The 50584-nt window shown below is 32.4% G+C and overlaps 2 protein-coding genes across 4 annotated transcripts; one reads left to right on the top strand and one right to left on the bottom strand.

Annotated features, from left to right (window-relative positions):
• Window positions 1-5471: 5471 nt before the first annotated feature.
• LOC143068126 (clathrin heavy chain linker domain-containing protein 1-like) lies at window positions 5472-29439 on the bottom strand. 3 transcript variants are annotated; one of them, XM_076241928.1, is made up of 10 exons: window positions 29306-29439; window positions 25189-25373; window positions 23999-24186; window positions 23427-23572; window positions 22681-23013; window positions 21462-21515; window positions 16572-16814; window positions 7956-8130; window positions 7012-7397; window positions 5472-6567 (listed from the first exon to the last, which is right to left on the bottom strand). In XM_076241928.1, the coding sequence occupies exons 1-10, from the start codon at window positions 29340-29342 to the stop codon at window positions 6353-6355; spliced, it is 1962 nt and encodes a 653-aa protein (XP_076098043.1). In that variant the 5' UTR covers window positions 29343-29439; the 3' UTR covers window positions 5472-6352. The 3 variants fall into 3 exon arrangements, with proteins under 3 accessions (XP_076098043.1, XP_076098044.1, XP_076098046.1); XM_076241929.1 differs by lacking the exon at window positions 21462-21515 and adding an exon at window positions 19334-19387; XM_076241931.1 differs by lacking the exon at window positions 21462-21515 and having other exon boundaries at window positions 29306-29438.
• On the top strand, window positions 29390-42203 carry LOC143068128 (26S proteasome regulatory subunit 6B). Its single transcript, XM_076241932.1, has 9 exons — window positions 29390-29482; window positions 32674-32772; window positions 33313-33499; window positions 34093-34239; window positions 35491-35694; window positions 36489-36656; window positions 36991-37067; window positions 41118-41342; window positions 42016-42203. Exons 1-9 carry the CDS (start codon window positions 29450-29452, stop codon window positions 42127-42129), a joined length of 1254 nt encoding a protein of 417 aa, XP_076098047.1. The 5' UTR covers window positions 29390-29449; the 3' UTR covers window positions 42130-42203.
• The last annotated feature ends 8381 nt before the right edge of the window (window positions 42204-50584 follow it).

The following is a 50584-nucleotide window of genomic DNA, read 5'->3' as shown; positions in this document are numbered from 1 at the left end:
AGCGTGATTCTATTCGGAGAGATTGCGCTACGATCTCACAGCGACGTTATTACGACCTCACTACGACCATCACGTTCCCACCGCAACCCAACTACGCTTCCACTGCAACTATACCACGTTTACACCACGCTGTTCAAGACCATAGTACGATTCTAGCATGCCCTTGCTGTACTCATCACGCATGACCTGACTACGTTCATACTACGACCATCGTTCTCATCAGTGTCATTTTCACATAAAATATATTAAATCTCTCCAGGTTTAGTTTGTCTGTATGTAATTAATAGTTCTTGTCCATTTTCTCTAACGTCTCGAAAATGCTTCTCGTTTTTATATAGATTAGACCCTTGTTTTTTCCAGTTTGAACGGTTTAACACTAGTAATTTTTGGGGCACTTTATAGATTGATGTTCAATGTGAGCCAAGGCTCCGTGATGAAGGCCATAACTTGGCCTATAATGGTTTACTTTTATAAATTGTTACTTGGATGGAGAGTTGTCTCATTGGCACTCATACCACATCTTCCTATATCTGTTGACACATCTGTGTCATCTCTGCTAGCGTTCACTAAAATATCGTCATTTGAGCTTTTAGGACAAGCGAAAGGTTGTAATTTAGGTTGGATTGGTCGGTCCGACATCTTTGCTTGATCTGGATTCGTCACAATCAGAGCTGCCTCTGCCTCTACATCAACCCCGAGCACCACGCCCATGTGTTCTAGTAGATTTTGGTGGCATGACAGTATTGTTTCGCTAAATCTACGTATTAATCAGAAATAGAAGGAATGGAACTGTATTGATATGGAACACGATGTTGACGTTTTTGCTGAGAACATAGTAAGATCGCGGTATGAACGTAGTATAATCGTGGTAAAAACTTTCTATAATCGCAGTAGAAGCGTGGTAAGATCGTGTTGCAATCGGCTAATTCGTGGTATGGTCGTAGTAAGAACGTGAGGAGCGTAGAAAGATCTTGATAAGCGTAGTGAGGTCGCAGAATAAGCGCGGTGAGAACGTGGTATAATCGTAGCGGGACCGTTGTAGAAGCGTAATGAGGACGTAGTAGCATCGTGAAAGTAACGGAAATTTACATTTTCATGCCGCTCATACCGCGACCTCACCACGATCTGAATTTATTTTAGATCGTCGTGAGCGTGGTGCGATCGTGGTCTAGTGGGACTGGGGCTTTACTAAGGACAACATTAAATATCGGCATTTTACAATAATCATAAACGATACAAAGTGTATTGCATGAAATATCCATTCTGACAACTTATGCCTCTGAAGTAACATGACAGGCCAACAAAACATAACTCAAATGTTGATATGCTGACTATCAAAAATCATTCATAAAATAATACCTAACCCCGAACAAGAAATAAGCGGTTTTGCAGTTATTGTTTCTTTAGCTAAAAATGATTTAAAAAAATTAATTTTTCATGTTTTTTTATGGCTAGTGTGTTATGTGTTTATGCTTGTTTTTGCAAAAATTTTCTTGTTTTGAAGAAATCACCCATTTGATAAACCTGAGAGGTCAAAGTTAACGGGGACACGACGACGAGTGAAATCTTGCATCAGTGATCCATCGATGCCAGCCAGAGGAATATGACCTATTCGCCAATTCCATCGGTTAGATGAATCAAAAATACTTCCACATGTTTGCAAAGGACTTGAATTCAATGACGAATCAGAGGATATTTAATTTTAGATCCCTCTTCTGTTATAATTTTTACGTTTTGTATAGAATGAAGTGGTTCGATTTTTTTTTTATAGTAATCATGAAATCCAACACAATAGGAAAATGAGGTCAAGCTGTAACCATCATTATGTCATTGATGTTTGTGTCATTCGTCATGCGAAACTAAATCAGATACATGTAACTAACATATTAGATTAAAAAAAAATAACATTTGTAGTGACATTTTTTATTGTTATGTGTTTTTCTGTACAAGTTTACAAACAGATAAATGATACTTTTGACTTGATCGCCATTTGAATTGTTTTCCACATATGCAGGACAAAAGGCGACCTTCATGGACCACTTTCCTGTGTTCCCTCAATGCGTCCAGGGACTTGTATCCACAACCACAAGTGCTACACAGATACGAAGGAACTTCTTTTTCTTTTGAGTGGTGAGCCTTAATGTGGACGTTCAGTGAATTCTTGTACGTGAATTGTTTACTACACAGGGGGCACTTCTCTGTTCTGATGTTATTGTGTTGATTGAGGTGTCCTCTATAAAGTCCCAAAGCCGGTTAAACCCATCACCACAAGTGCTACATTTGTATCTGAATATTAATGTGTGTTTGTCCTTAATGTGGATTGATAGTCCAGATCTTGACTGGAACATAAGGCCACAAGCATGACAAAGGTAGCGATAAGTTTTACTATTATCGGGAACACTGTCCTGTTTTTGGTTTTCATGAACTCTATTTTTGTGACGTTTAAGGTCAAACTTTCTTTTGGTTTCATAAACACATAGGTTACATCTGTGATATTCCACTTCTTCTTTTTCTGAGTCATCGGACCCCTCGACTGTTTCCTCTTCCATAAGATATATACTGAAATTTAAAAAGTACATGTATTACATTCAACTCAAATAAAAAAAAAATGTAATTGAAAAATTGACATTGAACTAGCTCCCAGTAACTACAACATTACTACTCTTAAGTTAGATCGGTATTTCATGTCTTTTTGTCATATGTGTTCGTGTTTTATACTAGCATAAAGCCAAGAGCATAGTAGCATAGCCACTCGAAAACATTTTTTTAGAAGGGACCAGTGGTCAGCAGGCCCCCGTTAGCTTTAAAATTATCTATTTGTTATTAAAAAAAATGCTGAACTTTTTTGTAAGCACAAGCCTATAAAACCTACTGTATGTTTTTTGTTGCTACCTTGCTGCCATGCTTTACTTGCTTTGTAGTATAAATTTGATCTTTTTGTTTATTCCTTTTGTATATTACATAACATAACTGGACATAAGGAGAAGACGTTTTGATATCAGGAGGGGGCAGAAGAATATATTTTTTATTTTCTTTACACGGCATAATCGTGCAAAATTTTTATTTTTCATTGTTGAACAATCGTTTTCTGGCATTTTACACTTCAGAATATAATTCTAATCATGTTTCTTGTAAGGTTGCTAATTTTCAGCGTTTACCAGGCCTTTAAATTATTCCTCAGGACTGTAATCCACCCCCTCCCCCTTCCCGAGAAAAAAAAATAAAATTATTGTTGCCCAATACTAGAAAGGATTTTTAATTAATGACAGATTGACAGATAGCCGTCCGCTCAATCAATAACATCAGAAATTTGTCCAACGATGGAATTTCCAAAGGATATACATGTTCGCATGGTTAATGAAACTTCTTATATGCACAAATGAATTGAAATACATGAAATTGGAATTTGTCTGTACAATGAGAATAAGATATTGGCTTATGATGGTAAATTTGCAACGTGTATATTAAAAGATTTACATACAAAAATATGTTTTAAAACATGATAATTTTGTTTTTAAAACGCAGTATTGTCGCAACGACTCGTACAGTATAAAACAGTGTAAAGACAACGAAGCGTACAGAGTTAAAAATTTAAAGATGCCCAAAGAGATGCACTTTTCGTTTTCTATATAGCATGTATATCTACAACTATAAGTGTTTTGTTTAGGTAAAACGATAAGATTTTTAGAAATGTATGTTTGCAAAAGTAAAAGATACGAGAAACTTAGAATTTATAACGATTAGAAATAGAAAACATGCTTTTACTATTGCCAAGGTCGTGCGTTTAGTTAATTTTAGCCTTTAGAAATAAAGTATTTTAAAAAAAAAAAAGCAATACAATATAAGTGACATATCATAGTGTATATTGAAGCAAAATATAATGAGATATATTAAAGGACTTACCTTAAAATTGTAATTGTTAGTCTGTGTAACCTCTGTTGTTCAAGGTGTGCTCGACTCGAACGCGTCAACGTTCGGATTCATTTGTATCGGGGTTATACATGTTGTTTGTTCTCATCCTTCATTTGCATGAATTATTTTCCAATAAATATTAAGTCAGCAACATTCAAACCAATCATATTTTATATGTCTCTTTTTATCCATCACTGTCATCACTATGTGGTTTGAAAAAGAAAGCATACAGGTTGGGGTGCAGCATATAATGAAAGTACAGAGGGAAAACTATATCAAACATAGCTTTTATTTATTATCTTGAAAGGTATTTGTAGCTGTTATAAAAACTCATATCTTGGCTCAAATTCAGAACTATCGCTAATGCTGATATCAATTTATTTATTACTGTGAAATTGGAATTTTTTTTGAGTTTTGTATGATCACTGAATAGTTAAGAGAATTTGATCAAATCTATGACTTTTGACTCGAATTTTACAACTCACTAAAAAAAAATTAACAGATTTTTTTTTCAAAGATTCACTGGTTCAATTCACGGAGTTAAGAAGAAAACTAGATATAGACACCCCCCTTTCTGCTCTGCAATATGTAGGAGTATAGTCCCACATATTTTAGATTTGACAAACAGTGATGTTGGCATACAACTTGAAATTGTTACACTGTTTGTAAGACACAAATGATGCCCATTGCTTGACCATCGGAAATTGAAAATTCAACACTTTGTATGCTGATGTAATTGTAGGTGATGGCCAGACAAACCATGACCTTTTAATGCAGCTAGTACAAAAAAAACCAAGAATGTGTCCCAAGTACATGGATGCCCAACTCGCACCATCATTGTCTATGTTCAGTGGACCGTGAAATTGGGGTAAAAACTCTAATTTGGCATTAAAATTAGAAATATCATATCATAGGGAACATGTGTATTAAGTTTCAAGTTGATTGGACTTCACCTTCATCAAAAACTACCTTACCAACACCTTTAACCTGAAGCGAGACGAACGAACGGACAACCTGACGGACCAACAGACCAGAAAACATAATGCCCCTCTACTATCGTAGGTGGGGCATACAAATGAATAAGTTTAACTAACTGTCATTTCAGAATATTTGAAAGAAATCAAAATCCTGTGGCCATCCACATCTACTTTATGTGTATGAATATCCTACAAAATAATAAAGTTGTACCTCCAAAACTGTAGGAGTTAGCAGGAAAAACAATTATCCTAATCCAGACAGATAGTTGGATGAAAGGACTGATGGACAGACACAGGTAAACTAATATGCCTCCAACATTTTGTTGCAGGGGCATAAAAACAGAAAAAAACGGAGAAAATACATGGACTTGCTACTTTCAATATAGATTTTATTATTTCTATTTTTAGAATGAAGGCAATATGAAAACAAGCAACCTACAAGTCTCTTTGCTCACCCATATTGAAATGAACACATAATAAGTCATGTGCATTTAATTTTTCAACTTTTATCTTTAATTTTTTCAACAACATTTTTGTCAACCTTAATCAAGCACATTTATACTTCAATGTAAAACATTTGAATTCAATTTTTTTCCATAGTTTTAATTACATATAAGATTATCACAATCACAATCACAACCAAAAAACAAAACAATTCTCACATCAACATGCAGCACTTTGTGTGCATATATGTACAGGACATTACATTTTAAATCCATAATTTTTTTCAACTCACTGAAGCATGCATGTCTCATTATGAACTTACTTTTAAGGAAAATCATCCATTTCACACAGAATGCTGCAAAACTGTAGATTGAAGTCTGCCACTAGAGCCCTTTATACTTTGTGTTTTGCTGGTAAACTTTCATCCATTCTAAAACTACTTATAAATTGAACCTGAACATTATTATTTGACTACTTATTTAGTTCTTTGAAAAATGCTTCTTTTTTCCCCAAATGAATTAAAATTGCTTGCAACTATATTGGTTTGCCAATTTATTGTCAACAAGAAATTGTCTGACATGTTTGATTCATTTCAAATGAATCAATTTATTAATTTATTTTTCACTATGCAAGTCAGATTCCTTATTTGATTCTTTTTAAACTTGCAACAGACTAATGTTACAGTTTTAAGGACATTTTAAATATTGCTAACGGATACTGGACATCAAGTGATTGCTTATTAAAGATGACACTACCTATGAATATATAATTCAATACAAGAAAACATGATATCAAAGTTATTTACTTTGAAAGTGTAGTCAATATTTTGTTGTACAATGAAAAAAAAACAAAATGCCTCTGTACATTATGATCTCAATAAAAAAATCATAATGTTTTTGTAGTTTGTTTACATTTGCTTTTAATTACACACTAAACTAATTCAATCTTTTTATATCATCGTTAGATTTCCAAAATTCCTCTAATCATAGATCAAACTATGTTGATCATACAATTATCCACTATGATGCAGGCTCATTCTCGGGTGATTCAACTTTAAGACTATCATATAACACAGTTTTAACTGCAGACAGTACATGTATTGATGACAACAGTTTAACAGATGTCTCCTCATAACCCTGGTCCTGCAGAAGCTTGACAAGACTGTCCCATTGTTCTGCTGTTGTATCCACATCATCCATCATGGCTGAATGAAATAAGCTAGTGTTTTGATCATCTGAAATGGATAAAAGATATTAAATGTGATTACTATGGGGAAGTATGGAAGGTTTTTAATAGAATTTTGTATGTACAAAGAATTGTTATGTAAGCTTAAAAGCTTCCTGGTTTTGTTCCACCAATACACTACAGCAACTTAAATATTTTAAAAAGTAGATGTGGTATGATTACCAATGAAACAAAATGAATAGACCTACAAACATCACCTATTGTCATGAAAAATTCTTCTGTAAGATTTGGAAGTGACAAGAGTCCTGATGTTCAGCTGTTTTTTTTTACACTTTAAAACTATCATTCATTTAATAAGCATTTTATTATTTTCTTGAATTGCTTAACCAATTGTGTTGTTGAATGAACCCAAGTAGATCTATCAAAATTAACCAGTTGAGTAATAAAATCACCAAATTAGCTTAAGCTAAGTATAATAATAATCAATACAAACCTGCAGATGGTGTATTCTGTAAATCCTGCATGAATCTTATGACAAGGTCAAAATGACTATTTTCTAAGAGCACCAAAATCACTACACCGAGGGGCAAAGTCCGTGTTCCTTCACCATCCTCTTCTACTAAAGAATGCATTAATGGTAAAGATGGACATGTTCTCAGCAGTTCTAAATATTCTTGTTTTGACAATGGATATTTATGTTTGGCGTATTCCATTCCAGTATGGACCCGTCCTTGTTTTAGCATACAGATTACAGCTTGTCTGTATAGATGTAGTTTACTGTAGACGTTCTGAGCTAAGGCTTGACAACTACACTTACATGGGACCTGACAATTACAATGGTCAACGATTCTATCACCAATCTGATGGTTCAGTGATAACCTATAAAAGAAATGCATAACAAAACTATTTCCAATAAATATAAGGGTGCTACGAAACTGTTTAATAAAAATAAATTTCCTCTAATATGTATGAAATTGGCAGCATCACTTACATATATATTTTTTGTTCAAACTTGATCATTGACTAATCATTTTGTTATTTCAAGCAGGCTACATAGCATATCATTATGCAAGTAAGCGGGAAGTCATCAATTTGTCCTCATTTGCTTCATAAACAAATTTAAACAAAAAACATGAACACTTTCTACTTGTTGGACCAGGTAACAACTCATTCAAATTCATAATTTACATTGTACTCTGTGTGTTCAGATACATGACCCTATGTTAATGGTTGTTATTGGGTGTTTTCTTTTACCAAAAGTACACTGTATATATGAAGGTCTTTGGACTACTCTGTTAAAATAGTTTATTAAAAATTTACAACAATTCAAAAATACCGTATGATATAAAATCTGTTGTTTTTTTTTTAAGTCCACACAACTTTTTATTACCTTATTGCTAGGTTATTGATGTATTTCTTTTCGATATTCATACATACCTATCTTGTGCTATCCAATGAGCTAAAAGATCTAATCTGTTTTCATTTAACACACATTCTACACATTCATCAGACAATTTGTGGTTTGGCTTACTTCCTACAGCACTCACAGATGCCATGACGGCATCGCAGAAAGCAAGAAGTGGACTTCTGACATTTCCATGCACTTTTACATCTGTTTAAATGAGAAAATTTATAATATTTGTTGCCTACTATATTTAATGTAATATTTATTGTACTTGATACCTATAAGCTGTATTACTTTTGGAATTAAGAATATATCACATAGGATGCATTATGCTGAAAAACTTAGTTTAATCAATGAGTCTATTGCAAGTTACTATTTTCCTTCCAAAAAAACTTTGTATCAAATCCACATAGAATTTATACTCTGACTGTCAAGATCTGAGTAAATAAACAAAATAATCAACCATCAATCAATGCAAAGACATTCTTTTACACACTATAATTAATGTATTATAATAAACCTCATCCTGTCAGAGATAGAATATAGAAGACTTCAAGGTATAGTCTGAAAAATCAATGTGCATGTATATAGTCTAATGATTAGTTTTGACAAAATATCTTATCAACATAAAACAATTGGTGATTGACTTTCTTCCATTATTTGTACATAGATATCTATTTTGATTAGTTAACCAATATCAAGTGCTTCATGAAAGGTTTGTAACAAACTTAAGACACAACATATATATATATATATATATATATATGTTTAGACGAGTTGTATATACATTATGTACATGCACAGCCATGTATCACCATCATTGATGGTGATCCGATGGATACATCTGTTGTAGAGTTGTCACTGACTCAGACGTACTTATAAATATAATTATTTTCTGTGACTGTATATTACATTAATTTGTAGGATCCTTTACTATAGATAATTTAGCTGATCTGTAACAATAACATCTTCATGCCTTATATATCATGTACTGTAGTACGCCGCTAGATTAAAACTGACGAGGAAAGGTAACACACGGCCAGCGAAAGCTCTTTTTTTGAGAGCCCAGGTGGTCGTGTGGTCTAGCGGGACGGCTGCAGTGCAGGCCATTTGGTGTCACGATATCACAGTAGCATGGGTTCGAATCCCGGCGAGGGAAGAACCAAAAATTTGCGAAAGCAAATTTACAGATCTAACATTGTTGGGTTGATGTTTAGACGAGTTGTATATATATATATATATATATATATCGAAATCCGGATCTGGTGTACAAAAAATATTAACACATTATGTTTGTGGCATAACATCGTGGCCACAAGTTAACTGTTTTCTGTTTAGTATTAAATTTATACTAAGATCCATTTTGTTACATCTTGTGATCAATTTTATTTGGCAATCGCCAATGGCAGTCAGCAGGGTTAAAGAACATCAGTTGTTCGACCTGTTAGTCAAATGCGTTTTGTTTAAATATACTTCTTCACTTTTTTGGTCTTTTGGAAAATGTTGTTTGTGCTGTATTTAGACCCTTCTAGAACGAAATTTGTTTTACATGCACACGTATAAAAATTGCGGTTTTTATCCAAGCAATCATAGGTTTGAACGTAGTTTTCAATTTAGACTCGTATATATATATAAAAATTTTTCCAAGTTCTAAAACAATCTGTCATAAGGTATTCATTGTTATATACCCTTCAACATATTAGGGGGTTTCTGTCTCTTTAGATTACTCTCAATTTCTTTCAATATTCAGCAAAATAAAACTAGATGTATGAGAATAAGTCAACCAGAATGAATAAAGGGCTGCGCTTTAGCGCATGATACGCCCGTTGCTCTTTTAACTTGTCTTTTATGCTTTAAATGAATTTATATGATCAACTAGAAATATATATACTAATCAAAAGGGATGTTACATTAATATATTCACCAAAGTTTCATAAAATCCCCCTTTTTTAAGTATAAAAATTCATTACTTAAGAAAACGTAAAATCTAAAATTTATAAAAATGGAAAGGGAGCTTATGTCAATAGATATAAACAATTTATCACAGTTGCATAAAATTTTGTGAAAGTGTTAGTTATTGTCCCAAAATTGGAAAATCCCCCCTTTTTTAAGCATAAAAATTCATAACACGGAAATGTTTATCTGAAATTTATAAAAATTGAAAGGGAGCTTACATCAATAGATATAAACAATTCACCAAAGTTTCATGGACATTGGTGAAAGCCTTTTTGAGTTATTGTCCGAAGTGTTGAAAACCCCCCTTTTTTTATGAATAAAGCCCCATAAATCCAAAACTTAAAATCTGAAATTTATAAAAATTGAAAGGGAGCTTACATCAATAGATATAAACAATTCACCAAAGTTTCATGGACATTGGTGAAAGCCTTTTTGAGTTATTGTCCGAAGTGTTGAAAATCCCCCTTTTTTTTTATGAATAAAGCCCCATAAATCCAAAACTTTAAATCTGAAATTTATAAAAATTAAAAGGGAGCTTACATCAATAGATATAAACAATTCACCAAAGTTTCATGGACATTGGTGAAAGCCTTTTTGAGTTATTGTCCGAAGTGTTGAAAACCCCCCTTTTTTTATGAATAAAGCCCCATAAATCCAAAACTTAAAATCTGAAATTTATAAAAATTGAAAGGGAGCTTACATCAATAGATATAAACAATTCACCAAAGTTTCATGGACATTGGTGAAAGCCTTTTTGAGTTATTGTCCGAAGTGTTGAAAATCCCCCTTTTTTTTATGAATAAAGCCCCATAAATCCAAAACTTTAAATCTGAAATTTATAAAAATTAAAAGGGAGCTTACATCAATAGATATAAACAATTCACCAAAGTTTCATGGACATTGGTGAAAGCCTTTTGGAGTTATTGTCCGAAGTGTTGAAAATCCCCCTTTTTTTATGAATAAAGCCCCATAAATCCAAAACTTAAAATCAGAAATTTATAAAAATTGAAAGGGAGCTTACATCAATAGATATAAACAATTCACCAAAGTTTCATGGACATTGGTGAAAGCCTTTTTGAGTTATTGTCCGAAGTGTTGAAAATCCCCCCCTTTTTTATGAATAAAGCCCCATAAATCCAAAACTTAAAATCTGAAATTAAAAAAAAAACGAAAGGGAGCTTACGTCAATAGATATAAACAATTCACCAAAGTTTCATGGACATTGGTGAAAGCCTTTTTGAGTTATTGTCCGAAGTGTTGAAAATCCCCCCCTTTTTTATGAATAAAGCCCCATAAATCCAAAACTTAAAATCTGAAATTAAAAAAAAACGAAAGGGAGCTTACGTCAATAGATATAAACAATTCACTTCAGTTTCATGGAAATTGGTGAAAATGTTTTTGAGTTATTGTCCGAAGTGTGGACGACGGACGGACGGACGGACGGACGGACAGACAGACAGACGGACGGACGGACAGACGGACGGACAGACGGACTGACGGACGGACAACGGTATACCATAATACGTCCCGTCTTAAAGACGACGGGCGTATAAAAACACAAACTTGATGTGCAAGTCATCATTATACACAAATGAACCAAAACTCAGCTTCTTATCTGGAAAATTGGTCAACCCAGTGCAATTTAATTGAAACTTTTTTATTTAAAGTCCACGAAAAATTGAAAAGTCAAACAACAGGAACAAAATTCAAACAGAATCTGTATCTCTTCATTATACACTAATGTATAGAAAATCAGCTCTAGATCTGCAAACATTAACAAAAGTAATTCAACACAAATATAATTTTAATGAAACTTTCTACATCCAAGGAACTTGAAGAGTCAAACAAACAGGAACAAAATCAAAACTGTATCACAGTATGTCATCATTATACATTTAGGTATAAAACTTTAGATTACAATTTTAGGCTTAAAAAAAAAGTACAGACCAGTGTATGATTTCTAGAGGATACAAAAATAACATGGTAAACAATCAGTGTCTGCATAGCTTGTCACCTAGCGATGGAGGCTAAAAATAAAGGCATGCATCATATCTTTTAAATCTTCCAAATTTGGATAATGGTATCTATAACTTCTTATTTTTTCAACAGGAAGATTTGTTATATATAAAACTACTTCCCTTGGTTTTGACATCAAGTTTTATCTTTTGCAAACAATGTTTAACAAGAGGATGTCAGAGTGGCAGACAACTGTATTTTTTAACATTTATTTGTGATCTGGCATTTTTCAATATTACAAGAACCACAACTCCTGAACAGTAAAAGTGACGTTCATAAATATTTAACTTGACTTTCATTTTGTCATCAGAAACAACATATCTGAAAGTGTTTTTAAAACAAAAAAAATACCCCAAAATTTGTCCATCTTGCTGAGACCATCTATACATACAAAAGAAGATGCGGTATGATTTCTAATGAGACAACTCTCCACAAGTGACCAAATGACACAGAAATGAACGACTAATGGTCACAGGTAGACCTTCAACAATGAGCAAAGCCCATACTGCAGTCAGCTATAAACATGATAAAAAAATCGAAATGACAAATGTAAAACAAGAAAACAAGAAAAGTATTGGCCTGTTTAAATTTATTTGCCTATTATGGGGTTGAAACACAATAGTTTGTACATAATCTTACATTCATAAACAGTAAATTTACAGAAAAGACCATATCAATGACTAAATTATAAACAGATTTATATGCACTTTTAAGTGATTCATTCAGTTTATTAAATGTGGATCAATGCTCTGTTCAAATAAGACGTCTAATTGAAACAAGTCAACAAACCATAATTCAAACATGTAAATGATAAAAAAGTAAATACATTCTTTTCCATTTGAGTTAAACATAAACGAAAGTGAAAAAATATGTCCTCCAGTAAGTTGATGTATTCTTTAAACATTCTTATATATATTCCTAAAACTGTAATGCATGTAAAAAGTTCAAATATTTGTCAACAGCAAACTGATATGGAAAATCAATGTTCCTATTCCAATATTGAGTATGTTTTTCTCAGTTTGTCTATAAGTATAAAAAAGAAGATGTGGTATGATTGCCAATGAGACAACATGGACATTAACAACTATAGGTCACTGTACGGCCTATAAGTGCCTGTATTTTGAACAAATAAATCAACTTAACATACTTACAAGAAAAACTACCAAACAGGACAGCATACAAAAGGTATTGTAAAAGGTAATTATTGACATCAGAATACAAAACGCCCCTTTACTTTTAACCTAAATAATTGATGCTAAATTCAGACGGCTGATCAATATCTTCTTCGTAATTATATTCTCTCTTTATCAAAAACAATAATGTCCTGAACATAACATGTTTTAATGTGTTGTTTATAGAAACATGAGCGTTTATACCTGCCTAAAATAAACCTTTAATGATTTTGTAAATTAGTATAATGGCTTTTCACCTGTTATGCTGTTTAAATTTACTGTCCAAGGGGTAATTATGTACAAGACACTCCGAAATTCCCTTTAAAGATTTTTAACAAATTTAACAAGCTAACATTAATCTCTATTGATTTAGGAAGTTAGTGCATAAAGCTTGCATTGTTTATTGAACCAGGATTTTAAATACCTTAACTAAAACTTGTATAAAATAAATTAAAGTCATGATATTACCCTCTATCATACCATGTATTATATAGATGTGTCAAATTTGTAAACTTTAATAAATTCCATTGTTTGCTTATATGTTTACATCGTTTTCTATAAACTAACAGCTTTCCATTACCACAACAGTTATACAAAAAATTATCATGAAACATTTAATAGCTAACTAATTCTTATAAGTTCTTACTGTGGATGATTGAAATAAAATCCACTTACCAGTGAAGCAGTTTTAACAAGCAGTGAAATTTGGATCCACAAATATATCAATGAAAATTTCACATATATATAAGTTCCAAAGTTTACAACATATTGTAACTAGAATGAATTGTCATCATAGCTTTGAACCTTGACCTTTACCACCAATAGCTAAAGGTAGCAATCAATCCAATTCTATTATCAATGTAACAATTTGTTTATACTTGTAAAGTTCTATGACACATTATTGATTTAAAGTACCTCATTTAAATACATACCATTAAAGGTAAGGAATAAATCAGGATATCAAAAAGCTGAATATGCATACTTAATCACTGTGCAGTTTAAATATAGAATTAAGATGTATCAATTTCTTGTGATCTGGAAGCAATTCACTATACCTTATTTATAGTTTTGTTGTTCACAGCAAACTTATGAAAAAATGTCTTTCATTTTATGGGTTCAAATATTTTACACACAATAGATACAAAAGTTGTAAACTTCCGTAAAGAAAGTACATAGATTTCCCTGCCCCCCTTTTCACCAAGCAGTCAGATTGCATTTAACTTTTCTCAGCTAAGCACCTTGAATTATGGAACTTTATTATTGTCATATTCAGGAATCTTAAATTTGGCTACCTTCTCATTGAACAAAGTTGTAATTCAGAAACGATCATGTTATAAAAAGAATTCAATAATTGGATTAAATCATCCATATGAAGTTTAAAAGAAAAAAATTAATTCAAGACATCCTCAGGAAATATTCAAATTGAAATCTTTTTCCCCCTGGTGGTTATTAGGGAAATATACTGGTTTTCACTATCATTCCTATTGCAAAATACTGAAATTGTGACAGTCCTTTGCATATTTTCATGGTTAAAATCTTAGGACCACCCCTTTTTGAGAACTCTGTAGTTTTGGTACTCAACAAAGGGCATAATATAGCCTTAGAGGCCATACGGTACATATAGTTGCTTAAATCAGAATCATTTGAATTCTTTAGGTTAGTTGTCTCATTGACAATTATACTACATCTTCTTATTTTATACAATGTAACTTATGTTATAGTTACTAAGTTACAAATTGCTCTCAAACATCTTTAACCATGCAGCATTCTTTATGTGCCTATCCAGTCAGGATTGTTGCTATTTCTTTGTTTTTCACATAGGGTTCCTAGTTAAACTGTGTTCTACAGTAAGGGTCATTTTGCATTTTCAGATAATAAGCAAAAGTTCTAAATTGGAATTGTGCATGGATAAAGGTTGGGGAAGTCACCATCATATTTTACTTATCTAAAAGAGACAACAACTGGCTGAAATTTAGCACTTGCTTAGAAATTTTATTACTGCTATTTCTAACCATGATAGTGTCATTCATTCATTTCTCCTTATTTTTATACTATTTGATAGAAAGAAAAAAAATGTTTGGTTTTTATCAGGTGGACTATATGAATAAAATGTGAAATGGGGTAGACATCAACATGTGTACTTAATTTCAAGTTGATGTGACCACAACTTCAGGGTATACTACCTTAACCACAAACGTAATCCTGATTCCAGAGGTACTGACCAATAGCCAGATGCATTCACCAGAAAACTTATGCATTGTTACAATAACAGACAGGGCATAAATAAATGAACATTTGCTCGAAGGTAGGTATACCTTACTAACATACTCACACTATCACATTTCCATGTTCAGTAATTTGGCATATATTTTTGAAAGTGCACATAATAATAATTCTTATATCATTTGCATATCTATAAATACTTGAATTGGATTGGTCAATTAGAATTTTTCTCTTGGTTTACACTTCGATAAACCATGTTTCTGAAACTACTTTCATAATCTATTCATGCGCGATAGTACACATTCTTGCAGGTATACTGGGATTTTCAAAAGATTACAAAACAATTGCATAACAGTTGTTTCTATTCTAATGCATACATAGCAAAAAAATAGAAATAAAATAAATGCATCAAAGCTTCGAAAATGTATGAAAATAAAATTTAATAAAATTCCGTGAAATTTCATGAAGGATTTGGCGAATTTACATCATGGCAAAACACAACGTCATACGAATGAAAATTTTCAAGGGAAAGATTATTTCGTTACGTGTATGCTTCAAATTCAGAAAACATTTAATTAAAATGAAGTTTTTGAGGTAGGTGCTATTTCATTTTAGATTCTGTTGCATTTATTAGACATTTATAGTTTTTAGAAAGTCAAGATAGCAGCGTATTCTTTAGTTATGAAATGCCATTGTGCTTTTGATGGTAAATATAGAAGCCATCAAACAAATAACATTAAATTAATAATCGTGTATGTTTGGCTGAAGAATTATAAGGATTAAACACATTTTTTCTAGAGGATATTGATGTGTAACCCGGGTCTCTTACTCACAAACTTGACATAAAAGTCCTTTGGACTTTTATTTAGTTTGTGAGTTAATCGCCCCGGTTTACACATCAATAACCTCTAGAAAAAATGTGTTTAATCCTATAATGAATATATGTAGCCCATTTGTATTACTGAATATCAGCTCTGACAATTGTTAGATACCTTTAATACTTTAACCATCATTTAACCTGATATAGAAAGGAAGAACAGATAGGCATATGATATAGACAGAAACACAGATGGCAAAACATCATGCTCTCTGTTATAAAAGGCAAGACCTAAAAAACAAAAATTTAGTTAAAAGATGTATTTAGGTGATCATACCCATGAATTCTAAATAAATTCTTAAAGATATAGAAACTAACTGTTCAATGTGTAGGATATCTACTGTGTCTGAAAATTATTGAACAATAAAAGTAGAAGCATATGTTTTGAGAAACAAAATAGTTACCTCTGAATTTGGCCAGTGTAGCAGATGTCCTTAGTATCCCTTTTGGACTGTTAGCAGCATGAATAGCAGCATCTTCATACATCCCATCCTCAAACAATTCATTAAATTTCTCTATATATTCTAACATCATCTCAGCTTCTTTTTCCTTACTTGGATCATCATCATCAAACGATGTTGTGGTGAGTGTTTGCGGAGCTGATGGTGAACCATCCCTTTGTTGTTGTCCTTCTCCAGGAGATAGTTCTGTTTAAAATGAAGAAAAAAAATATCAGTCACAGTTTTACCTAACCACTGAACCATTACATTTCACACACAACATGTTTGTGGCATGTATCTTGTGTGTAAATTTTGATGAAATTTGATGTTTTATATATTTACACATTACATAAATCCTAACAAATCTAAAATAATTTATCTCACAATGATCATGCTAATAAATTAGAAGATTTTTTTTGAAATAATGAACAAGATCTAGGTGATCAAAGATACCCCTGCATGCACACAATTTCAATACGGCTTAATGCCTTAGTTGAAATTGAATGTAACTTGCATTTATACATTGTGTATACATTTTTATTTAAAACCAGATGCTCCGCAGGGCTAGCTTTATACGACCGCATAGGTTGAACCCTGAACAGTTGGGGCAAGTATGGACACAACATTCAAGCTTGATACAGCTCTGAATTTGGATTGTGATCAAATTCTTGATATAATATGAGTTTCTGCCACAAAACAAATGTCAAGATCTTACAAATCTATTATGCAATATTATGCAATTAAAGATTTCTTCTTCAAACTTTTCAAAAATTTGGAAAAAAATTGAAAACTTCTACCACCCCCCTTTTTTTTTGCAATAAGTCCAAAACCTGACATTTCTTTATACATGTACATTATTTACAAGTAGTGTAAGGGAGGTAAATCGAAACATATCAAACATTGTATGCTAACTGTTTTTGAATTACCTCCCTGAGATAACAAAAAAGCTTCATCAGCAACATTTTATATTGGCAAATTTCCAATGAAGTTCATTTGACTAAAGTTATTGGCAAATTTCCAATGGAATTTATTAAAAATAAAGTTTTTGGCAAATTTCCAATATACATAATTTAAAAGCAGTTTAGGTGAGATATTCAAATGAGTTTCAATTGCCAACCTTACACTGCTTTTAAATTATGTTTTGTACTTAAGTAATTGTCCATTAACATGGAAACCCTTTTCCCTCCTTTTTTGCAGCTTGTTCCTTAACGGTTTGAGCCATAACTCCCAAAGACAATTCTTACCATCCCTTTGTGGTATTCCAATATCCTAAATCTAAATACATTTTTTTGTACATGGTTAGATTCAGCATATCAAAGAACCCCAAGAATTAAATTTTTGATGAAATCAAATAAAGTTCAATTTTGGACCCTTTAGACCTCACTGTGGACCAACTTGAAAACTGGGCCCATAATAAAAAAAACTAAGTACATGTTTAGATTCAGCATATCAAAGAACCCCAAGAATTCAATTTTTGTTAAAATCAAACTAAGTTTAATTTTGGACCCTTTGGACCTTAATGTAGACCAATTTGAAAACAGGACCAAAAATTGAGAATCTAAATACACGGTTAGATTCGGCATATCAAAGAACCCCAAAAGTTCAATTTTGATGAAATCAAACAAAGTTTAATTTTGGACCCTTTTGGACCCTAATTCATAAACTGTTGGAACAAAACTCCAAAAATCAATCCCAACCTTCCTTCTGTGGTCATAATCCTTGTGTTTAAATTTCATAGATTTCTATTTACTTATACTAGAGTTATTGTGCGAAAACCAAGAAAAATGCTTATTGGACCCTTTTTTGGCCCCTAATTCTTAAAATGTTAGGATCAAAACTTCCAAAATCAATCCCAACCTTTCTTTTGTGGTCATAAACCTTGTGTTTAAATTTCATAGATTTCTATATATATTAACTTATACTAAAGTTATAGTGCGAAAACCAAATGTCTTCAGATGACGATGACGACGACGACGCCAACGTCATACCAATATACGACCGCAAAATTTTGCTAATAAAAAATGTTAAATAATATTATCAAACTTAACTTTCATTATCACTTGGAAACCAATAAAATTATAATTTAGAGGTTACTCAGGGGAATAAAACTTGAACAGTAAATATCAAAATCCTCAAAATCAATCCATGACATTGTGTTCAAATTTAAAAATATTATATTGTATAAAGATTCAGTAAAGTGGTACTTTACTTATTATTCGAAAACCCATGAAATGTCAATTTCTAAGCTAAGTAAGGGTCCTAACTCTTATACAGTAAATGTGAAAACCATCAATATTGATCTTGACCTGTATTTTGTGGTCCATGATCATGACATTGTTTTAGAATTTAAAAAAAAATGGATCAAAATTACATCAAGACTTACTATATATATCATCCAGAAACAAAATTTGTGACACAGAGAAAAAAGGACTAACTGACAAACAGTCTGAGACATATGGACAGATAAATGAACAGATAGACTAATGAACAGCTGACCATGTGCATAACTACTGGTATGTATTTCCTCTCCTCTTACTAGGGGTGGGGTTATAAAAATTTTAAAATATTGTCATACACAGACAAGATATATCAATACACATTGTGTTAACTTTTAACTGTGTAACAAAGAAACATAACAATGTTAGGTAAACAAAAATGGATGCATATATAAAGATAACAATGCAATAAACAACAAACGTAATCTTCTTGTTTCTAGCATGGCTCACCAAAATTTGGAACATGAGATACATAATCTCTCCAATGCTTCAACAGTTTCTCAACTAGAAAAAAATGAGCCTCTTATTTGAGAAATTCATGCATGTTCAGGTCTTCTAGACAATGATATTATGATAAGTTTGTATAGGAGACCAATGACAGGATATGGCATACTTTTCAGATGCACATGACTGTGTTCTTATGAATCCATGTTATATCAAGTATTCTCAACCTACATATATCATGTGTACCAGTTATTATATAGTAATACTGAAATTTAAGCAGACAACTTGAGTAATAAAAAGAAGGCAATTCTATATATAGCATTTTTATGCAGATTTTTGTATATATAGTTTTCTCTAATTCTTACTCGATTATTGCTTTCCTAACCTGTTGATTATTTTTATTTAATTAACATGTGGTTCATTTGATCTCAGTTGTTAATTGAACAAAATCGAATATGATGTCAAATTTTCTTGCTTTATCTGAAATCCCCATTGTGACAACATGAAAAAAGACCATGCCTGATGACGTCATGTAGAAAGAACAAATCTTTTTGCAAGTTGTAGGAAAAGAAGGATTAAGATTGAGCTTCATATCGTCTAAAATCATAAGAGAAACAGATTCTACCATCAAATCTCATGCAATAGGATATTTATCCCCTCTCAACAGTTAAATTTTATATATTTAAAACGCTCAGCGAGCCTCGCTTTTTAAATTTGAAAATTAAACTGTCTTGAGTGGATAACTATTGTATCACACTCGATGCAGTGGTAGAATCTATATATCTCATTGAGAATCATACTTCATTTCATTATTTTTATATAGCTCTTAACCCTTTCCTCCATTGATATTTTATTTGTACATACTTGATTCGCATAGGATTTTTTCAATATTATAAAAAGAAATCATCAGGTTTAAAGTATCAATGCATTGCAAAAAGGAATATTTCATCAATGAAATTCCAGTCAGATGTTCTCTTGAATATCCTTTTTATATTAGATACAAATTTTATTAGGTCTGATACAGATTATTCGCAGTTAAGACGTTTCAACTGAGGCACTACACAGGCGTCAAAAGGCGTCATTATGAAGTAAAGGGGGTGGCGTCAAAAAGCGTCATTATGGAGGAAAGGGTTCACAGAGACATATATATGTCTCAGCTCTGAATAGGTGTGGACACACTGAAAGTTTTGCCTGTTTCATACTTATAATTGAATTCATGTTGAAAGTCTGTAATATGAAGGTTTTGCTACAAGTGTCGCATCAGCTTATCATTATCAATGTTCTATGAAAATGAGGTCACAATCAGATAAACCATGCCAGACAGACATGTTGGATGTGTACGGATTGATAGTCTTAGTTGCATGATTTTTTTTATTAGTTGTTAGTGGCTTTGAACTAGCTGTCAGATAACAGCGAGTACTCTCAGATCTGTTCATTGTGTCTTTTTGTGTCGGGATGTATAAGTACCAGACCACGTCCACTTGTATTTTTGTCCATCTGATGAGTTAAGCCTTTTTCAACTGATTTTTATAGTTCGTTCTTATGTTGTACTGTTATACCACTGTCCCAGATTAGGGGGAGGGTTGGGATCCCGCTAACATGTTTAACCCAGCCACATTATTTATGTATGTGCCTGTCCCAAGTTTGGAGCCTGTAATTCAGTGGTTGTCGTTTGTTTATGTGTTACATATTTGTTTTTCGTTCCTTTTTTTAAATTAATAAGGCCGTTAGTTTGCTCGTTTGAATTGTTTTACATGTTTTATCGGGGCCTTTCATAGCTGACTATGCGGTGTGGGCTTTGCTCATTGTTGAAGGCCATACGGTGACCTATAGTTGTTAATGTCTGTGTCATTTTGGTCTTTTGTGTATAGTTGTCTCATTGGCAGTCATACCACATCTTCCTCTTTTATATGTATACACCTTACAATCATTCCTTACGCCAAATATAGTGGTCATATCACTTATAGTACCTAAAAAACAGATCAAATCACAAAATCTTAAGATTACAACATAACATTAATTAAGTTAAATTTCATTAAACATGCAGAATTTACATATTAGGTCAGACACTCAAGTTTGGGTTTCTGTGCAGTGGGAGACATGGGGAACACTGTGATTTATCAACATCAAATACCTCCATCAAATGAATATTCTTCAGTAGCATTGTACTTATAACATAAATTCATTCCTAAAATGAAATCATTCTACTTTAGTTTAATTCAAAATACACTCTACAGCCTTTTTTTTCTTGGAAATTAGTTAACCACTGTGCTAAATGGATTTTGAAATATTTTTAGATTTTTCTGTGGGTATCCAAAACGTATTCTCTTTTGCAGTAACAAAGGACCAATTAATTCTAAAGTTGCAGTTGGAAATGATCTCTTTTAAAAAATGCACCTTGAAAAAGCATTGCTATGGAATGGTTATTGTATTAAGTGTTGAGGGCATAGGATACCATGGCAAGGGCAGATAAAAATGCATTCAAATTCAATGCATTGTCTTCGCAACTTTGCTATTGATAAGAAACCAATATATGTGGAAAAATTATTAAACATCATTCAATCTTAAGTTTGAAAGTATTACAAAGTAAAACACAGAAAATGTATTGCTTTTCTATCACCAATAAATTTGTACATGATAGTGATTCGTATAACATTTTGATGTACTGCACAACAGCGTTGCATAAAGAATACTCTGTGACATACTTACGTACAAAAAAAGGAAAATGGGATCGCTTGTAGTAAAAAAAGCTAGGTTATCTATTTCTAGTATAATATTAGCACATGGACCCCATTTTTTTCTTTTGCAGTTGGCTAAATATTCTTCTTCAAGAATATTATATCGAAAATTGAAATTTAAAAGCAAGAAAAATCATCAGCAGAAGTTAGTGTTAACTAAAGTGCATATGATACAGTTACAGGGGAGGTAATTAATGACATCCCCAACTTAAAATGCTATTTTTTACACCTTTAAACTGTGAATATTGGAAAAGGATGGGTTTTTTCCCCACTGATTTGAATCATTACCTATAAAATGATTGCATGAAGGCTTGTTAATTATTTTTTTTTACCTTATTAAACTCTTAAAGTAGCAAATGAATGTACATGTACTGTATACGTTTTATTAAATAGTGACTATGAGAAAAGCTTTTATGCAAATTTTCATAAAAAAAATCACTGTGGGGATATCAAGTGCCCTTAACTTTTTTTTTACTAAATTTATCCTACCATTCATTTTGTCTTTTGTGACTATACATCTTTAATCTCTTAGTCAACATTTCAAAACTAGATTCTAAAAATGCATATTGTCTTAACATATCTACTAAAAAAAAATATAAAAATTCTGATACCTACCCTTTTCCTGTTTCTGTAGACCTCTAGCCTGAGCTAATGCAAAGATTACAGCATCTCCAACAGTTTGGTGAGGGGGCTTCACTCTGTTATAAGCCTGGGCTGCTTCCACAGCTATTTTTAACTTCGACCTTTTGTACCTATATATCTGTCCTTGCCTTAAAAGGTCATCTCTTTCATTCACTTTATTATCCAATCTTTCTTTTAATTCTAGTTTGTGAGATTTAGGGACATATCTTGTTCTAAAACTTATGTTAAGTTCTTTTAATTGCCTGTCAAGCTTTTCATAATTTCTGTATAGAAGGGTTAGATCTGTTGATTCTTCTAAAGTTAACCCTGAAATAAATAATTTTCACCATAATGATTGGCAAATTCAACCAAATAAATATGCAAACATATTCATCACAATTAAATCAAATTAAGCCTGTACACATTTCCTGGTTTCTAGTAATAAATGGAACAACAATTCATGTATTCCTTCTAGTTTGGTAGCATTTCAACCTTTTTAATGACTATAAAACCATTTTGATTAACAACATGACTATACAGGGCTCATGTCTATTAGTAATTGAGATCATTTTTTTTAAATTGCACATATGTATACAGATCAATTTGTCTGCATATGCATTTTATTTCCCTAAGAATGATATTCATATAATAAAATTGTTTATACTTATCTAATATAGCCAAATTTTGTGTCTATACAATTATCAATAATTGAACTCACTTGTAAATTCCACTATAATTACCTGGAATCATACGACTGTCTTTTTTTAATTCTCTCTTTGGTGGTTCAGTAACTTCTCTGTCTAATTCTTCTCTTTCTTTACGTTTCTGCTGAAGTTCATTTAGTTCTTTCTGTAATCTGTCATTGTCTTTTTGGATCACTAAAATTCTGTTAAACATAGAGAAAGTAACATCCTCTAGAAAAGTAGAAAGTAGAGAACCACAAACTTAGGTAGGAAAACTGTCAATCCTAGTCAAATTAACATGTGAGTTGAACACCTTAAACATGCAGGGTTTTGAACTCGTAACCCCATAATTGACAGGCAAGTGAAATAGTAGTTGAACTTCTTAGACCATTCAGCAACTGAGGCCCGATAATTCAAAGTGTTCACATCATAATGAACACAGGTTAACTTAATTGAAACTAGAACAGAATCCAGGTGAAACAAAAAAAAATATATACAAAAAGGTGTTTCTTATATTTGAGTTTTCTGATATTCTACTCATAAAACTTTTGATAAGCATAATCCTTCATTCAAATTTGAAAAGGATCTAAGAAGAAATGACATTATATAAAATAAAACATTTGCTTTACCTTTCGTCTAATTCATCGGCTCTTTTTCTATAATTCCTGATGGTTGAAGGCTCAGATGCCATGGCCTTCAGTTTGCCATGTAGAAAATCTGCCTCTCTTTGACCTTTCTTAATGGCCTCTATAGTATCTTCATATTCTTTCTTAATAGCTGTCAGTAATGGTTTGTATGCAGAAACATGTTCGATAATCTAAAATGGAAAAATAATTCAGCATTTCTATCTTCTTCTTCTTCCTTTATGTACAGGCCTCCCATGGGATTATTATCGTACTGTTTTATGTACATGTTCCATGTGAGAACAACAAATGTGCAATTAGTGGGGATTATCTACAGTGAAAACGGTGCTTCTTTAAAATAACAATAAAAACAAGGTTGTACATCTATCGAAGCTGGACCAATTGCACACCCCTTTTGAATGTTTCAAGGGTTGTGCAGCTTACTATGTGTTGTGGCAGTCCATTCGAAATTCTGATGGTATCTGGGAAAAAAGAGTGACGATATACTTGAGTCCTGGCAAAAGGAATGAGGAATTGTTCATTGTGTCCTCTTACTGGCTGTAAATTTGTAGTTGGTACTGCAATCAGTTCGTGTACTACTCTGTAAAACATGATGACCTTACATTTAGTTCTTCTTACGCTACTGGTTCTTCTTTAGTCATTAAGAACAAATCGTGCGTAGGTACTAATTTGTTTATGTTGTAGATGGATCCCAGATGGTGCTAGAGTATTCCATGAGTGGTCTTACAAGCGTTTGATTACATAATGCTTTTGTTTTACTAGGACAGCTTTTGATGTTCTTTTGAAGAAAAGCTCAGGTGGAGATAGCTTTCTCTGCGATGTTGTCAATGTGATTGTTCCAACTCAATGTTTTGTGTATTGAGATGCCAAAATATTTTGCAGAGTCAACGTCTTCTAGGATGTGGCCGTGTATGTTATAATTTGCCTTGACTATTTTCCGCTTTGTTGTTTCTCTGAGGAGTTGGCATTTTTGGAGGTGGAATTCCATTTATCATCTAACATTTAAACCAGAAAACTGTATGAATAGATATTGTCAAACGTTTTAGGAGTACTATTTAAAAGTAATATAAAGGAAGTATACTAATATAATTTGGCCAAATATTAATTGATGAATTCTTTTTAAAAATATAGAGTTGAGATTTGGACAATTTTAGAAAGATTAAAACAAACCTTACCCTGTTGAAAACTGACTTGTATATAGTATATCTTTGATCATCATCACCATGTGACAGTTTATCAGTCTCATATCTAATGTAGTCATTTAAATCTAGTAGGAAAGATCTATCAATCTCACTGGTAATAATAGGAGGTAATTTTGGCAAACAGTTTACTGGAGTTCCAGACCGGCTTAAAGTGGATACTGTAAATAGAAAAAAAAACATTGAAAGCATAAGTAGAAGTGATTATTTTTTATAGATATAAGAAGATGTGGTATAGAGTTCCAATGAGACAACTCTCTATCCAAGTCACAATTTGTAAAAGTTAACCATTATAGGTCAAAGTACAGTCTTCAACACCGAGTCTTGGCTCACACCAAACAGCAAGCTATAAAAAAATGACTTGTGTAAAACCATTCAAACAGAAAACCAACAGTCACAACATTATAAACAAGAATGTGTCCCAAGTACATGGATGCCCCATCAGTACTATCATTTTCTATGTTCAGTGGACCGTGAAAATGGGATAAAATGTCTAATTTGGCATTAATATTAGAAAGATCATATCACAGACTAGAAAACATAATACCCATAAATGGGGCATAAACAGTGGCGGATCTAGAAATTTTCATAAGAGGGGGCCTGCTCCAGTCATGCTTTAGTGATTCCCTATATAACCAACCAAATTTTTCCGTCAAAAGGGGGGCCTGGGCACCCTAAAAAACCCTCTAAATACGCCTCTGATAAAAAACAAAAAACGTGAAACACTCATGAACCACATCATTATGAATTACTATTGGAGAGGGTTAATATCTAATATTCTATTTAATATTTAAAATCACCATCTGGTATGGGTTATTGTTATTTAATAATGTATTTTAAATGAAACATATTTTTAAAAAGATTTTTTTTTTAGCATTATCTATCTATGTGTGTAAAATAAATAATGTAAGCACCAAGTTTGTAGCCCATGTTTACTAGCAATGTGCAGCAACCATGAAATAAAGGATCATTTATAATAAAATGTAAGTTCCAATAGGAATAGATATTATTGCATTGATTATAAAAAAAAGTTTTCATTGGAACTTATAGAATCTAAGATAATAAGATCTGTTATCAGGGTTACATGTATATGCAAGGAATAAACACACATTGACATCACTACAAATGTAGTAAAAATATTTATTTTTTGTAGAAAAGAACACAGACCATCAGAGTCTCCTTGCAAAACAATTTTCTTTTGGTGCCTAAATATAAACTATAAAAAAATTATACCACAGGTGCTGAAATTAACCAAGTCCTGATTTGACTTGGTGACAAAGTGAATGATGCCAAAATCAATTCATTTCTTAATTTGGCATTTAAATATTCGCATACGCCTAACTCAGTAATTCAGTTTTTACACATATATATCCAGATTTCGCGTGAATATAAAATTTAAAATCCGTTAAAATTTGACAGACCCGAATTTCCGAAGATCCATTAAAATGCTTTCGGGTCGATCCAGCCCCACGTCGATCCGGCCCAAGTCGATCCGTCCCACATCGATCCCGCCCCAATAAAAAATATTTTTATAAGGAATGAAAATAAAGATATATATTAATGTAATTCATAAATGTTTATGATTTTTATTATAATGTAAAAGGTAAATACAAACTTTGTTTTTCTTTTAAGTTTTTAAAATTTCTCAAATTGAGAAATGTTGTTTGGTTTGCCGAATCCTATCTATAAAAGAGAAGACAGAATGCGTTTTTTATATCACAATGGCTTTTCCTTGTGTGGTATGTGACCAACATGTTAGACCTCGACAGCATGCACTTCAGTGTGAGGAATGTTCAAAGTGGTAACACCGTCTCTGTAATACCGGTAAGTTTCTAATTTCTCTTTTTGCTTTAATATAATAAAAATGTAATTTTGTATATAAGTTTTTCTATGCTTTCAATTTCATCATTAAACCACAAAGAAGGACGTATATTATTATTTATAAAAAAGTAGAGTTGGTATTTTTGCCAATGAGACAAATATTCAAATGAAGTAAATGAAGAACATGGAAGTAAGCAATTATTGAACTGACAGTCTAATAAATACTGTAAAAAAAAACAATAAAAAAAAAATATACGAAACTGTTATTAAAAATTGTCATCTGCTATATTGATTCTTCTCTGTTATATGTACTCAACATTTGCTTTAATTTTAAACAGGTTAAACGGTAAAGCAAACGGGAATAAGCTGCACTTCTACCAGATTGTTCCAGCGCTAATCAAAGAAGTCAAGACTGTTTCCAGACAAGTTCGCCTCGTAGATGAGCAGAGTCTTGCCCGTTGGCAGCGCACAAAGTACCAACGTTCACAGGACGTCTCTCTTCGCTATGGGAGCAACTGCAAGACGGTACCATTACCACCTCCTTCTTCCTTCGTGCCGTCGGCCACATGTATGACATCCCTGTGCAAGACCCAGAACCAGCAGAAGACACTGACAGTGACTGATTACATTAACATTTGTATGAACTGTATGACGTGTATTGTATTATGTGACTACAATCTATATGTTTTTATAACATTTATTTATTATTCTTGATGAGCAAATAATATACATGTATATGTGTAGTACTGATATAGTGCATTTATTTTTTGATGAGCAAATATTATATATGTAGGGCGTAAGTGCTGCAAGTGTGACCCCTTTAAGTAAGTGACAGTGTAAAACTGTAAGTGTAAATGTTTTAAAAGTTATATATATATAAGTGAGTGTCAGAGATAGTGTGTTTGTTAGTATGTATGATTTTATTGTTATATTTTAGTAGTGCTGATATATTATTTTAGAGAGTGAAAACGTGCATTCAGTGTCATTGTTTTGTTATTTTCTTGCAATAAAGAATAATGGATACTCATATAACTTTTTTTTTTTTCTACACACAACTAACGGGAAAACCAATGGTCTAATTGACTATATTTAATATTCCTGTTACAAATCATGATGTATTGTGTTATGTGTACATGTTATGCTGCCCATCTAGGACCATTGATTGGAATAATAAAATATTCTTCTTCTTATTATTCTTATTACAAAAATAAAAAAATATTATTATATACACCAAACAAAATATCAAACTATAAAGACCTAAAAAAAAAAAAAAAACAAGTGTTATAGAAGCCTGTGATGTTACCTGAAAAAAAAAAAATTAATTATTATTATATACACCAACCTGAACCAGAAGATCAATTTATAATGACCTTGTTGATTACGTAACTTTAATTAATAAGGATTTGATTTAATTAAGTGATTACAAGTGGCATTACCTTAGTTCACAATCATCAGACAATTGTTGAATAGACAAACCAATTATAGACTAATGATTTGATTAATCAAGTCATTATGAGGAGTTAAGTGGACTGTAAATATTTATTTAGATACTGCAAAATCAATATAGTTATTTCATATTTTATTATGGGGCCGGATCGACTTGGGGCCGGATCGACTTGGGGCCGGATCGACGTGGGCCGGATCGACTTTGGGCCGGATCGACGTGGGGCGGATCGGTTTGGGGCCGGAACGATCGGATACCCATTAAAATTTACCGGAAGTGATGTTTCGTTGGTAATTGTGGGAAATCATTTCCAAACAAAATAAATATTCCCCTACTTTAAAATTTACCGGAAGTGACGTTACGTTGGTAATTGTGGGAAATCATTTCCAAACAAAATAAATATTCCCCTACTTCAAATGGAATCGTATCTTATTTAATCCTTTCTTTTGGATATTTCTGGAAATATTTTACATCAATAAGCACAAAAAAGGTAGGACTTTGTAACTACGTAAAAATTTCTAACCGGCAATGAAAATTTCTTGTCAAAATTCCCCCCCAAACTCCAGACGTAAAAAATGGCTTCATATGACATCGTAGGAAGGCATCCCAGAAAAAAATTAAAATAGCCTTGCCAGACGTCTAATTATTTGGACTAGTAAATACCATGATGGGTTTATTATTGTGAGAGCCAGTTGGCTGAGGCTGAGTTCATCTTTATTTTCAAGGGCAAACCTAAGGGTTTATGTCAGTGTATTTTTAGTTTTCTGACAAGTCAATTTTTTTCTGTCATGTACATATGCATGCCCTAAAGCTCATGACAAATCGTACAATCTTCATTTGTCTTTTCCCTATGCAGTTTCGCCATTTTCAAACAATTTGGTAGACAGGAAGTGACGTTTTTCTACTGGTTTCTAATATTCAGTTTTCGCTTTTCCGGTGCCCAATGCTCCTAACGGAACCAGAAGAGGAAAAATGGAAGAAATCGGTCTTGCAGTTCCAGAAAAAGTAGTTGATTTTGCATTGTTATCATTTCAATTTGATGACTTTACACATTTATGTGCAATTATGTGATCATGATTTTCCAAAATTAGCTAAATCTACGAGAAACAAATGGAACTGCCATGTCTAATTTCATTTATAATACCATCAAATTATGCATTGTCATCGGGCCGGTTTCATATTGTTCCGGTCCCAAGTCAATTCGGCCCCAAAAATGTAATAAAATGTTCCGGTCCCAAGTCAATTCGGCCCCAAAAATGTAATAAAATGTAATATACTTCTATTAAAGGGGGAAAATTTATACAATGTATAATATAATTGACTTGTAGTAAACAAAAGTTTATTAATTTCTCAATTGTACTTAGGTTTATCATATCAAACAGACAAAAATGGCTATATTTACACCTTAATAAGAGAGGAATCTGGGTCTGTTCGCCCGAAAACATGTTTGTGCCTATTCATGTTTGCCCAATTTCACTTTCCCACCCTACATGTTTGCACCCTTTTTATTGGTTTTGTGATTAAGGTTCATCATAACAAACGGACAAATATGGCTGTATTTACATGCCAAAAATTACTCTTGAGTACAGACTTACCTGTGAACTTGGAAAAGTTTTAATGCCTGGCATCCACTTAAGTAAAGTAATCTTTATTTAAAGTCGGGTTTCATATATACATAATAACAAAGAACATGAGCTCTTAAGAGCTCTTTAACCAACTGATATTAATAAACAAAACATACATGTAATAACATCAGATACACATACAACACAAACATACAGACATCACATATATATATATATATGTTAAAGCATAAAAAAGCACATACAGAATAAAAGCTAAGCAAGATATAATAAAACAAATGTCTAATATCAGCACATATACAGTAGCATGCAGTATTTATATCAGAGTAGCACATGCAAACTCAAACACTATAAGCACAAACAAAAGACTGCATGCAGCTATAGCAAAGGTAATGCATAAGCAAAAGAAATAAATGGCTAAATAAAAAATAAAAATAACTACAAAAAGATAAAACTTATAAAAAAAAAAACAAAAACAGAAGGCTTCGAGATCAAGTTATGGGGCAGCAAGTAAGTACATTATTTACAAGAACTGCATGTACATTTTTCTGAAAAACACCAGGTGGAGATAAAATTTTTGAACTGGCCAAAAGTTGATAAGCTCCTTGCCTCATTTGGCAAGGAGTTCCAGAGTTTTGCTGCCTCATAACTAAAGCTTTTCTTACCATACCTTGATGTTTTTGGCCGTGGTATATCTGCTATGCCTTTGTACCTGAAGTTATATGAATTTTCTTTAATATTTATTAAATTATGCAGGAATTCTGGATTTGATTTATTAATTATTTTATATGTCTCTAATGCCATGGTTCTCAATCTTCTGATTTTTAGTGCTGGTAGCTTACAGTCTTCACGCTGAACTGCTAAATCTACAGGCCCGCAGCTCAATTTTTGAAATTTTTTAGTTAGATTCTGTTGGCCTGTAGGTCTGATTTTTACAGGCCCGAGAGCAATTATACCAGCCTGGGCTGCCTGGGCTGCCACTCGTCGTGAAGACTGAGCTTAGACTGTTCAAGAAGTGTATTGTAAGAATTTGTGTAGTCGTCATAAATAAATCTGAGTGCTCTTTCTTGTATTTTTTCTATTTTCTTTGTGTTTTGTTCACTGCAGAAGTACCATGTAAGAGGACAGTAGCTGAGGTTTGACATGATAAATGAGTTTAGAAAGTCTGGTGAGATGAGTGCCAATTCTTTTTAGAACGTTTAGTTGTCGTGCTGCTTTTTTGCAAATATTTGAGATGTGAGTGTTGAAATCCAGTTTAAAGTCTATTGTTACACTGAGAAGTTTCACTTCGTCGTCACATTTTATGTTGAATCCATTTAGGTTGAAAATAATATTTTGAGTGTGTGTTTTTTTACCTATGGAAATTGCCTGGAATTTTTCTGGGTTTGCCTGCATTTTGTTGAAAGAGAACCATGAGATTAGGGAATTACTATCTTCCACTAGATATAATAAAGTTAAATGCATTTTGTGTTCCAGAAAGATAAAATCTCTTTTGGATTTTGATGGGCATTTTTTTTTCTTCATGCAAAAGGTGTGAAAATTAACTGAGTTGTGATACAACTATGAGATGCACCCTCAGGTAAAAAACCGGTTTGTATTGTTTTGATTGTCCTTAATTGACATGGACAAGAGGTATCTTCACAACTATAGGTGAGTTAAAGAGTTTATCTGAGTCAGCTGTGAGTGGACAGTATCAAAGTAATTCAGGTGTTTGTTTATTTTTGCACCTTCTGCAAAAAGGAAAAAAAATGCCCATCAAAAACCAAGAAAGATTTTATCTTTCTTAAACACAAAATGCATTTAACTTTTATATATCTAGTGGATGCTAGGCATTAAAACTTTCCAAACAGCACAGGTAAGTCTGTACACAGAGTGGTTTTTGATGTGAAAATACGGCCATATTTGTCCATTTGTTATGATGAACCTTAATAATTTATATTCAGGTGCACATTTTGTGCCATATCTAAATAGTTTTGGTAAGTGTAATGCTATTAATATTATTTTTCATTGTTTCACAATAAAGTCATTAGTGAGATTCTGACAACGTTTTTTGGGGTTGAATTAATCTTAATCATGCTTTGGTTCGTGTATTAATATAAGAATAAAAATCATTGTTCCAACATAAAGTGGGATCAAAAGGGCCAAGCTGTTAAAAACAACTATCTTTCATGTTTTTCATTTTAATTCTTCAATATTTTACAAGCAAGAAAAGCAACAATCATGATTTTCAAACACAACAATAAGACCATATTTAGCTTTGTACAATGTATATGTCAGAATACCAATTAACAGTAATCATGCATAATTAACATTTAATAATTAATCATTAAATTGAAGAAAAAAAACATTTCAACTCCCCAATTTTTATTCAAAAAAATATATGTTTTCATAACATGGGGCTGCCACATTAGGACACATTAAAGTGTTGATTGGGGTCTCTACAAAACATTGTCTTTTAAGGACGCTTTAGAGACGATCGAAAAATCATCTGCTCTGAAACCACAAGGCAAAATGTTTTGAAACTTAACATGTTTATAGGCTTAATAGACCTAGTTCAGACCACTTGTTTTATTTGATTGTTCAAAACTTAAATATTTGTTTTTAATTTTTTAGGAAGATTCTGCTGTTGAATCTCGACCCGGAACATCTCAAACATTAACACAGCTTGACCCACTGAGTACTGACATAGAAGACCTATATGTCAAGTATAAGGTAAATAATACTGCATTAATTTGTTGACTGAATTTAAATATAAAATATATACAATTTGTACAGAGGGCTTTATATCTCTTCCATTGCTGTTTTTTTTTTTATGGAATTCCCAACTAATACAAGTATGCTGGTTATGGTTTATTTCTTCATCAAAATGATTTTTGCGTTAACTTAACTTCGACCACCGTTTGTTTGGTAGTGGATTGGAATCCCATTGACAGTTCCAAAGGTAAATCAGTAAATTACTTTAATGAAAACTTTCAGAGGTCTTTTTGTCTTTTCTGACAGCAAAAATATACATACTGTTGTTATGTGCCTCTTATTAGGCTACAAGAAACAAGTGGAGCACATACACAAATGATTTTTGGGTCAAAAGGTCAAAGTCACTTAGTAAAAGTTCTTGGAAAAATGGTTTCCAGATTGGAATTAGGTTGAGCAAAAGTTGTATTTATTCTGAGGAATAATTGTCCATTTGCATCTCTGTATACTGTTTGATAAATACCTACAGTAATACCACAACTCTAAACCTTTTTTTTTCAGAAACTCCAAAGACAACTTGAATTTTTAGAGGTACAAGAAGAATACATAAAAGACGAACAGAAGAATTTAAAGAAAGAATACTTGCATGCTCAGGAAGAAGTGAAAAGAATCCAGAGTGTACCCCTTGTTATAGGACAGTTTCTAGAAGCAGTAGATCAAAATACTGGCATTGTTGGTTCTACTACAGGTTTGTATTGACAACATATATTTTGAAAAATTTGGAAAAATTTGAACTTGTTTTAATTGTCCTGGCTTAGTTGCCACTTTCACCACTAAATTTACACTCTAAAATATAGTTCTAAATAGATCATGTCTATGTAAATTTGCAAAAAATAAACTGAAAAAAAATATTGAGAGTTGTGCATGCAATTGAATTATATTTTACATTTTGTTTTGACAATTTTCTTATTTTAAGAAATACAGAATCAGAGTTTTTAAGGGATTTATGTACATTGGAAAAAAAAATTACAAATAAGCAATATTACAATAATGAATAAAGTTAACTTAGTCATTATCTGAATCTCTTTTTGAAGGGAATGAATATTATTTGTTTCACTTTAATCTTGTACAGTATGTTTTATTCTACAAGCCAAAACATGAAGAACATAGTGCAATTCTTTTAAATTCTAAAGACTTTAAGAGTGTTTGTTACTTTCTGTTTTTTTTTTTTAACTTTCAATTTACTGCTCTTATGTAATTTTTTTAAATGAATTTGAAATTGTTTTTTCTTAGATATTTTCATTATTCTGTATAATACATTGTAACTGTTTTGCCTTTCAGGTTCAAACTACTATGTGAGAATTCTTTCGACAATAGATAGAGAACTGCTTAAACCTTCAGCCAGTGTTGCCTTACATAAACACAGCAATGCTCTGGTTGATGTCCTTCCTCCTGAAGCAGACAGTAGTATTACTATGTTATCATCAGGTCAGTATTTTTACACTATAATGAAATTGAGAAAGGAAATGGGGAATGTGTCAAAGCGACAACAACACAACCATAGAGCAGACAACAGCTGAAGGTTACCAATAGGCCTTCAATGTAGCGAGAAACTCCAGCACTCGGAGGCGGTTTTCAGCTGGCCCCTTAAAATATATGTATACTAGTACAGTCATAATGGACGTCATACTAAATTCCGAATATACACAAGAAACTAAAATAAAAATCATACAAGACTAACAAAGGTCAGAGCCGTCTGACTTTGGACAGGCGCAAAATTTCGGCGGGTTAAGCATGTTTATGAGATCTCAACCCTCCCCTATACCTCTAGCCAATGTAGATAAGTAGATTCACAACAATACCCACATTAAAATTCAGTTCAAGAGAAGTCCGAGTCTGATGTCAGAAGATGTAACAAAAGAAAATAAATAAAATGACAATAATACATAAATAACAACAGACTACTAGCAGTTAACTGACATGCAAGCTCCAGACCTCAATTAAACTGATTGAAAGATTATGTCTTCATCATATGAATATCAGGCACAATCCCTCCCGTTAGGGGGTGTATTCATGTATTGTTGATCAATATTTATCTAAAATCATAGAAGTTTCTTTTTCTCCACCATCTGCTGCAAAGTTAGATTTCAACACTGCAGTTATAGTTAAAGAACAGATTTTTACACTATAAATCCATGAATATCCAACTCTATTCTTTGTCCCTTGAAGAGAGACAATAAGCTTGACAAAAGAAACAGGTAATGGGAACTTCTCATCTTTTTATCAATGTAAGAAAAAAAAAGCATCAATTGTGAAAATAACAAGTGACAGACAAGAGGGAGTTGCCTTATTAATTTAACTGCATTCATCTGCTCAGAGATTCTAAAAAGGTCACCAGTATTTCTCAGAATTCTTTCCCAATTATTGTTTGTAATTTGTTGATTATACCCTGCCATTATATCTGTTTCAATGCATCTAGATATACATGTAGTACTACATGTATTGACATCTAGCAAAGAATAATACTTAAGAATTGTCTTAAACTTGCAGTTATGAGTGAGATTTTGCTTTATGCAAAAGGGCTCACTGTGACTAATATGAAGAATAGCATCTAAAGGTTTTTGCTGTTGGCATTTCATGTGTATGCATTCACAGCATTTGTATAGTGAATGAGTTTTCTAGATTTTTCTTTTCTATAGTTTCATTTCATTATAGAAAATTTCTTTTCAAAATTTTCAGATGAGAAACCTGATGTTTTGTACTCAGATATTGGAGGAATGGACATCCAAAAGCAAGAAGTCCGAGAGGCTGTTGAGCTGCCACTGACACATTTTGATTTGTATAAACAGATTGGTATTGACCCACCCAGAGGAGTGTTAATGTATGGTCCTCCGGGTTGTGGTAAAACCATGTTAGCAAAGGCAGTTGCCCATCATACAACAGGTACTGTATACTGTGTAACATCTTTGCTTGCCTAGGGTTACAATCCAGTTCCCTTCAGGTGGAGAGGAGGGAACTAAATTGTAACCCTTGTCTAGTGAAGATGACTGGTTAGAACAATGATTTCGAACCCCTATTACCAATATTTTATTCTTGAGAAATTTCAAGAAAAAATTGTTTTGGTCAACATCTCCGAGACCAATTGTGTTATATTAATAAACTTTCCTGATTTAGTACAAATAAATTCACTATTGTTAGTTCCCAGTGCTCTACATTTAATCTTGTTTACATTTCTCCTTTAGTTCTATATTATAAAATTTTAAATGTTTAAGCTGGAGTATTTTTACACTACATGCATATCTAGTTTAACAGTTCTTCAACATTGGTCTCAGCCTGTTCTAAATTTTATACAAGGCAGGCTCATCTTTGGAAAAATTTATAATGTACATGTATTAATATACATTGTTAAGATGATTGTTCTGTGTTTTAATTTTAAACATAAAATCTATATTAGCGATATTGTATCAACTTTTGTGCTCATCTTGATATAAGTACTCAACTGGAAATTGTATTTGCTGGAAGAAATTTTATTGTTGATTTGTAAATATTCTTTTGAAAGTATAAATAATTATTTAGTGAGAGCAAATATTATACAAATCATTCCTCAGACTTAAGAGCCATCATGATTTATATTGCATATACCTGTAAAAGTCCTGGTATATTATGCTGCAAACAAAACTCATAAGTTTACTTTCTAGTTCAGGAATTCATATTAAGTTTATTTATTATTTCGACAGCATCATTTATTCGTGTTGTTGGATCAGAGTTTGTACAGAAATACTTAGGAGAGGGACCAAGAATGGTGAGAGATGTTTTTAGGTTAGCCAAGGAAAATGCTCCTGCCATTATATTTATAGATGAAATTGATGCTATAGCTACCAAAAGATTTGATGCTCAAACAGGAGGTAAATGATTTGAAAAGTATTTAGCAACAATAAAAAGATTGGTAAATGAACAAAAAGTTATATTGGGGAAATGTATATGAGACATCAAAATGTGTTACAGTAGGATAAAAAGAAACATCAAAGAAATACTTGAAATTTTGAATTAAATAGATATAGGAAGATGTGGTGTGAGTGCCAATGAGACAACTCTCCATCCAAATAGTAATATAAAAACAGTAAACCATTATAGGTTAATGTACGGCCTTCAACGCGGAGCTTATTATTGAACAACCTTGGCTAAATGGGAGATTATATAATGATTCCTGTACATATAGTTCTAATGATTTGTTTTCAGCTGACAGAGAAGTTCAGAGAATTCTGTTGGAATTACTTAATCAGATGGATGGCTTTGATCAGACTGTTAATGTTAAGGTAAATTTTAAACAGAATCTTGTCCTGTAAATAAGAGAATTTACTCATATAGATTTAACTGTAGTTCTTAATGTATTGATACTTAAGGGGCCTTGGTAACACCAAAATTTTCCTCTCGTTAAATTTTTCTTATATTTACATCATTGAAAAGGTAGGGGTCCATGCATCATCTGCCAAAGTCTTAAGGAAATTCACCGTTTCATTTTATGTTTAGGGTATATTGAATATGACGAGTTTTGGGGTACCCTAAAAAACCGTCGAAGTCACTAGTAGGTTGACAGGAATTTTCAGATCATATCTTCTAGTAGGTAGTAATCATTGAGTGTTTTTGCACATGTTATCATTAAAAATACCCATTACTGTTAAATTGCATAGAAGAAACATATTTTAAAGTAAATCTGAAACATCATAGTAAAAACAAATAACCTGAATGTTAAAAAACACGGTTTTTATACGACCGCAAAAATTTTAATTTTTTGGTCGTATATTGCTATCACGTTGGCGTCGTCGTCGTCCGAATACTTTTAGTTTTCGCACTCTAACTTTAGTAAAAGTGAATAGAAATCAATGAAATTTTAACACAAGGTTTATGACCACAAAAGGAAGGTTGGGATTGATTTTGGGAGTTTTGGTCCCAACATTTTAGGAATTAGGGGCCAAAAAGGGCCCAAATAAGCATTTTCTTGGTTTTCGCACTATAACTTTAGTTTAAGTGAATAGAAATCTATGAAATTTTAACACAAGGTTTATGACCTCAAAAGGACGGTTGGGATTGATTTTGGGAGTTTTGGTTCCAACAGTTTAGGAATTAAGGGCCAAAAAACGGCCCAAATAAGCATTATTCTTGGTTTTCGCACAAAACTTTAGTATAAGTAAATAGAAATCAATGAAATTTAAACACAAGGTTTATGACCACAAAAGGAAGGTTGGGATTGATTTTTGGAGTTGAGGTCACAACAGTTTATGAATTAGGGGCCAAAAAGGGGCCCAAATAAGCATTATTTTTGGTTTTTGCACCATAACTTTAGTATAAGTAAATAGAAATCTATGAAATTTAAACACAAGGTTTATGACCATAAAAGGAAGGTTGGGTTTGATTTTGGGAGTTTTGGTCCCAACAGTTTAGGAATAAGGGGCCCAAAGGGTCCAAAATTGAACTTTGTGTGATTTCATCAAAAATTGAATAATTGGGGTTCTTTGATATGCCGAATCTAACTATGTATGTAGATTCTTAATTTTTGGTCCCGTTTTCAAATTGGTCTACATTAAGGTCCAAAGGGTCCAAAATTAAACTTAGTTTGATTTTAACAAAAATTGAATCCTTGGGGTTCTTTGATATGCTGAATTTAAAAATGTACTTAGATTTTTAATTATTGGCCTAGTTTTCAAGTTGGTCCAAATGGGGGTCCAAAATTAAACTTTGTTTGATTTCATCAAAAATTGAATAAATGGGTTCTTTGATATGCCAAATCTAACTGTGTAAGTAGATTCTTAATTTTTGGTCCAGTTTTCAAATTGGTCTACATTAAGGTCCAAAGGGTCCAAAATTAAACTAAGTTTGATTTTAACAAAAATTAAATTCTTGGGCTTATTTGATATGCTTTATCTAAACATGTACTTTGATTTTTGATTATGGGCCCAGTTTTCAAGTTGGTCCAAATCAGGATTCCATAAAGAATTGTGCAATAGCAAGAAATTTTCAATTGCACAGTATTGCACAATAGCAAGAAATATCTAATTGCACAATATTGTGCAATAGCAAGAAATTTTCAATTGGAGTTATCTTTCTTTGTATAGAATAGTAGTTGATAATATATGTTGGAAATTTGCCAGACATGACTATGATGTCATTTTCTATTTTTATTTGCCAATAACTTTATGTAAATAACTTCATTGGAAATTTGCCAATATAAAATGTTGCTGATGAAGCTTTTTTTCCTTATCTTATCTAAAATGTTTTTAGATAATGTATGTTGGACATTTGCCAGACATGACTATGATGTCATTTTCTATTTTTATTTGCCAATAACTTTATGTAAATAACTTCATTGGAAATTTGCCAATATAAAATGTTGCTGATGAAGTTTTTTTTATTGTTTTATACAATAAACAATGTATATTCACTTTTACTACCAACCAATCTTTACCATTCAGTGATAACAAGCACTTTATTTTACATTTTAATATTTTATGATGTATTTAAAAGAGTTGTAAACTCCATTAGAAATTTGAATTGATATCAGTTTTGGAAAAAGGGAAACAGGGATGTGAAAAAAAAAGGGGGGGGGTTAAATTTTTCTCATTTCAGATTTCATAAATAAAAAGAAAATTTCTTCAAACATTTTTTTGAGAGGATTAATATTCAACAGCATAGTGAATTGCTCAAAGGCAAAAAATTTTTTTTAAGTTCATTAGACCACATTCATTCTGTGTCAGAAACCTATGCTGTGTCAACTATTTAATTTTAGATTTAAATAAGTTTGAAGAAGAAATCTTTAATTGATTTGTAAAATCTTGACATTTGTTTTGTGTAAAAAAACCCATGTAATGTCAAAAATTTGATCACAATCCAAATTCAGAGCTGTATCACGCTTGAATGTTTTGTCCATACTTGCCCCAACTGTTCAGGGTTCGACCTCTGCGGTCGTATAATCCTGCGCCCTGCGGAGCACCTGGTTGATAATTGATACAGCGAAAAGTCTGGCCAGTTCAGATAACACATTTTTTTTCAAGTTTAGTCAGAAAAAAATTTTGTTGATTAATTCCTGCAAAATTTGTTCAAACATTTTTTAGTTATGAATCTTTAAAAAGTAGAAATTTGGGACAAAATCCATTTTACCCTTACAAAACCTCCTACAGACTGTCTTTGCATTCTTTTTAAGTGAAGTAGTCAAAGGAGTACTGTACCAATAATAATTGTAATAAATTTTATAAGGAAAAACAGTAATATTCAGTATGGGACGAGTATCCTTGGGACGAGTTGACATGATATTTCAATCACAACTATTTATTGGTTTCTCTCCTCAGACTACAAAATGCCCCCGTCATCAATAGCAGACGCTATCAGAATTCATTGTTTTGACAGTCTGTCACTAAATAAGTACTATCTTTGTGTTAATGTAGATTATCTGTTAGCATAAGCTTTGATGTTCAGATCATATCTTCTAGAATAGTGCCTTTTAAATTGAAAAAAAAACAAAAACAGTAAGTACAAATTTTGCATCAATGACTTATCACTAAAACCATCTTACTCATTATTAAATCAATTTGTTCAAATCGAATTTCCCAAAACTTCCAAGATTTTTTTCTAAATGATGCCACAAGGTCCTTAAGTCAGTATAGTTGCTCCAAAACTCATCAGTCTCAGTTCATTGGTGTTTTGTTAAGCATGTCATGTATGAATGGTAATTTTCTACCTTTTCATCCACATCATTTAAAAAAGATGTTTTTTAGTTTAATGTTTTGATGGTGTCAAACATGTACAGCTTACTGGATCTGTTTGCATTATTTTCACAGCCAAATGTAAACAACATAAATGCTTGATCACTGTTTAGTTTACTGCTATGTTAAAACGCACTAATAATTTTCAATACATGTGTAAGAGTTGTCTCCCATATACCAGGTCTAACCCAGTCTTCACGATGAACTGTTAAATCTAGAGTCCCGGAGCTCAATTTTTGAAAAATTTTAGTTAGATTCTATTGGCTTGTAGATATGATTTTGACAGGCCCAAAAGAAATTTTACAAGCCTGGGCTGCCATTCAGCGCGAAGACGTGAAAAAAATTAATTGATGATTGAAGTCTTGATAATAGTTAGCTACATGCCCTCTTTTATTTAATTCATCCTTCATGATCAATTAAGTAAATGAGAATTAAGAAAAAATTGTAAGAACCAGAAATAAAGCAAACTGTTGTTCAGAAGTTGATATTGAGATTCATTTGTCATCATTGAAGTACTGAAACAGCCAATGAAATTTTAACAAATTCATATCATATTGTAAGATAGTCATACTAAATAAAAGATAACAAAAAACTTTTCTTTTATTTAAGGTTATCATGGCAACAAATAGACATGATACATTAGATCCAGCCTTGTTAAGACCAGGAAGATTAGACAGAAAAATAGAGTTCCCAATGCCAGATCGTCGACAAAAACGTCTTATATTCTCTACAATTACCTCTAAAATGAATTTAAGTGAAGAGGTAGATCTAGAGGATTATGTGGCCAGACCAGATAAAATCAGTGGTGCTGATATAAATGCTATATGTCAAGAGGTAGGCAGCTTACAATATTTACAATTTAATTTCACTTTATCTAAAAAATTTCATTTATCAATTCTCTAAAGGTAGAAAATGTTCTAATCAAAATTTATTTTTGAAATTTCTCCTTGAGATGTCTATTTAAGAAGTAAGCTCTAAAGGTGAATGACAAATAATCATGGTAATGAGAACAATATCATTTAATTTTCAAGTGTTGGTAAAATGTAAATAAAGGGTATTTTATTGAACAAATACTTGTTACAATTGTAGGCGTCTAACACTTAATCTATTTTATGAAAAACTATTACATTAGATTATGTACTGGTGCTCTGAAATAAATTGTTATCAATATTTAAAAACTTGAAAATGACACTTAAAAAACATAGTTTGTTTAAAGCACTTGTCTGTGACTATAGATATATGTTCATCGTGCAGGAATTTCTCGCTACATTGAAGACCTGTTGGTGACCTTCTGCTGTTGTTTTTTTCTATGGTCGGGTTGTTGTCTCTTTGGCACATTCCCCATTTCCATTCTCAATTTCATTTTTATAGAATCTTTTATCTCATTTGATATTAGTTTTATTTGTTTTGGAAGAATCCTACGTAGTTTCTCATATTCCTAATTAAAACCATTTAAATAAATTCTTGAAGTTTTTATTTATATGCTCTTTTTTTTTTAATTTCACAGGCTGGCATGCAGGCTGTTAGAGAAAACAGATATATTGTATTGGCTAAAGACTTTGAGAAGGGTTACAAGAATAACATCAAGAAAGATGAAACAGAACATGAATTCTACAAATAATTCTTAAAAACAACAATCATTATTATTATTAAATGTCAGTAATAGATTTTCATTAAAACATCATTTGTCATAAATTTCTTATTTCTTTTAATGACAACCTTTAAGTGCTGAAGAGGATTTGGTTTTACATTCTTCAACATCTGAAGTGGTCATAGGGTGGACAAAAATTCTGGTCTGTCAGTCTGTGAAGTATTCTGATGTGTGTTTTTGTTCCTAATTATAAATTCTCAGCTTAAATTTTAGTAAAAACTTATTTTTTCTGTTATCTACAGAAATGAGAATTTTTAAGTTTGATTTTCAGATAACCAAGTTTTATTCAACACATTTGACATACACAGCTGTAACATATTCTGCTGAGAGTCCATTCAAATCCATAGATTTTTTCCCCAAGAAAACCTTTATGTTGTTGATATAAAAATTTCTAATTAAATGATGTTCAACTTTGTTTCTGGTGTATTAACCAATCTGTTACATTGAAAAATTGTCATTTTACAGCCTACAAGGTGGTGAGGTAACTGTTATTTAAACTTTTTGTGTTGTTTTTTTTTTTAATGTCCCATTTATGGGCATTATGTTTCTGATCTGTGCTTCCATTTGTTCGTCCGTTCTTCCATTCGTCCATCTGTCACACTTCAGGTTAAAGTTTTTGGTCGAGGTAGTTTTTAATGAAGTTGAAGTCCTATCACCTTGAAACTTAGTATACATGTTCCCTATGATCTGATCTTTCTAATTTTAATGCCAAATTAGAGATTTTCTCCAATTTTCAAAGTCCACTGAACATAGAAAATGATAGTGCAGATTGGGCATCCATGTACTGGGGACGCAATCTTGTTTTCACTTAGATCACCACTTTGAATGATGCATACTGTTAGATGTCGGTGGCCGTATTATTTTACATCATTAAAATAGAAATGTTTGCTTTTAATTAAAAATCTATGGATTGAAATTGGAAATTTGATGTCAGATTTTAAAACAAATTTATGAAGATTTTTGCAGATTTAATGGGAGCAGTCCATAATGGGAACAAAAAAAACTTTGTTAAAAGTTAAGCAACATTAATGTGAATAATACATGAATCAAAGTGTGAATAGCTTAAAGAAATTTAGGTATCACCAATAGGAAGGGAACAAATATCAAACAAAACCAGGTAAGAAAAAAGACAATAGAAATACACATGAATTTTAAATTAAGATTCCATGACTCAAGTGTGTAAAGGCAACTCATCTTTAAAAAGACCCAACAAATCAGTCTCAGGCCCACAGCATTGCTATTTCAATGAAAAAATTGTCAAGTCACCTTCTCAGGAACAGATAAAGGCATCACCAATTTAAAATCCAAACAGAAGGATCCTTTTGAAAAGAAAACAACACTCAAAGAATTGACTAGACAAATTAAAAAGTAACTCCACCACTTCAATCCATAACTTAGATCATTAACCCCAAATTCTGTATTACACCTGAACAAAGACACCATACTTATTGCAGTGATAGGTTAAAAACTTCACAAGTGGCAGTAATTCAACATTATGCTTGCATATTAGATTGTAAGTAACAAAAAAAGAGTGACCAAGAGAACTCTCTGTACACACAATTTAAAACCTTTTTCATAATATAAGAAATTTTTAATTCCATTTTTTATACAATTGTTCTTGTTATTAGTTCATATTCCAAACCTCTTGAGTGTGCACCTAAAAGATTGATTGCATGAGCTATTCCTACACAGAAGCTATTTCCTATTGTTACCTTTTGTTTTGTGTACATCATGTGTAACTACTTAATGATATGAAAAGCAAAAGGTTCAAAAACTTTTAAAAAAAATATGTTGATTCAAAAACAACAACACACATTTATTATCACTATTGTTTATTCTGGTCAACATGCCAATTATCAGGTTGGCTGTACTTGAGATCATCATAAGGTGTTCGCTCACATGGGGTGTGACAAAGGGGTGCTAATTTCCAAAATCCAGCTGCTTTTTTATTTTATTTTCCCACAAACTTTAATTCCTTCTTTTCCACAGATCCCACTGTTTTACCCCCTTTATCCCATATCCCAAAAGCATGTCATCGGATTCACCATCTCTTCATTACATTCAATTGTGTGGGAAAATATATAATTTTGTAAAAGAATTGCCTCTGAATAAAATGTTTCACAAGTTTTTATCACCCATAACTATACTTAATCTATTGATGCCATAATGTTTTGTTACATGACAGCAACTCTAAATTGAATTCTTTCACCAAATGTGGTTACTTAAATTAGGACCTTATTATATGTTCAAAAATGACATGAATGACAGAGAGAAAACAGACTTGTTATTACTTTGTATTGGTGTCCCTGACATTTTACTTTGAAAGGAAAGGTTTGTGCTTTGAAAGTCCATGTTCTAGAAAGCATATTTGACTTTAGAACAAGTGGGCCGTGTTGTTTTTGTACACTTTTTTGTCACATTTTGTTCACGCATCATTGTCAATATAATGGAAATTGATGAGACTGTCGCACAAATGAGAGGTTAAGTGCTATAAAAACAGGTTCAATATTTCACTTGACTGAGCGGAGTCTATTATTTTAGACCAGTCCATCTATAGACAGGTGTTTCTGAATAAACTCATCAAATAAATGCCCAGTTGTTCGTCACATATCATGTACACTCAGTTCATTTGTATATCGGTTTGGTGACACTGAAAGGTGATTAGAAATCAATTATAATTATAACGGCCATCTTCCTTATCACACACATCTTCAAATAGACTCCTTATTCTTATTAAAACGTAAGCTCTGCTTAATCAGTTGAAATAACATTGGTAATAATAGATTGAAGCTAAAATCGTTATGTTGCTCTCATACCTTTTGGTTAGAAATATGGACATTGGTTTATTTTATGTGTTGTTACTGTTATTGTGAATAAACAAAAACAAAATGTGACCTGTTGGAACTAAATTATGATCAATTATAAGTCAAGTTTCTTTGTTAACATTTTACATAGTTTGGGAGGCTACTTAGATTTTCCAAATTACTATTGATACGATGTTAGTAACCCCAAGTAAGGTTGCTGATTTAGTACCCAAACAATATAATATAGATATATTTTTAAAGTTCTAATTTGTAATGTTAGTAGAAATTAGTGTATACTTATTTTGTAAAAATAACACAACTCTGCGGTGTGAATATTATTTCAATAAGATAGATTTTAGATAAAGAGAACATATTATGCAGAGTCAGATATTTATTTTCTCATGTTTTAAGTCGTACTAAACTTCACTTTGCCAGTTTCCACTTCTTTTTTAGGATCCTGATATTTGTGAAAATTCCAAATGTCTCTATACCTCAATGATAATAATGGAGTTCATTTTCACTGGAGTCGTTTGCATCGCAGTTTATCCCTTGTGTGTCATTACTGTATATGAAGTCTTCTTCCATCTCATATTACTCAATCAGCTTGTTTGAATTACCTCATCATCATATTAGTGTTTATGATCGTTTATTACTGGAATTTTTATAAGGCGACACAACAGCAACTGAAAAAGGCAATAATGTTCTTTGCTCCCACAGAATGGGCAAATATATGTGTTTGTCACATATTATTCAGTTATAAATCCCTTAAATGTTGTTCAAAGTTAAACAAATTAACACATTAGTAGGTATACCTCATTCAAAATCTCGTAATATTTACAGTGCACAGCAGCTGGGGTTTTGTTTTTTGGGTTGACTAAGAAAGATTAGGCTAAGTTTTCTGGCTTTCCCAAAACAAATTTGTTTCTTTTCATGTCCTTTTTGGTCATATAGCTCCATTCCGGTATCAACTATTTATACATCGTTGTCTTTCAAACTTTGATCTTTTCTAAAGAAGATCAGTCTTATCTGAATAAGTAAGATTTGTAAAGTGTAATTTTTGTTCTCACATGCGCACTAACAATGTTCCTTGATCTATGAAGCAAATTGGATTGAACTAAAACTTGGCATAACACTTGTTATCAGACGACAAGGGCATATGTGTCTGATCAAAATATGTATGTAATAGTTATTACAATCTAAGTTTAGGCGTCCTCAAATGAAGTGGTGATGGTAGGAAATCGTATTCCTCATTAAATGCATCCGTACAAGGTATGACAGAAGTGTATAGCTATATGTGAGGCTTCCAAAATAAAAATTAATTTAATAGTGACGTGTACTTATGGCACATGCAAAAAGCTTTAAAAATGCCGGTTTTTTTTATATTATAGTCTAACTTAGATTTGAAAAGAATGATCAGGACATGATAATAATGGGAACGCACGTGCAAATTATGGACAGACAATTAGTCTGAGTCGTTACATTTCTCAAGAGAAAAAGTCTCTTTGATAACAAACAGAGACATCGAAGACGCATTTCAACTTATTATTTTCTATCTTACATCGTATCAAGTCAATCTCAAGGAAAATATTGAAAAAGGACTGAAATGAAGAGAGAAGTTATCTCTTACAACAAACAAACAAAAATTTGGATACGCCCATTCACAGGAAGAGTGTGCTTAAACAAGAGACTTTTAATGGTTACGCACCTGATCTCTCTCCTTTTAGAGTTCATGCGATTCCCTTAGATTTTTGTTGTATGTTGTTGTTGTTTGTTGTCTCGTTATCTAAACGATTTACATAGTTGGATATCGGTAAACTACTGTCGCCTTAAAATATGGAATATATCACAATTCGAATTTGATACCACTCCGTCGCACTTAGTCTTATACTTTCTGGTTTCTGACATATTTTGCGCACTGAGTAGAATATAAACTATTTGTTTAAAAAATACGAATAATTTTACCACTTTATTTTTGTTTCGAGATTCATATGCTATTTCTCATCTAGATGTTGTTCTGGTAACAGTTGAAATTTCTTCTACATTAATCTGGTATTCTCTTTTTGAACACTTACGAAACCGATCTTCTGCATTCTTGTGGTGATAAAACAGCTGTCAAATAGTTCCTGTAACATAACTCATCTCAAGAAAATATACTATTAAACAAGAATGTGTCCATAGTACACGAATGCCCCACTCGCACTATCATTTTCTATGTTCAGTGGACCGTGAAATTGGGGTCAAAACTTTAATTTGGAATTAAAATTAGAAAGATCATATCATAGGGAACATGTGTACTAAGTTTCAAGTTGGTGTAACTTTAACTTCATCAAAAACTACCTTGACCAAAAACTTTAACCTGAACTTCACACTATCATTTTCAATGTTCAGTGGACCATGAAATTGGGGTCAAAACTATAATTTGGCATTACAATTAGAAAGATCATATCATGGGGAACAAGTGTATTATAAGTTTCAAGTTGATTGGACTTCAACTTCTTCAAAAACTACCTTGACCAAAAACTTTAACCTGAAGCGGACGGACGAACGGAGGCACAGACCAGAAAACATAATGCCCCTCTACTATCGTAGGTGGGGCATAAAAAAGAAAAAAATTACGACGGTAGCCTAACGTTTTTAAGACAAGTTAGGGTCTCGGTGGCCGAGTGGTCTAAGTTGTTACTACTGAAATCACTATCCAGACAACACTGAGGTTGCGAGTTCGAACCCCGCTCATGCGGATGCACTCGATTCCAATGTTAATTGACTAGGATTGTCAGTTTTCTTATCGAAGGTCGGTGGTTTTCTCCGGGCACTCCGGCTTCCTCCACCAATAAAAACTGGCCGCCACGAAATAGCATTAATGCGATGCTTAAAACTGGCGTTAAAACACCAAAAAATCACATCAAGTTGTAAGACAAGTTGATGAAGTATTCATGAGACAAAACAATTTGTTCACTGCGTAATATTCCGCTGTTTAATTAACTGTCCCTCACTACTTCAGTGTATTTGTCAATATACTTTTCTTGTGGAAGCCATGGCCGAATTAGTATATATTTTGTAATAAAAGGCATTAGAATAGGTGAGATTTTGTGACCACCTAAGCACACAGAAGCTCGGCAGTTTTTCGTGTTATGTTCTATTTTCCTCTGATATTCTGAATTTTTATTATAGCCTGGACACAAATAGAAAAAAGAAGATGTGGTATGATTGCCTTGCAATAGGAAAACTCGCCACAAGGGACGAAATGACATATATTAACAACTATAGGTCACCGTACGGCCTTCGACAATGAGCAAAGCCCAAACCGCATAGACGCAACGTTAGATATTGCTACTACCAAGAAAAATAGCGCTTAAGTAAATGTTTGACCGGGAGATTTTCTTAGAAATGCTGAAGTAAATATTTCAAATTATATATGAAAATAAAGATTGCTTCTTAAATGTTCACATTATGATAGAGAAAGAATAAAAATATAATATTCATAGGCTTCGGAAGAGTCAGATTGTCAGAGAAAACGTTTACTTAAAATTGCCCCATGTAACAAAATCGAAACATAAAATTCGAACAATTCGCGAAATGTTCATGCAACTCTTAGAAATTTTGCATGAACGTTCTACGGCGTGATACATTTCAGTATTGGTTTACATGGCTGTCTCCATTTAAAATTTGCATAGCTATTTTGAAAAGAATATGATGTGCGGAAATGTCCCAGGGGAAATTTAGTTTGGAAACTTGAAACATTTCAGTTAAAAAAAATAAAAATGTTGACAGAAAATTTATTAAATTGTAAGCTCGATCGTTTTGTACTCAGTGTAAGCTTCAAAAATTCAAATTCATCAATAAATTGCGCAACATATTCAATTCAAAACAATAGGTTTGCAATGTCTTGCGGAAATGTCTGAGTTAAACTTTCATGCCTTCACAAAACTTTTACGGCCAAAAATACAGAGATTTGATTTCGTGAAGATTATTTTTCGGCTTTGTTTACTATACCAATAAAAAGTACTATAAAAGTTGAAGTTGGTACACCAAATTGTATTAAGATTACAGGGTTATCTATAAAAAATACGGATTAATGAAAATGTCTTGCAAGGTTGTCCGTTAACATTATTTGACGTCGCCACAAGCTAGGGACGGCATGAACTGCATTCGTGGGTTCCTTCCTCCACTTAATGTAAATGTCCTGCTTTCAACAAAACGAAATGGTGCACATATTACAAAATAAAAAAAAAAAATTGAGATATCGAAAAATCCCGCAACATGTTTGCGCCTGTCTCAAGTCAAGAGCTTCTGGCCTTTATAATTTTTGATTTTAGTTCATTTATATATTTCGGAGTTAAGTATGACGTCCATTATCACTGAACTAGTACACACTTTTGTTTAGGGGCCAGCTGAAGCACGCATCCGGGTGCGGGATAACCTTTTTTTCTTGCTGTATTGAAGACCCATTGGTGGCCTTCGGTTGTGTTCTGCTCTTATGACGGGTTGTTGTCTCTTTGACACATTCCCCGTTTCCATTTTCAATTTTAGAATGTCGTTCGTTCAGGGACAGATGCCACTAATATGTATTTGGCAAACTTTTTTCGAATTGCGTATCCCATTTCTCTCCAATTTCCAAAAAGACTTATTTGTTAGAGCTGACGTCTCCTCAAATAAAAGCTGTTCAATTGCAGGATGGTGCAAGTCATGTGGTAACAGACGTTGTCTGACTTGTCAACAAATACTAAATACTCAAACATTTACTTGCCACTCCTTGCGACTGGGTCTGTGTACACTATATTTTGCAATGTAACTTGCAAAACCCAGAATGTTGTATACCTCCTTCAGTGTCGGTGTGGCATGCAGTATGTTGGCGAGACAGAGCAGCCATTCAACAAACGCATGAATGGTCATCGAAGTGACTACACTTGCAAGCCCGACCTACCCGTAAGTCGTCATTTGAGATCACCTGGGCACACACAAGCTGATCTCAAAAACCTCACAATCACAATCATAGGCCACAACGAGGGTTGGTCGAAGGTCGACAGAGTCGCTCGGGAACGATTTTGGATAAGAAAGTTACGGACCGTTTCCCCAGAGGGCATAAATGAAAAAACATAGACTGAGTCCCTCATTTTCCTGTCATCACTTGTTTCCATTAACTCCGGCTTTAGTACTGGCTTTACAGTTCGAAATTCTTTTTAAAATACCAGTTTAAATTATAGGGCTTCATTCATTCGGGATGGATGTATAAGTACGTAGCCACGTTCAATTATTTTACCTCATTAGATCAAACTTATTTTTCTAATCATTATTAGACTGCTATTCGTTTGGGAGGTTTAAATATGTAGTTTCTGTTGCAATTGCCCTACCGTTGTCACATTTGAAATATTATACAAACTTGGATCTGTTAGGACATTTTTGATTTTTTTGTTTGAGGACTGCCCTCAATGCAGTTATAACATCTTAACTGTCACAAGCTTTGGAATTTTAGAGTTTTACCAGTTCACATTGAAAATAACTATTTCATTTGGCATACCTTTGCTCCGTGTTTGGAAATTTGAAAATTGTATCAGCGTCTGTGGTGTTCGCTTAAATTGTATAAATTTCGAGATTTAGAAAAAGTTTGAATATTTTGACAT

The sequence above is a fragment of the Mytilus galloprovincialis genome, chromosome 3, assembly GCF_965363235.1.
Source record: "Mytilus galloprovincialis chromosome 3, xbMytGall1.hap1.1, whole genome shotgun sequence".
Classification (NCBI taxonomy): domain Eukaryota; kingdom Metazoa; phylum Mollusca; class Bivalvia; order Mytilida; family Mytilidae; genus Mytilus; species Mytilus galloprovincialis.
The sequence above is the reverse complement of the archived record's forward strand: the minus strand, read 5'-3'. Positions and strand labels throughout refer to the sequence as shown.

What these genes read in the sequence shown, in the direction of transcription:
- LOC143068126 (XM_076241928.1), bottom strand. Translation starts at nt 29,342, where the DNA reads ATGGCGAAACTGCATAGGGAAAAGACAAATGAAGATT. An exon ending in GGAAAAGACAAATGAAGATT is followed by an intron (nt 25,374 to 29,305) that starts GTACGATTTGTC and finishes TTCTATTTACAG; the next exon opens with TATCCACTTTAAGCCGGTCT. An exon ending in GCCGATGAATTAGACGAAAG is followed by an intron (nt 23,573 to 23,998) that starts GTAAAGCAAATG and finishes TATGTTTAACAG; the next exon opens with AATTTTAGTGATCCAAAAAG.
- LOC143068128 (XM_076241932.1), top strand. Translation starts at nt 29,450, where the DNA reads ATGGAAGAAATCGGTCTTGCAGTTCCAGAAAAA. An exon ending in GTCTTGCAGTTCCAGAAAAA is followed by an intron (nt 29,483 to 32,673) that starts GTAGTTGATTTT and finishes TTAATTTTTTAG; the next exon opens with GAAGATTCTGCTGTTGAATC. An exon ending in ATCAGACTGTTAATGTTAAG is followed by an intron (nt 37,068 to 41,117) that starts GTAAATTTTAAA and finishes CTTTTATTTAAG; the next exon opens with GTTATCATGGCAACAAATAG.